This window comes from Gastrolobium bilobum, unplaced genomic scaffold, assembly GCF_033153095.1.
Source record: "Gastrolobium bilobum isolate Gb01-03AN ecotype WA unplaced genomic scaffold, APGP_CSIRO_Gbil_v1 utg12205, whole genome shotgun sequence".
NCBI lineage: Eukaryota > Viridiplantae > Streptophyta > Magnoliopsida > Fabales > Fabaceae > Gastrolobium > Gastrolobium bilobum.
The window spans coordinates 2,988-75,076 of record NW_026899230.1 but is presented as its reverse complement, the minus strand read 5'-3'; the positions used below and the strand labels follow the sequence as shown (position 1 = coordinate 75,076).

General features: G+C 32.2%; 5 protein-coding genes across 8 annotated transcripts; 3 read left to right on the top strand and 2 right to left on the bottom strand.

Annotated features, from left to right (window-relative positions):
• The first annotated feature begins 229 nt into the window (after positions 1 to 229).
• Positions 230 to 2,373, top strand: LOC133288631 (F-box/FBD/LRR-repeat protein At1g13570-like). Its single transcript, XM_061486443.1, has 3 exons — positions 230 to 1,252; positions 1,415 to 1,558; positions 2,056 to 2,373. The coding sequence occupies exons 1-3, from the start codon at positions 230 to 232 to the stop codon at positions 2,371 to 2,373; spliced, it is 1,485 nt and encodes a 494-aa protein (XP_061342427.1).
• Positions 2,374 to 18,542: 16,169 nt separating this feature from the next.
• Positions 18,543 to 21,994, bottom strand: LOC133288621 (probable serine/threonine-protein kinase PBL3). Of its 4 annotated transcripts, none has more exons than XM_061486423.1 (6): positions 21,844 to 21,994; positions 20,640 to 20,974; positions 20,328 to 20,463; positions 19,842 to 19,978; positions 19,628 to 19,751; positions 18,543 to 19,150 (listed from the first exon to the last, which is right to left on the bottom strand). In XM_061486423.1, exons 1-6 carry the CDS (start codon positions 21,908 to 21,910, stop codon positions 18,690 to 18,692), a joined length of 1,260 nt encoding a protein of 419 aa, XP_061342407.1. In that variant the 5' UTR covers positions 21,911 to 21,994; the 3' UTR covers positions 18,543 to 18,689. The 4 variants fall into 4 exon arrangements, with proteins under 4 accessions (XP_061342407.1, XP_061342408.1, XP_061342406.1 ...); XM_061486424.1 differs by having other exon boundaries at positions 20,640 to 20,968; XM_061486422.1 differs by having other exon boundaries at positions 21,847 to 21,994.
• Positions 21,995 to 29,785: 7,791 nt separating this feature from the next.
• LOC133288617 (U-box domain-containing protein 21-like) lies at positions 29,786 to 30,313 on the top strand. The gene has a single exon (XM_061486417.1). It carries the CDS (start codon positions 29,786 to 29,788, stop codon positions 30,311 to 30,313), a length of 528 nt encoding a protein of 175 aa, XP_061342401.1.
• A 5,182-nt stretch (positions 30,314 to 35,495) lies between these two features.
• LOC133288650 (UDP-galactose/UDP-glucose transporter 3-like) lies at positions 35,496 to 39,538 on the top strand. The gene is made up of 7 exons (XM_061486461.1): positions 35,496 to 35,671; positions 35,833 to 35,930; positions 36,076 to 36,206; positions 37,141 to 37,171; positions 38,124 to 38,227; positions 38,341 to 38,462; positions 38,842 to 39,538. The coding sequence occupies exons 1-7, from the start codon at positions 35,568 to 35,570 to the stop codon at positions 39,245 to 39,247; spliced, it is 996 nt and encodes a 331-aa protein (XP_061342445.1). The 5' UTR covers positions 35,496 to 35,567; the 3' UTR covers positions 39,248 to 39,538.
• Positions 39,539 to 40,777: 1,239 nt separating this feature from the next.
• On the bottom strand, positions 40,778 to 47,734 carry LOC133288663 (transcription factor MYB124-like). Its single transcript, XM_061486479.1, has 14 exons — positions 47,693 to 47,734; positions 47,335 to 47,433; positions 46,928 to 47,110; positions 46,766 to 46,812; positions 46,607 to 46,663; positions 46,388 to 46,460; positions 45,937 to 45,992; positions 45,669 to 45,848; positions 45,410 to 45,591; positions 45,068 to 45,222; positions 44,017 to 44,153; positions 43,739 to 43,941; positions 43,283 to 43,428; positions 40,778 to 41,455 (listed from the first exon to the last, which is right to left on the bottom strand). The coding sequence occupies exons 3-14, from the start codon at positions 47,009 to 47,011 to the stop codon at positions 41,345 to 41,347; spliced, it is 1,431 nt and encodes a 476-aa protein (XP_061342463.1). The 5' UTR covers positions 47,012 to 47,110; positions 47,335 to 47,433; positions 47,693 to 47,734; the 3' UTR covers positions 40,778 to 41,344.
• Between the last annotated feature and the right edge of the window lie 24,355 nt (positions 47,735 to 72,089).

Below are 72,089 nucleotides of genomic sequence, written 5' to 3'. Positions count from 1 at the left end.
AGCAACTATATGCCGGCTAATGTGGATAACTCCAATTAGTCTATGGTCAATTTTAACCATATATATTCTGAGATATCTTGCTTCATTGCACTAAAGACAGACCCTGTACTTTGTTGTTTCCGCACTCCTCTCTAACCCTCACCCTATAAATACCATTTTGGGATAGTTATCCTCTCCCTTTTGGCTACGGCCACTTCTTCCTCAAGTTTTTAGAAAGGAGCACAAAATGATGGCGAATAACCGAAGGAAGAAACAAAGGGCAGTGGAAAGTAGTGAAGATTATATCAGCGAACTTCCCGATAGCATATTATGCAACATTTTATCTTCCCTCAAGATCAGAGAAGCTGTCAAGACCAGTGTTCTGTCATCCAGATGGAGGAACATTTGTACTACTCCAACCAACCTTATTTTGGATGCAGACAGCATACTAGAGAGAGAAGAAGATTACTCGGCTACAAATATTTGTTACCTAAGCGAGGTGCTAAGGTACCTAATTAAAAAGAATAGATCTTATGCATTCGTAGGTAATGTCAACCAATACTTGTCAAGTGTTGAACAAGTCCAAAAGATTCACATGCTCAAGGTTTGCTTCACATTTCGTCATAACAGGTATGGCTGTACTGATCTTGATGACTGGATTCGTTTTGTGATGAAAAGAAACGTAGAAGAGATTGATCTTTGTTTGATGGAAGAGAATCATCAACTCAGTGCTCCAAATGATGGATCCTTATATGTTTTCCCTTGTGATATTGTTGGCAATGGGGATGCAAGTGGCTTCAAGTCATTTCTGAAGTGCATGCGCTTGGCACATTGTGTACTTGCCCCCCACAAGTCCTATAACTACGGTTTTAGTACACTCACAACTCTGGAACTATTGAAAGTAGATTTTAAATCTGAGGAGCACATCCAGATTTTATTGTCTTGCTGCAACAACCTTGAATGGTTGAGTTTATCTGAATGTTACAATTTGGATTGCCTGAAAATAAATCCCCCCTTTTGCCAGCAGTTGAAGCACCTGAATGTCAATCTTTGCCACCAACTTCAGGCAATTAAGGTCCAGAGCACCAATTTAGAGACCTTGGAATACAATGGATGCAAAATTGACTTATTGTTTGATGCCCCTAGACTTAAAACTTTCTTCAGTCATGTGAGTTATTCTACAGCTTGTCATAGAGAAATTTGGCCAGTCTTCAGGCTTCCCATTGATCTTCCCCAGCTGGAAACTTTGTTCCTGGAGTGCAGCTGTTCTATGGTACGTGGTTTTAGTACCTTTTACACACTTTTTTGAGTCATTTGATATTCCCTTAAAATGGAGGGTGAAAAATCCTTAAGTTTTTCATGCAAAATTTCAACATTTTTTTGAGTATTAATTGTTACAAATGTTTGATATATTTTTCTTTATTCTGTTTTTCAGGGTGAAGTTATGACAAACAGATTGCCCATATTTCCAAATTTGAGGCATCTAGTAGTTATAAAAGTGGCCATAATTCGACATGAGCCATCGTGGATAGTGACTGTTCTGAATGCATGTCCAACACTCCAAAGACTAGAGCTGCATGTATGTTTTTCAAATTTTTAAGATTCTTTTTTATAACACGCTAGCTTTTCATTTTTTCTTTGTGTGATTCTGACCCTGTCAACTAAATATGATCCTTGGATTTACCAATTTATATGTATATGTAATCATCAAAGGCCAGTGTGTTTTGCATAAATGAGCAGGTTTTGGAATTTTTTTAATTCACTTTGGTAACTACCTAGAACCATATCAATTAGGCTATCCTGAAATAACTAGTTTCCAATGGAAACATATAATATCCCAAATTGTGTAAAATGCATTGAAGTCCCTTTCTCTTGGCACATGAACCAGCAACATTTACACACAGGGTACTCTTAGAGGGATATTTGTATGACTATGAACACCTTCAAATTAAATCGGTTATTGAGGTTAAACAGAGTATATCTCTTCAATTGAAATAAGGAAACGGCGAAATGTCATCTCAGAAATTTATTGATTTTTGTTTATAATTATATTCACATCAATCTAATTTGTTGCAGCTAAGGACCTATTTTCATTTTGATGAGAAGTTAAGGAAAACAAGTTGGCCAGCAAGAAGCCCACATAATCATCTCAAGGAAGTATCAATAACCGGCATTAGAGGCTACTCAAGTGAGATTGAAATAGCAATTTATCTTCTAAAGAATGCAATTGCACTTGAGAAGATGACAATAGACCCACGTCCAAGAATTTACATTGGGAACGGTAAATGGAGTCATTCAGAAGCTTGTGAGAATTGGAGCAGGGTGGGAAGGCAGAAGGTTTATAATCATCTAATGCAAGAAGTCAATTCAACAATGAAATTGTTGATCTTGTAAACAAAAGTGATCCGGGGAGTCTTGTTTGGCACATAAGAAAACCTCATCAAACAACAGGCAGATAATGGCAGAATGTGGAAAGAAACTGGGGATAGTATAGCTAGCTAATAAAAAAAAAACTAATAATAATGTAAACTTTTAATTTGTGGTTCACTAGGGCGAGTCTTGAAACAGCAGTAAGGTTGTTCCTTATAATCCAAAGGTTTTCGAGTACGAGAAATAGCCTCTTTGCAAAAATAACCTTACTACCCTCACAAGACAGGAAGCCTTGTACACTCGGGTTTTCCCTTTGCCGTTTACTATGCAATAAACAATATTAAAATGTAAAAGAACACTGCAGAACCCCGGAGTTCAGTTGAACAAACGGGAGTTCCCCCAAACACTTCAATGAAATGAACATGGTTCCTTCTTGGTTTGAAATGAATTTGAATCATTGTTTTTACAATTCATTGTTAGTTGAACCATGAAGTTCCCCCAAACACTTCACTTTGGTGATACTAAATTGGACTAGCCCCACTTGTGAAGTGTTCAGAGGAACTCCAAGAGACAACCAACATTTAATCCCTGAGTCATGCTTCATGGTTGGGGAATGCACAGATAGGGTTCTATTTATAATGGAGAAATAAGTTGAGAGAACAAAATGATAGAGAATTTAAGTAAATGAAGTTTCTGTCTAGTGTCTAATACTGAACCTGGTCAGGATGTCTGTCAAGAACACAAGACTGAAGAGAGATCCTTATTGCGTTGAATGACATAGTGGGTTTGTTGCTGGTAAAGTGATTCAAATCATCAAAAGCTAGCAGAAGATCAGTTCTCAATCCCTTTCAGTCATTTTCATAGTCATGAATTTTATTTTACCACACACAATAATAAGAAATAATCATGGGTAGCTAGGAAAAAAAAAAAACTACTGTCTGTAACTTAAAACTCTTACCACATAAATAGTTATATTCCACCCTATACTTTTCTCTTTGGGAGAATAATAAGTTAAGTACTCATAAGTTTAAAGTTGCTTCTCAACCAGAGAAAAAGGAGGTGGCTCTAAAATAAAACTGGGAGCCATTATAATTTGTCAAACAGTTGGAAGCAATTTTATGGTATTGGTGCCTCTTGTCCTTTAATATTAAAGCAATTTTTTTTCCTACTAACTACAGAATATAATCATATAAAACCTTTTAACTAAGACATTGAATGATATATAGAAAAAAGAAAAAGAAAAAAAGACATTGAATGAATGTTTTTTTGCCTTTTGACTCAACATTCGTATCACACTTATGAAGTTATGATATCATCATTGTCCCATTCATCTTGATAGCAACTACTGAACAGAATAAAATGAAAAATGATGGATGAGTTCATTGCCACTTTTAATGCAAGTCATATTGTTGTATATTTAAATAAATATTTTTTAAGAAAATTAGAAGTCATTATTACAATCTAAATTATCGTCTGTATTTAAATTATTGTCTGTATTCACTTTAATTTCTTTTTTAACTACCTAAGTCAAAGTAAAATAATACATGACCTGAACTCATAAGTCTGGAAAGAGTAAGTGTTTTTTTTTTTTTTCAGATATCAATTGGCATCCTAAACCCTAACACACTCCTTAGGGATCCTCACAAATGGAACTCTCTTTTTTTAGTCACATAAGCTGAAGTGGAAAGTGAAAAAAAAAAAAAAATTATTATAACTATATTTTATTTATAAGATATAATGTAAAACTAATAAAAAGATACAAGTTCTGTTCTTTAAAAGGATACATATTTTTCCTTAAAAATAAATAAATGCTTTTGTAGATGCCTTGTAAATTGCAGGAAAAAAAAAAAAAAAAAAAGTTAAGGGTCAGAGAGTTGTCCACTTGACTTCTGATCTACCTAGGTAAAAGCATTCTAGCTTAATACCAAAATAAAAAGGGGGCATTCTAGTTGCATTTGCATCAATGCATTATGCATCACATTCAAGACACATTTTGTGACCTCAAAGTTGAGTTCACACACTTTCAGGTACTAGATTCCTTTTAACCCTTGTCAGTATGTACCCAAAAAAGCTGAAAAGGATAGCTTTAAACAGAGGACACAAGGAAAACATGAGCAGAATGGCATGTGGCCACTCGATATCGGTTGTCCTTACAATATTCTCTCCCTTTAAATCCCTATTGACCAATGTTGCGTCCAGGTTCACAATTCCTTACATCTTAGCCATTATTGCCATGAACAAAAGCACCATTTGCAGCTCAATGCAAAGAGCATAACCCATTATAAATAGTGGGGGGTACTTAGCCACACCATCAAAATGCAAGGACACATACCACATCAGATGTCACCTAGTGTTCCCTCGAACACTTCAACGAGGGGAGCCTTAAAATTATCCTCTCTCTGAAGCGTTTGGGGGAACCCCAGGTAGCATTTTGATAATAATTTATTAGTACCATAACAAACTTCACTCATTTCCATTTTGTTGCACTCATCTTCATTTCTTCTCATAGTCAATGTACATGTAACATGTATATCGATATATATGTAACATGATATTTTGCTGTTTTATGATATTTGGAATCTCCGAAGCTTGTTTATATACTACTGAAATATAGTGAGTACTAACGCTAGGATTTCGGTAATTGCAGGTCCCTCGTAAGATTTGAAGCTGGTTGGTTCATAGGTTGATAAATCTTCAATTTGGACTGTGATTTTTTAAGTCCTTTTTTTTGTTTTCTTCCTCTCTTTTAGAATTCAATTGGCATAAGTTTATTATGTGATTGGACCGTTCTGTAATTCAGCTATTCATGCATGTGAAAAGGCAGAACTAAAATGTGTTCATTTTTTTTTTTTTGGTAATCATCTTTTTTTCTTTTTGAATAAGACCTTTCTAAGTTAGCCACATGAAATAATTTGATTTTATTTAGTTTTCACAGTTATTTTAGTTTACTTCAAGTTAGAATTTAACTTATATATTTTTGAGAGATTTTTAAATAAAGATTCAAAAATGATAGGAATCACTAAATCAAGAATATATACCATTAAAGCAACATAAAGAGCAAATTTGGAGAGAGAGAGAGAAAAAAAATATTATAAGGATCTAATTCCAGCTTTTAAATTATAAAGACTTTTCAAAAAGTATAGAGACACGTAAATTAATTTACTCTTTTTGTTCACGTCTATAGCTAAATGAGTCACGAAACGAGGGTTGACCTGTTTCACTTTCAACTCGTTAAATTTGGGTCCAAAAGTCTGGTCCAGTTAACCTGCAGACAAAAACATGTTGGACTGACTAATTAACCTACATGCTAGCCCATGTTCAGTATTAATTATTCGGAAATTTAGGTAAGAAAAAAAAAGACTCAATCTCATACATCTTAGCTTGACAGGCCAATCTCCAAAGCCCAATTTGTTGGGTGTTCATAGGTTCGCTTTTTCCATGATAAATGTCGATAACTTATTTATAGTGAGATCAAAATGACGTTATTTTGAGGCGAAAATTACGCTATTTTTTGTAATTATAATGTATTTTAGGGTTATAATAGTCTTTTTCATTATAATTTTTTAATTTTTAAATCAAAACGACGTCGTTTTGGGAGCGAACGTAGATAACTTATATACTGTACAAACATTAAAGTAAATATATATATATATATATATATATATATATATATATATATGAAAAGCCTCGTAGTCTTGACTAATCAGCTTATTTAAATATATATTATAAATTTATTTAACATTTCAATATTTATACCTCCCTTCTATCAAGTTAATTAATTTCTTGGAGTTTTATAAATCGTTGTTATATTTATTGGACATTCCTTTATAATATTTATTAAAGTTAGTAAAAAAAAATTAGAAATGTGTGTCGTATGGTGGCTCTATGCTAAATGATTTTTCATTATGAAAATTATATCTGATTATTAGATAATTCGACCCTTTTAAGCAAATCCTTTCATATGTGGACCTGTGAAATATCCATGACGTTAACAGTATGTTGAATGATGAGTTGGCAAATGAATTAATTTACTAATCACATTCACCAGATCACCTTAATGACTATAATGACCCTAAATGGTAATTCTTAATTAGAGATTTAATTTAAGGATTTAAATGCCATAATTAGATTCAGTGAGTGATTCCGAGTATTTTGACTGTAATCATGACTATGGTATGAACAGTGCGTTCTACCGGAGAATTTACAGTTATGTGAATTAACCGGTAGAGCTTAAAAGAGCAAAATAATTTTAGAGACATAATTTGATAATTCTGACGACAAATATGAGTTCAGAACGAAAAATTGTATAGTCTGGCACTTTCCGTGAAAATCTCGTGAATAGTGTTTCTACCGGGTATTTTGTACTGCTGTTTAAGCAACCGGTAGAGTCCAGAAATAAATAATTGATGAAATAAGAATAAGAAAGTCCAATATATGCCAAGCAAGTCAATATAGGCCCAAGAAAATGATAAGTTTATAAGTTTTAAGTTTCATAAGTAAATGAAGTACAATTAGTGATTCACAGTGCATTTCGTCAAAAATGGTGCAAAAATCATACTGTGAATTATGAATATTGTTTTGTAAGAATTAAAAAGTAATGTAAATGATTTTAGAAAAATAAAAATATGTCAGTAGCTTTAAGTTGGTTCCGGGTCAATTCAAGTAAAAATACGCGATAGAAAAACATCCGATAAAGCCACAAGTATTTATAAAACATAAGTGGCTTACAAAAATCACTATTTCACAACTAAAAAAACTGCTCTCTTCTCTCTCTTCTGCCCGAGGATCAGCCATGGGAAGGGATAGGGTTTGCTTTGTTTCATTTCTTGATTTCTCCATAAATCCTACACTAAATCATTGACCCATTATACCAATTCCATAGGAAATCACCTAAGGAAGCCATTCCACCCCTCCATTTGAGCTGATTTCGTTTGTGGAGGGAGATATTCATCACCCCATTTTCGTGCACTATTCATCCAAGGTGGAAAAAGTGAGTTTTTGATGGAGCTTGGCTTGGAGGTTGCTTTCTAGGCTTTGGGAAGTTGATTAGTGGTAAGAAACCTTTGTTTCCATAATGTTATTTTGATGGTTTGTGTCATAGAAATTGTGAGCATGTGTTGGTGTGAAATAAATTAGTTTAAAATCTCAATTGATGATGGATTGATGATGTGTTGGATATAGGAATGTGGAATAAGCATATGAACATGTATAAAAATTGGAAAAAGGAAAAAAAAATCCCATGGTGACATACCCTAGATTTCGGCCTTGATAGGGTAATTAGGGGTGATGCACAAAGATTTATTGTATGTATTGGGAAGATTTAATGTGCTTGAATAAGAGGAAATTTGATGAGTTAGTAAGAATGTTAAATTTGAAAGAAAATCCTTTGAAACATACCCTTGATGTTTCGGCCTTGAAGGATTTAAAGAGCTTGAGATTCCCAAAAATTAAATAGGAACTTGGTATATATTATATATTTATGTACGTGTAGTTGTTAAATTAAGTGAGGAAAATGTATTGTAAAAGAGAAGGATCCTTGGAAATCCCCTTAAAGGATTCGACATATAGGGTGTTTAGGGAAAGATGTTGTCATATTTTATTTTAATAAAATATGTGTGTTTCAAAGTATGAAAATGATAAGTCATGAAATGAAATGGTTTGAAAAGAAATCATGGAAAAATATATTGATTTCCTAATTTTAGGCCCACGGTCCTTTAAAGTAAAATGCTATGATTTATGTTGGAAATTCGTAAGGAAATGGATGATTAAATTAAAGAACACCAACAGTTATAAAGAGGTCTAGACTTGTGTATTGGCATAGGATTGGCAAAAATGCAAAGAAATGAAAAGAAGCGATAAAATGTGTGCCTTATGTGAAAGCTAGGCATGATGGCATTTTATTAATTGGTATTTGTGGATTCTTGCTCTAGGTGTACCTAGGGACTAAAAAGGAATCAGAATCTCTTGAAGATATATAAGTAACTTGTGCAACAAGTAAGGGTATTGGTAAAGCTTCAAGAGGTAAGCTCTATGTTTAAGGAGTCTTTTCCTGCTTGAGTGCTCCACCATGGTTAGTGAACTATGGTTGGACTGTATGACTGTGATTTAGATGCTTTGTATAGATGCATTCATATAGAGTTATTTGATAACATGATATGTTTTGCTCTGATATGACTTCTGTAATATGATTTCTGTAACAATCTCTGGCCATTGATTGTATAGTACTCGGATGTCCGCTTTGGGGTCCTCCCTCGGGACTGATGGTGTACGCCTCTTATATGTCTGGTTCCGCTTTGGGGTCCTCCCTCGGGAACACGTGCGTTGATTTTCGCTTGGGGTCCTCCCTTGGGAATGACGGCGCACATCTCTGATATGATATGGATATATGCTCTGTTCTGTTATGATATCTGTTATATGTTGTATTTGTATACTCTGTATCTGACTTTCATGCAGGAGTGAGCCAGGGGTATGGAGAATTCTCTATAAACTTGGAGCTTACTGAGATTTGTAATCTCACCCCTCTTTGGGGACATATTTTCAGGTGCCCAGATTCCCGGTGAGTCCTCACTAGGCAGGGACACGACACGTGGCTGAGGCAGTTGACAGATCGGCTTTTGAGTGGCTGTAGGCTACTACCTTTTGGAGTGTTTGATGTCTTTTAGTATTTCCGCATTTGATGGATCACGATATTGATCCTTTATTTTGTATATGGCCTGTATATGTTTTGTACACGTCTGTCGCTTTGATGCATGTACATTTGGGTATTCAGGCACGTTATGTGATGAGGTAGTATTCAGATATGTTTACGTGTTGGATTGCATGCTGTTAGATATAGTGGCACTGAGCCAAGTTATGCATGCGCCCATGGATGGACATTTGATTATATTTGTATAAACTGTTTATCAGGAAATGCTTCTGTGTGGGATTGGAAAATCCCCAGTTGTCCGATTTATAGAGGAAACTCTGCCCGATTTTCGTTTACCCCGAGTCAGAATTAAAGTAGAAAAAAAAAAGTTAGCTCGTATTGTCAGAAGTTAAGTCTTCCGCTGTTTTCTGTTTTATCATATGTATGTTAATTGAACCGGCTCGAGACGGAGATGTTACAATGACCACATCATCACCCCTTGTCTTCTTCTTCCTCTTATATAATTATGATCTCTGAAACACGAATACCTGATTTTTGGGGGAAAATGCGTGTCGGACACCGACATGTTCTGACACGTTTCGACATGCGGTTGACTTTTTGGGACACGTTGACTAGTGGGACACGCAAATTTGACTGAATCGGACACGCGATCAACGTATGTGGACACGTTTTGGCATTTTTTTTGTAAAATAAAATAAAATTACAATTAAAAAAAAAGGAAAAATACGATCGTTCACCATGGACGCGTTTTGGGACACGTTTACGAGTTTTTCACCATGGACATGCCAACTCAGTCACAGGATCGTGAAAGAATACGATCGTTCAGGATCCCTGATTAAACTCGTAAAAACGTGGAATCAAACGATCTATACGTTTGGGGTGATTCAGAAAATGTTCGAGAAAAATGAGTGTGAAAGACAGATAGAAAGGAGAGAGTTAAAGAGTGAAAGAGAAAATGTGGTTGTCATCGTCAAGACCACATCAGAGAAGATAACACTGGTGTGCTCTTGCTGCAATCGACCATCGAAGAGAGAGTTATGTTTTCATCTTCAATACCACACTACCACATGTTTCTTATCTCATTAAAGAGAGAGAAAAGGACAGATGTAATTTACTCCTTCTTTTTTTTGGATTGCTCCACTGGTTTCCGGGGCTTCGTCCCGACTATGTCCAGTCCGATCCGGGTAGGTTACTTAGCATTGACAGATGAGTCTTCCAATGAGGATTTTCTGCATACACAAAGTCTCGAACTCGAGTCCTTACTTAAGCGAACCCAAGTACCTTACCACTTGAGTCAATTCCCGTTGGTTGTAATTTACTCCTTAGTTCTCACCTTCACCACGTGTATCCTACTCATGTTCCTTTTTTTTATCTTTTGAATTTTATTTTTTTTGTATATCTTTTGAATTTTTAATTTTGTACTTTCACAACTTTCACTGTTGTCAGTTCTCAAATTAGCAAAATAGAAATTTATATAATTAAATTTTCTAAATAAAAACTGAATGAATTTATCAAAAATAAAAATAAAAACTGAATGTTAATTCATTTGATTATAATTTATTTATTTTAATTAAATTCAGTACTGATTTAAATATAATTTTTATCTGTTATTATACATATATATATATATATATATTTAAATATACTTTTGCATCTTAAAAATATTATTTAATATCAAAACTTGTCCCAACATGTCGAAATTTAACATTTTTTAAAATTAACGTGTCAGAGTGTCGTATCGTGTTCCGTGTTCCGTTTCCGTGCATCATAGATTATGATGTTGGCTCCTATACAAGTTATAATATAAGGTCACAAGAGGCATCAACATCTGATTGTGTGAGCGCCTAGCCTGCAACAAATTAAACGCCATGCAATGCACAACGTACCCACCAATGCCAATAATGCCGCTTCATATATAGAAATTAACGCAAAACCGGCTTTCATTTTAAAATATAATGACTTCCTCGGTTCACTATTGTCTTATATGTAGAATGAGTTCCTTAGTAATCTTCTATATAAACTGAATCCTCAATGTCTAAAATCACAACTTTAACATTAGAGATAAATAATTAAAAAGGAAATTGGAAGAGCTAAGAATGGCCAAGTCTACAAACATCACCTTCGCTCTGATTTTCTCATTTCTTCTCATTATGGTTCTTATAGTTGAAAGTCGACCAACACCAACAGGTAAATTTTCAACTACCCTTTTGAATCAATAGTATACTTTGAGTGTTATACTGAATTACTGATGTGGTCATATTCAGAGTTTGAAGTATGACTCATCGATCTGAATAGTTTTAAATGAGTGTAAACCGTTTTTATTGAATTATTGATTGGGAGAGGTAGTGTGATTTAAGAATGTAAGGATGATGTGACTATAATGTAAGAATGGCCAAGTCTACAACAAACATCACCCTCGTGTTGCAAGAATTCCTGCAACCATCTTTTTAATTATGTATTTTTGAAAATAAATAATTATAATATTAAAATTATTTCTTTTAACTATGTCCTTCGGGAGCACATAATTAAAAAACTATTGCTGATTTTCTTTTAACTATGAACTTTTAGTGGTACATAGTTAAAAAACGATTGCAAAAATTTGAAAAATACATTTTCCATAGTAACATTTGTATAAATTTTGCAGTTGCAGACCCAATATGTAATACAGTTCATGGCGTGGAAGTAAGTGAAACTTGCACCATCATCACTCAAAAATTCAATCTGGATGAGCGCCACTTCCTTGACATTAATCCCAATATCAACTGCAACGTTATCTTTGTGGGTCAATGGGTGTGCGTGGATGGCAAAGTGATTTGAGTTGCGCCAAGAATCTAGCTAACTTCAGTCTAAGTCCAAATGAATAAATGTATGAACAATAAGGAGAAACAGAGTTTTCTTCATATTTATATTATTCTATCATCACGTATAAATGGATAAAGATAATTGATTTTGATCTTATTTGTTATATATCTCTTGCAAGTTGAAATTCTAATCCTAATTTCAAACGAGAAAATTATTACACTTTCTCTTGAGATAAGAAAGTACATCTCTTTCTATAAACAATAGGAGAAATACTTGAAAGACACTTATCGGCAATAATCTTTCCCATTGTTTTTTTCCACCGTGAGTCACACGCACAATAATATTTCTTAAAGGCAAAAGGTAACAACTACGAAGCACCGCTATTTCAAAAAACTCAGACGTATTGTGTTCAACATTCTTCGACATTCTGACATTTTTCGACACTTCAACTTGTGTTGCAGAGATTTAAAAAAGGGATCAAATGTTGTATTATGTTTGTTTTTAGTTCAAACTGTTATATTCGTTAGATTACGATTATTATTTTATTGAGTTTAATATAAATATTTGAAATATCTTATGTATCTTTACAAAATTGATGGGTATTATAAGTTTAGCTTCATTTTTTATTAAATTATTGAATATTAAATATAATATACATTACATAAATTAAAATTATTATTTAATATCAAAACGTCTCTTAATATTTCAAAATTTAATATTTTTTAAAATTAAAATATCAAAGTATCGTGTGATGTCATATCCTGTATCTTATGTCAAATTTCTATGCAACCTAAGGTAACAACCGCTTTTATTTAACTTTACCTTTTTTCTTTCTCCAACTGCTTTTACTTTTTTTGTCTCCTAGAAGTCAGAATTGGTTTTATCTTCTCCTTTTCTTTTTCCTTTTTTTTTCTATCCTCATTTGGACTTTACAATCACCGACTTAAAATTATTTTTGGTGATGAATCAAAATCTCTCTCTTCTTGTGAGTTTCATGCTACTTACATTTTTTATGGGCCATATATAGAAGGATCTTGTAAAGAACTTTGAGATACACCATCTCAAAAGCTAGCTCAAAGGGTGAGAGTGCCCAATGCCTTATAAAGGCCATATTAGTTGCTCATCCAATCAATGTGGGACTATATATCTCAACACGCCCCCTCACGCAAGAGCCCTTTTTAGGCTAGAAGCGTGGAAATTGCACAGGCCCATTTTTGATTTACCTTTTTATGCTTTTTATTTTTTTAATTCCACTTTTTAAAGCGGGGAACGGTGAGGCTCTGATACCATGTAAAGAACCTTGAGATACACCACCCCAAAAGCTAGCTCAAAGGGTGGGAGTGCCCAATGCCTTATAAAGGCCATATTAGTTGCTCATCCAATCAATGTGGGACTATATATCTCAACAGATCTACACCATGTAAATTTATCCATATTGATTGGTTTTGTTATAAAATTTGCTAGGTTATATGTAGTTTGAATTGTTTTTGCATAACCACACTTCTACTACAAATTCTTATATGTCTTATCCTTAAAGTTTTATTTAGGAGTTTGGAGGGAACGAGAAGAAAAGGAATCCAAAAAAAAAAAAAGCAAGGAAAGGAAGAGAAATGAAATGTATTCTTTTTTCTTGTTTGAAAATTAAAAAAATGATAAAGGAAAAAAATAAAAGATTAAGGAGATATTATTACCATTTTACTCTTTCTTTAAAAATTAATATAATTATTATACTTTACAAATTAAATTAAATTTAAAATTTTTAAAAAAATTTATTTATGTAACTTTTTATATTTAAAAAATATTCTTCCTCTGAAAATTATTTTCTCTCTCTAAAATGGTAATACATAAACTAATCAACTTTTATATATATATATATATATATATATATATATATATATATATATATGCAAGGGTAAATTTTTTCTACAGCCACTTTAAATAATATTATCTACAGTTATCCTAAAAATTACGTCATTTTGATTAATGAAGGGTGTTTCTGTAATTTTAAGTGAATTAATGAAGGGTATTTTCGTAATTTTTTTTTTATCACATACATTTTATGAAAACACTCTTCATTAATTCATCTAAAATTACAGAAACACCCTTCATTAATCAAAACGACATCGTTTTTGGATTGCTGTTCGTTTTTGGATTGCTGTAGATAACCTTATTTAAAGTAGCTGTAGAAATATTTTTTCCATATATATATATATATATATATATATATATATATATATATATATATATATATGACAAGGTAAAATTTTTGAGAAATTTTTTTTTCTTTATCCTCAAAAAAATTTTCTGTAATACATAAGTAAGGACTTGGATATTCCTCAAAATCTGATGCATTTCAACGTCAAAAGCCAAACATGGTGAGTACTTTTTTTTTATCAAAACCAAACTAATATATTGCTCCAATCGGTTCCGTAACTTGTATTAGTGAATCAAAATGGATCTTTAAATTCTATGGGCTTTTGGTTTGAGTAATTAGTCATAAACCTTTTTACTTTTTAATATATATATTATCGGTAAAGAATTTCTTCCGTCAACGGAAATAAGTTATTTTCGGTGAGCTCAAAACGACGTTATTTTAGGACAAAAATAAGATGTTTTTGTAATTCTAATATATTGCAGGGTTATATTAGTCTTTATTAATATAATTTTTTAATCTTATAACTCAAAACGACGTCATTTTGAGCTCACTGAAGATAAATATATCCAGTGACTACTGAAGAAATACTTTTTCCATATATTATAGGTAAAGGATCTCTTCAGTCATAGAGATAAATTATCTCCGGTGAGCCCAAAATGATGTAGTTTTAGGGCAGAAATCAAAATATTTTTATAATTTTAATATATTACAGGGTTATATTAGTCTTTATCATTATAATTTTTAATCTTATAATCTCAAAATGACATCACTTTGAGCTCACGGGAGATAACTTTATCTCCGCTAACTGTAGAAATATTTTTTCCATATATTATATATATATAGGTTTAATTAATGTTTTTTATATTGTATGAGATAAATTTATCTTCTAACACATAAAATTGTATTGGACCTGTATTTTTTCTTTTTTTCCTCAGCCTTACACATTTTTATATATGTGTAAAAATAAATTTATCTTTTACCATTTATTAATGGTTGAGACTTTTTATATTCCGTCAAATGAGAACACCCATTATTATTAGAATATGCAATCTCATCACGTTCTAGATAGAAGATCATCATTCTTGGGGTTTCCATTATTCTTCCGTCTCCAACTACACCCAATTTCTCCCCATTATCAATCCCGTCTCAAGTCCATGACAATATTATCCAAATCTCTAGAGTGTGTTTGGTAGAAGAGAAAAAAAAATTGACTGAAAAAATAGGATAGGTAAAATTATATGGCCATATATTTGATAGAAAGAAGAGTTAAAAGGGATTGGACACAATTTTTTCCCATCTAATTTTTTTACACATAAATTTTACCAGGGATGGAATGAAATTTTTTTTACCTTTGCGGTGGTAAAATTTTACACAGAAATCATTTAATTTTTCCGAAAATATTTTGGCCTACTAAAAATCTTTTTTAACTTACCTGACAAAGAATTCTTCCCAACATATTCTGAGCAAATATTTGTCCCTGATAAAAAAAAATTTCTTCTATACCAAAGTCTCCCTAGAAACCAAATTTTTTTCCTTCGTAAAAAATTATAATCTCATTCATCCTTCAATCTCAGAGTGTTTTATAAGTTAACAAATGAAGCGCAACTTATTTGTTGACTTGACCACAAAATAGATGTCATATATAGCCTCATGAATGAAGGAACTATTTTAATGAAGTTCATCCAAAGGAGAACGAATTTTGTGTACACATGATCTAATCTATAACATAGTTTCTGCATCGGACTAGTCGGGATAAACCGATTAACGTTTCAAAATTTGAATTAGTCATTAAACCGGTAAAAATACTAGTTTATGATTTATTTATCTAACCGGGGTTGAACCGTTATCAAATTAGTTGCAAGAGTTAGAAGTCTTACACTCAATTTTTAACATTGATCCACTTGTATCCAATGGCTCAAATTACTAAAAAATTAGAGTCCTTAGATATAAGTGGGATCAATAGTCAAGATTGAGAGTGTAACTTACACTGGTGTAAAATGATCCTAAACCCCCCCCACACACATATATATATATATATATATATATATATATATATATATATAATAAACAAACATTATAAGATATTAAATTAAGTAAAAAATTTATAAATGTTGTTAGATGAAAGAATCGATGATAAAAAAATAAATAAAAGAAAAACTAAATAATAGCAATCCATGCTGGAGCCTGTATGCGGACCTTTATTAGTCTCAAAAAACTTTTTTTAATTAAATAAAAAATTAAACAAAACAACTGGTTCAAACCAATTTTAATCACTTTTTACTAACCAATTTTGAACAGATCTGTGTAATTATCTGATCGTTCAATTTTGAACCGGTTGTCTGATCAGTTCACTAATTTTCCCATCGAACTGATTGAATTTTTTTTCTTATTTTTTTCATTGGGATTGAAAATTTATTTGACATTTAAATTTGGATCTTTCATAGACTAGTAAAAGTAAATACTTGCTTTTAGAGGTTTAGTACAGACCTGGTTCACTAATAGTCATATACAATTTAGAAATAATACTCAATCACTTTTTATTCAAGTCTCGATACTACAGTTGATGTAACTGTGTAAGACAAAGCTCATAGACTCAACCACTTAATATGTACTGAGTCAGCTATGAAAATTATTGTTGTCTTCCCCTATCCAATACACTAATCATGGTTAGCACGAAAAAAATTAAATGTTGTACGTGTAAGATAATCATGGTACACGTAATTGATGTTACACATGTTCAATGACACCGTGGAAGGGCATTATCTATACCTAATGTGCCAAAGAATCTCCCCTCTTATTAGACAGCATACTGATTGACATTACAACAATGTAACGGTTCGTATTAGAAGGTGTAATTTTTTTTTTATAATTTTAGATGTGTGAATAAACTAATAACCATAGAGAAGAGTGGGGACAGAAAATCCTATTATAGCTTTTACCAGTGTTTAAAAATCCGGCCCAGCCATCGACCCGGTCGAGGTCAGGGGTCACAGGTTCAACCGGAGGGTCACGGGGTCACTATGCTGACCTGATTTTATATATTAAAAAAATAAATATATATATCCTATATGAAAATATTAAAAAACAAACCACCAATCATCAAAGATTCAAAATATACTTAACATAATTCACCAATTACAACCACAAGTCAATATTACACAACCTAATTAAAGTATCAAGATATCAAAGTACAAAACTCATATTCTAATGGAGTCACTACGTGACCTGATTCTGCCTTTTTTGAGAAGGTCCTTGACAAAGAAAAATTTAAAGGAAGTAAGAATGAGTTTTTGTTTTCCATCGACGACCGTAAGGATTTCATTTGAATGAGTAAAATTCTTACCTTTCTTAGAAGATTCACTGCAGCGAGATGAAGATTGAAGACATCTAGGTCGCTGGGAGAGAAGAGAACGATTAGATTTAGGTTTGCAAGCATTTTATTTTATTTTTTTAATAAAACGATATTGTTTCAAGGAATTTTTTTTTAAAAAAAAACATGCACATGCCCTCTTTGACCCCTCTGACCGGGAGTCACTGAAACCCGGCCGAGTTTTGGGGGTCGAACGGGTCGATATGCATATAGGGTCCAACTTGTGATCCCAACCCTGAGAGGGGAGGAGTCAGGGTTGACCCGGGTCAACCCCGGGGGCGGAGTGGGGTTTTAAAACGCTGGATTTTACAAGTACAAGCTCATTTTCAATTTATGTTACAGGGCGTTTCTCACTTAAAAACGATGAGCACAGCTATGTAGTAGTTCTGCTAGAGATTTTAATACTTAACTGCCTCAGTTTCAATCCCAAGCAGCGACCAACAATAGCTGAAGTTGTGGTTAATTTAAAGCAAATAGAGGCAAAAGTTGGGATTGCATAATCAGAGCTCCCATGGAATAACCTACAAGTTTACTCCATGACTTCCTGCAGATAGACCTAAAAGGATGTAGCACCTATGCTTTTATTAACATTGCTCCTTCATAAAGCTTATGTCGTTTTATTTCTTCAATTATTTATGTATAACAACCTTTTATGAAGTGGACAGTTTTAATGTAACTTGTAAAGAACCAATTCAACCCAAAAGCTTAAGCTGTTGGGTGAGGCTACAATAATGATTTTATATATCTCAACACGCCCCCTCACACGAGAGCCCACTGGGCTTGAAGGGTGGACAATGCACAGACCCACCTACCTGTGCGAACAAAGAAATTCCACTTGAAAGAAAGTGGGAGGCGACGAGGATCGAATCCGGGACACAAGGCTCTGATACCATGTAAAGAACCAATTCAACCTAAGAGCTTAAGCTGTTGGGTGAAGCTACAATAATGGTTTTATATATCTCCAATAACTCTTGGCAAGAATTGTGTCCATGAAAGTAGTACAAATATCACATTAGCTATAATCAACCAACATTCAGTACTATTTTAAACCACAAAAAAACAAATTAACATGCAGAATACTGCTTTGCAAAATTTCTATAGCTTGTGTAAATAGTGCTAATCTTCAATTAAAATTGTGTCCAAGACTCTAAGTACATACTCATTATATCTAGTCAAAAATACAACCTGATAAAGATAAGAAATTTATATACAGATGTTTAGAGTTTAGTGTAGATTATGAGTATGGTGCAGCAGTAAAATTGCTCCTTGTAACTGGAAGGTCACGGATTTGAGTCTCGGGGCCTCACTCTTACCCTTGCAAGTTGGGGAACCTTATGTACGAAGATTCACCTTTTTATGTTCAAAGTTTAGTGTACAAAGGCAGATTGTCTGGGAGATGGCAATGGGAATTCAGTGCGAGTAAAATTTAAAGAGGTAAGATTCTGTGCAGGAGACTTTCTTACAGCAACATGGACTCTCTTCTGGACTCTCTTCTGTTCCAATTGGGAGTTTCGCCCTCTATTTTTAGGGACTTCAATCTGTTCCAATGTTTCTAATACCTCTGTCATTGGAGGCCTTTCCTTGGCTTCACTAAGGCATTTTACAGCAAGAGTAGCAGCCATGTAGGCTCCCTTTAGAGGGTATTGGCCCCCCAACTTGGTGTCCATAATCCTAAATAGTCTTCTTTTGTCACCCAAATATGGTTTTGCCCAGTCTACCAGACTCTGCTCTATACCAGCTTTTGTTCTATCAACTGCACGTCTTCCAGACAAAAGTTCAAGCAACACAACCCCAAAGCTGTATACATCACTTTTGGTTGTCAACCTACCTGTCAACCAAAGTTTTAGTACAGTTAGCATCAAAATCACCTTTATCCCAAATTAGTTGGGGTTCAATTAACGAACCAATAAATATAAAAACAAGAACAGATAAAGGAAAAATAAATATAAAGCTTTAGTTTGATTATTAACAAAAAATGAGACATGTGAAATGAGTTAGCTTCTGATCTATCCTATGGAGCAGTCCAACAGAGCAAACATAATGAATCTAAAAGTTGAGGCACATATTTTCCTGTTTTGACAAAACATATGGATTCGAATTCAGAAGGTAAATCATGAACCCCATTGCACTAGGTACCAGTGTGACAAGCAATGCTGGTTGCCAGACATTTATACCTAGACTCTCATAGGATTGACTTGTACAATGTAGCATGTTAAAATGGACATAAATGATTAAAGACCACTAACCATAAATCTTAGAAACAAAGCAAAATACCATTTACAGTTAACGCAAATCTGAAGCAAACCTGTTGCAATATATTCAGGGGCAGCATATCCATGGGTGCCCAGGACTTGAGTAGAGACATGAGTTCTATCACCCGTAGGGCCAGCCTTCGCTAAGCCAAAATCAGAGAGTTTAGCATTGAAATCCTGTAATCCAATGCATGATAAGGAATTATTTTTCATAATATAATAGTAATGAAGAAATTATTATATCATTTTAATCCTCATTGATCTTACTGCATCTAGCAGGATATTAGCTGCTTTGAAATCACGGTATATGACTTGCGATTTGGCATTATGAAGAAAAGAAAGTCCTCTGGCAGCACCAATAGCCACTTTCATCCTCACTGACCAAGAGAGTGGTTGTGGTCCTCCTGTCAAATACAATGAACCCATCAATCACAATGCAAAATATTGTAATATGTTGTTTTCCTAAATGCATTAGTTATCAAATATTCAAATCAAACTCAAATATCTGTTATTTTGGCAAACAATGAACTGATATCTTAATTTTGACATACCATAGCTTTCTCTTGTTTTTTATTTTTTTAGCTGAAAGACATATCATAGCTAACAACAAAGAAGATCATTGTAAAGGAACCAGTGATCTTTGTTGATATCTATCTTATTCTCTTTTTAGTTTCTTTGACGACAAAATGATTAAGGAAATAGCTGAATAAACTGAAATTACAAAAGAACAGTGCAATGGTTACAATCACTTACTTCTAAACAGATGATTCTCTAAGCTCCCTTTGGGCATAAACTCATAGACCAACAACCGGTTCTCTCCCTCCACACAGTACCCAATCAGTTTAACCAGGTTATGATGGTGAAGTTGCCCGAGATAGTTAACTTCAGTCTGAAAATTGATTCAAGTTTCACTAGTTAGACCATGCATGATATCAAAAAAATAAATTAGAAAAAAAATACAAAATACAAAAGCATATAGTTTTCTTTTTGGGCAGGGGAAAGGGGTACAAATATGAGTAAGTCATCTTATGGGTTTGAAAAAAGAAAAGAAAAGAAAAGACCTACCAACCACTCCTTATGACCTTGTAAACCTTCAGGCTTAAGTTTCTTTACGGCAACGATAATTCCTGATCCAGGTTTTGCAGCTGTAAATGTGTGTTCATCAATCCAACCCTTATAAACATAACCAAATCCTCCTTCACCAAGAAGACTGTCGGGACGAAAGTTTCTGGTGGCATTCTTTAGCTCATTGAACATGAAGGCCTTAACATTTGGCGAAGACAAGATTTCACCCTCAGACCTTGGTGTGGGAAGACTTGAGACATCACTTTTTTCACTGTATGTCAGAATAGATAAGGTGGAAGGAGCAGATGAAGTACTAGTTTTTGAAATTCCTGATGCTGACAGAAGAAGAAAACATTAATTTAGTTCCTATTATGATGCCATTTCACAAACATAAAGCAGGCAGTGGCCAAATAACCTTGAAACTCAACCAACCATACTCATATAATCCATTTAGGCATCAACATCATTACATCAACATAAACAACACTTTTCATTATTACTTATTAGGATCGTTACACTTTTCCCCTGTCTCTGCACATATTTAAAGGGCAAAACAAAAAAACGTAGCCAAAGCGTTGCTTAGTTTATTTATAGTCTGAACTCTCCCATTTCCTAAGCTTTAAATAGCTTAGTTTAGCTGCAATGCAATTACAAGTATTCAGCACCATTTGAGGTATTACTGATACAAAATTTCAATCTAAAATTAAATTAATCAGAAATTTGCAAAGCGCTTAACATAATGATGGACTAATACATCAATCCCTATTTTTTTTGTGACACAATACAGATGCAGACAATAAAACAGCAACAGAAATCACACTTTACTCCTCAAAAAAATAAAAAATAAAAATCTGATGAATACACTAAACACCCAGAATCCATAAAAGTGGGAGAGAGTGATATATGGAAGAATTTAACCCCCCAAAAAAACAAAAGGAGTCAAAAAAAAAAAAAAAGCTTGAAAACCCACCAAGAATGCACTATTTACAACACCATCAAACTCACATGTTTGAGATCCACCTCTCCGGAAACGGCGAAAAGCAATATTAACAAATGATGACAAAAGCAAAAACACACACATATGAGATGGTCGTCGCGTACGTACTTCACACACACACACACACACACACAAACACAAGAAATAAAAACAGTGTTACTATATAGGTATGGGAAGTGAAGTGGTGTCTGAAAAGCAAAGACAAACTACCAGAAACGGTTGTGGAACTATGAGCCGCATCTTCTTTAGCTGAAGAAACTAGGCAGTTACCCATTATAACTCCGGTCGGAAAATCTAGTCACTCAAATGCTGTTTACAACAAAACTAAAAATAAAAAGGTAGTTTTTTTTTTTTTTTTTTCACGTGGGTTTGGTTGAAGTTGAAAAGCTTGATGAACAAGGAATGAAATTTTGGATGACAAGAAAGAAAGAAGCGGGTTTTAGAAAGAGAGGAGAAAGTGTATCTGAAGTTGAACTAACAAACACATTGGGATTGATGACAAGTCCAAACACTAGAAGCGCGTGGGGACTTTTCCCTCTGATGATGACGGGTTTGTGTCACCCTCCTACATTTACTATATTACCCCTTAATTTCTCCGTTTAACTATTTTATTTGAATATCCTGTCGCATGACACAAAAAAATTTCTTACACATATAATATTTTGTGAGGTCCACACTTGTTGAAACAAAAAAATAAATAAGACACGCAAAATGAATCTCTATAACATTACACAATTATTTTTTCTACAACATAACTCTTATAAAACCCTTTTATTTAATGTCATCGTATTTTTTTATGAATTTAATATTTCTTATATTATAAAAAATACAAAATTTATGTATGTATATTATGACAATGTAAGGAGAAGAAAAGAAAAAAAACACTGGTCTCATGCATTTTTAAACGTGGGTGGAAGATAAAAATTATCACAAGACTTATAAAATGTTCTATTTATAATAATGTTAAGTTTTCCAAAAATTTACCGTGAAAATGTAACTTTGCTTTATGAAATCATAAAAAAAAATGAGTTAATTCATCTCTACAAAATATATATATATAGGGTCAGGATCATTTTACACCAGTGTAAGTTACACTCTCAATCTTGTCCATTGATCTCATTTATATCTAAGGGTTCAAATCTTTTAGTAATGTGAGCCATTGGATACAAGTGGATCAATGGTTAAGATTGAGTGTAAGACTTCTAACTCTTACACCAGTGTAAGAATATCCTACCCCATATATATATATATATATATATATATATATATATATATATATATATATATATATATATATATATATATATATATATATATATGGCAGTCATTTAGTGTGACGACAGTGTTATTGAACTCAAATAAATTGATATAATCTTTAATTATTTTTCCCAAACTTTATAAGTAACTCAAATATATAATTATAATATCTCTACTAAATTTTTTATGCCTTCAAAATATATAATGCACTAGCCTTTCTAATTGCCCTATCTAAGTTTAATTTTTTTAACTTAATAATAATCATCGTCAATTTAACTTCAACTTTTCAAATCATACCACTTCTCTTTCTCTCGAACTCTTCATCAGTATTTCTCCAATTTTAGGTTACATATATGATATACAGGTAAGATAAGGATCTCTTTTTCGTAATTCATCTATAGCTTATAAAAATTGTTTCACTTGTGAAGCATCCTAATGAGCTTCTTAAAGTGGTATCCCTCGAACCAGGCCAAAACTCGAGATAATTCTTCTCTATGAACGGGTGTAATCATGGTAATTAAAATCTCAATTTAAATTTGCGCTTTTATGATTTTACAAAAAAATTTAATCAAAACGATTTCATCAAAATTTCAAACGTTTTTACGTTTTTAATAAAATTTTTTACATTAAAATTTTACGTTTTACGATTTTTTATCCTCCTTCCGATTTTAGGTAAAATCCTGATTTTAACTACCATGGGAGTAGTGTAATAAATAAAGGCAAAAACTATTCTCGTGCTACATGAGATAAGTTTTTCCTCTTATACATCATTCGATAATTATGTCACCTTTCTTTCTTTCTTTTTCTTTTTTCAGGTATTGGAGTCTACAATTTTATCTCTATGACATCAGATAATTTATCTCATTTTATCTCCTTTAACATGAGATTAATAAAACTCATAAATAAATTATTTAGTGAGCCTTGAAATTTTGAGTATACGAATTGAAGTCTAACATAGTTTATCCATATTAAGGCGTGCAAGCACATCATGGAAACTTGGAAAACTTTTTTGTACCTTTTCAACTGATAAAATGTCTTGCTGATTAATTGAAATGACAAGTTGATCATCTAGATGTGTATCTCCAGTTTTTCATTAAATAGTTTAAATTTATCATGGTAAAACGAATTCAATCCGTGGATTGATCCATTTAATCTATTATATATAATGGGCTGAGATTCTCAACCCATCAATCCACTTAAGCCCGCTATGCATAAGTATACGTCAAAATGAATTGAACTTGTCACAATGATGGCTTGACCGTCTTTTTAATAAAATATTAATCATTAATTATTTCATAACTCTTTGATTTTCATTTAACACTCTTTTAAAAAAAAAACAAAAAAAAACTCATTTAACACTCTTTATTTCTCTGACCAACACAAGTTTTTTGTATTTTTTATCAAGTTTAATATATAGGCTAGTTGATGATTGACGGTTGACCCATCAACTTTCCATAAAATGAAAAAATTTGAGATTTTAAACAACTTTCAAAAAAGGAGCAGGACATATTGTTTGTTTTTCCACCTCTAATCATAATATATATGATGTTTACTAATTATATTACAAATATATATTTATATAATCTTAAAATTAAAGAGTTTATAACCCGATTGGTCCATTTTGTGGCCAAATTTAAAGTCGTAATTTTGCTTAAAATTGGTGGAATTGATTATTCATTTTTCAATGTTTGAACCGGTTTTAATTTTATCGATTTTAAAATAATTCTAAGATTTGACGCGGACCAATGAAGATTTCAATTGCCAATTCAAACGATTAATTCAATTTGGTTCAATTAATTTTTAAAACAATGTGTAATGGTCTTCTTTTTAATATACATATCTTCAGGCACGATGAGATAGTAACGCACGATAATATATGAAAGACATACTGATTAGAGTCATTAGACACGAGAAATGAGTGACTTGCAACCTAAGCGAAAAATTGAATATAGAATTGTTTGCGCAAAAAAGTCAAATAAAACAAGATAAATGGTTCAACAACTTGATCCAGATGAGTGCAAGCTGGCAACCCAATAATTAGATTTTAAAGTAACATTGTGGTATCCATTTAACAATTTAAACGTTTGAGTTGAATCAATTCTTCATATAATTATATGATATCAATTTGTGTCCAAATGCTCATAAATTCAATTTTTTTAATAAATATTTAGTTGAAATTTCACATGTATTTGGACTTATGCATTACTAACATTTAAAGCCTATAAACTTTTGTGTGATGGGTGTCTTAAAGAAGTATATTAAAAATTATTAAAGTTACATTCATTTAATTCTTAAGTTTTTACTGAGATGGTTATTTAACATGATATTAAAATCTGTGACCAAATGATTACGAATTTTCAATTCTCATGGCCTTCATTCTTTTAATAAGTATTTAATTGTGGAATTTTTTAACATGTGTAAATGGACTTATGCATTATTCAATTTTATAATGGGTATGATGAGTGAGTGTATTAGAGAATTCTAATATAAAATTATTAATGCAATTGTTATTTAACAACTTAAGCTTTTAAACAAGATGATTGTGTAATAAAAATTTAAAGCATGAAGATATTGAAAAATATCCGAATTGCTCTTTACCCACTAATGATCATCTCCAATCCAAGCTAGTCAACTCAAAATATATCTATATAATAGAAGTTATTAATTTTTCTTTTATATATTACTAATTTTTTAATTTTGATTCTAATATGGACCTACTACATGTCAGATAGAGGGTCAATTGCTAAAGACTCAAAAGGCTCAGGGGACCCTTGTGACATAGCCACAAAGGCATACCATCCCACCAAGGAGGCATGGGTCTCGCTAAATACTTGGCTATCAAGGCAACATGATTTAACTTGGAAGGAATCATCAATGTCGAGATCAGCAGTTCAGGCAAGTTGGCCTCCACCAAAAATCAGTGGATGGATGGCCGCTCCAGCTTGCCACCATACCTACTACGTCTTCTACAAAACATAGGCTTGCCTATTAAGGAATAGCCTAAAAAAGGCCACTACTCTCCACCAATTAATGAGAACTCCGCCTTATGAAGAACGGTGATAAACACGGTGCTCAAGGTATGATATTGCTCTTTGAACACTTGAACCTCCTTGGATATTAAATTGACTTGAGTATCACAATGCCTTTGTAGATACTCATGTCGCTCGCATACTGCCCAGATAAGCAAAAGTGCTGCCCACCCACCTCGCAACTCAATCCGCCATCTCGCCAAGCATCTCGCATCAACATTCCTTCTCTTCATCAACATTTTCTACTTTCAATTGTGTGTAATTAGGCTCAGCTCAATTGGTATTTGACCCATAATTATTCCTCAAAAGAATAAACATACATGAATATAAGATGAAATGCATTATAACAAAATTCTAGGCGTCCCAGTATAACTTTGTCGTTGATTGCAAATATTTGAAATATATAATTAAAATTAAAATTATCACACACACATATATATATTAAGGCTTTAATGTTTCTACATTGAATGTAAATAAGTTATTTATATTCACTCCTAAAAGAACGTCGTTTTGGTTTGAAAGATTAAGAAATTATAAAGAAAAAGATTATTATAACCCTAAAATAAATTATAATTATAAAAATACCTTGATTTTCGTCCTAAAATAACGTTATTTTGAGGTCAATGTAAATAACGTATCTATATTAACTGCAGAAAAAATAACCCTAATTTTAATTCAGTGAACTATTCATAAGAAGAATAATCAAACATGAATATGAAGATGAAATGCATTATAATGAGATTTTATGCTTTCCGTATATAACTTCGTAGTTGATTTCGAATTAATTGCACAATTACTTGAAATTTCCTTTGATTCAATTTCAAATGTTGAGTATTTTACTCTTTGGGCTTGTAGCTTAATATCATGGGCTTGTAATGCGGGCATTATGCGAGTCTATGATGGGCTAGACTTTCATAAGTGTATGCCTAAATGGAAAGAACCCTAACATGATCTATAAAACAATGGGTAGTCCTTCTGTCCTTTCCCTCATCACTATAGTTCGTTCTTTCTTCTCTTATAGATGTAGTTCATGTCATTGCATTCAGGGAATCTGATGGGTTGGGACAATTTACAAATTTGCCAGTTTTAACCTAATTAACAAACCCATAGCCATAAGTTAGGTCAGGTCTGTGAATTAGGTTGGTTGAAAGTAGTTTAACTCATAAGATATGAGTTAAGTAGTGGGTTAAGAGCTTAAGAAAGTTTTAGCTTACACACCCTAACTCATTTTATTTTTGTATTATAGCCTTTTGACTATGGTTTTTCTGAAAAATTAGAATGGGTTAGGTTTCAAAGTTAAATGAATTACGATATAAATGTTAAAAAATTGATTAATGATCCATTAAATGAAGCTTAATATTTTTGTTAATAACATAATTTTTATTAATATAACTTAGTGTTAGTTATGATTTGAAGTTCAAAATGACTTCTAAATATGTCAATCAAGTATATTTAAAAAAGTAATGAAAGTATATTTAAAAAATTAATCACAAGGATCTTGAAAAATTGAGAATAAAATGAATGATTATGTTAACTCATTTGTATTATGTGATAACACTACCCAACAATTAACCTATATATATGATTTGCAGTTTATTTGGGACTTATTAGCTCACTTTAATTTTTTTAATGTTAACTTAGTAAAATTTGTTATACTCATTTAGGTTATTTGAGACATTTGTTTGTATTAAGACTTATTTTGTTACTTTTCAATTCATGTGAAATCTATATACTTGATTTTAATTCAGATATTTTATGTATACACAGGAAATTTTTAATTTCATTTTTCAACATTTTATTTAATAAAAGAAAAAGATATAATCTATTAGGTTCACAAATTTGACCCAAATTAGTTCAATCATTCAGCGAATGGGTGGGCTCGAATTGGAGAAAAAAGTTTCTTCAGTCCACTATTAAACTAGGTGTGGCAATTCACGCCAGTAAATTGTATTTATGTTGAATCAAGGTCCAACATGAATATAAATATCTTGACACAAATATGGCATGAATTTAAATATGAGCCACATATTTTATTGGTTAATATAACACGATATAAACCAGCCAGCCTCAAAGTCTATAGCATATTATGCAGATTGATACGACATTATAGGACATGAATTATCTGTGTACTAAATATTACTTTCACCAATATTTAGTTGACACGACATCATCAATAATATAAGAGAATATTAATGCAGGTCAATGTCGTGTTTGAGGGTTAACATGCAACACGTCACAAAAAAATTTGTGTCCGTTTTTGCCAATGAAAACAAGACAGAAACTTGAAAACGATTTGACTTAAACATGAATTTCTCATTTTATGTCAGTCGATCGTGTTGTAAATCGTCACTCCTAATTTGAATGTTAGTTTAACTAAAATTAATAATCAAAACATGATGTCAACCCTTGCATGAGACTCACCTTAGTTGGATCTTCCAAGTCATGTTTAGGATACATGAAACGTGAAATACTTCAAACATCAACCTTCAATGAGACAAAAACCTTTGACGATTGACACGATGATTCTTCCTTGTAAAAGTATTAAGAATCAATGTCCTAACTTCTTATATCCTGACCTTCGACGAGACAAAAACCCTTAGATAGAATGCAAAATCCCTCGGACACTGACCTCCAACGGAAAAAAAATTCTCGGTTATGGTCACAATAACCCCCTCTCGTAGAAGAAACAAGAACCGATACCATAAACTATGATGCAACAACCAAAATCTCAATTTGATTGATAAGATATCGATTTACAAGTAGCTAGGCAATGTTAACCTAGTTCAACTAAGAACACAAAGGTGGACAATCCTCTCCAAATTTTGGAAATTAACAATCTCTTCTCCATTTTCTTATTGATGTGTGCCTTTTGATATGCCAATTACAAATGAATCCAAATTAGATTTTCATAAGAAAGTTTCTAATGATGGTTGATTATAATCCAATCAACATTAAACACTCGTAAAAAAGGAAAGTTTCCCTAAGCTTATTACAAATAATCAGCATTAAACACACTTAGAATAAAGAGAAAATTAAAATTATATTAACCCTAATAATTAAAGGAAAGCTAATAATTAATTAAGTTCAAAATATTTCACAAATTAAGGCATATTGACATCATTCTCACCTTCTTGAAAAGCAAGATAAATCCTTAAGTTTTGTCATACGATCAATCATCACATAGACTTGCACGCTTATATAATTAATTTGTGATAATTTTTTTTTTTTTCAATAAAAAAAGTAAATAAAACCTCTTGGAAGCTTACTTTGAATACTAGATGATTTGAATCTAATACCAAATAATGTGAACCCCATATGAAATTCACATGAGACTTGGATTAATTGGATCTTCCAAGTCTAGTTCAACATAGATAAAGTGCAAAACATTTGAGTACAAGTTCTTCAATAAGACAAAAATAATTGACTATTGACACAACAACCCTTGATCACACAAGGAATAAGAATCGATGCCCTAACCCCTAAGACCCTAGCCTTCAACGAGTAAAAAAAAACCCCAACCATTGTCACAATGACCATTACTCACAAAAGTAACAATAGATATATCAGGGCTTTTTGACCACTATAGCCTTTTTTTAATAATTAATTACCAAATTGACCCTATTTATAAACTATTTCAAAAATTTAACCTCTTCAGAAAACATAACACCAATCTGCCCCTATTTGACCGTTGACCATGAAGCCTACCCGGGTACACCCCTCTCTACCCGGGTATATTTTTTAAAATTTTTTACCTACCAGGGTACTCCCCTCCTTACCCGGGTATATTTCTTGAATATGAAAAAATATTTAATTATTTACCCGGGTAGGTAGGGGTGTACCCGGGTAAATAATCATGCTTGTTAATGATTAGGGAGCCTATTGGACCTTCTGCTACCAAGTCATTCTTGTTAATGATTTTTCACTTGGTTTCCTCATCAGAGAATAAAGACTTAATCTCACAAAGATTTGTGGAATTGGGTTTGGCTTCGCTCGTGCTTGAGGCTATTGTTGATCCTGAAAGAGGTATTTGCGAGAAAGGTTTGGGGGTGTTGGATTGCATTTGTGAGGGAAAACAAGGGATGGAAATAGCAAAGTCAAATGCTTTGACTTTGCCTCTTGTGATTAAGAAGCTTTTGAGGGTGTCAGAGTTGAGTTCTACTTTTGCAGTCTCTATTCTTTGGAAGCTATGTGACAAGACCGACGAAGGGATCTTGATTGAGGCACTTCAAGTGGGTGTCTTTCATAAACTCCTTGTTCTGTTGCAGGTGGGTTGTGGTGAGGACACAAAGGAGAAGGCTACCGAGTTGTTGATGTTGTTGAATTGTTACAGGAGCAAAGCAGATTGTGTTGATTCCTCATTGGATTTCATGCACCTCAAGAAGCCCTTCTGATTGATCCATGAGGATGATATTTAATTTCCCTTTTATTTATTTTTTTGTATAGGACATTTCGTAGAAACAGAATACACTCTTATACAGAGACACACAGTCACATACAAAAGATACAAATTGTATTTCTAACACTAAATTGAAGTTTTTAAATTCAGTTTTCTGAAATTTGAGATATGAGACATCCAAAGATAAGATATTTGATCCAAAGGAATACATTGGTTGCGGAATGCAAGAGCGCAGAATCCAGAAGAAGGCCTGTAAACCACGGTTGCAGATGATTATTTACCCGGGTAGATCCCTACCTACCCGGGTAAATAATTCAAACTTTTACCCAAGTACACTCATCCGTACCCGGGTAAATAATTCAAGCAATCAAGAACAATACCCGGGTACACACCTTTCTACCCGGGTAAACAAAAAATTTCAAAAGATACCCGGGTAGGTAGGGGTGTACCCGGGTAGGCTTCGTGGTCAACGGTCAAACAGGGGCAGATTGGTGTTATGTTTTTTGAGGGGGTTAAATTTTTGAAATAGTTTATAAAGAAAGTCAATTCGGTAATTAATTATTAGTAAAGGGTTATAAGGGTCAAAAAGCCGATATATCAGACACTTAAACCCTAGCTTTCGACGAGATGAAAACCCTCGACCATTGATAGAATGACTCTTGCTTGTAGAAAGAACAAGAACCGATGCGTTAAGCTATATCACCACAATCAAACTAGCAATTTGATTGACAAGACATTAATTTACAGGTAGCTAGCCAAAATAACCTTGTTCAACTAAGTTTCCGAAGGAGAACAAATTCTTTAGATTCTGAAAATAACTACTCTTTCTCCATTTTTTTAATTGATGTATGAATTTTAATGGGCCAATTATAAACAAAGTTAATTATATTCTCCTAAAAGAGGAAAAGTTCATAATGATGACTAATTACAATCCAACCAACATTAAATGCTCATAAAAAAGGGAAAATTCTCTAAATTAATTATACATTATCAATATTAAACAAAATTAAAATAAGAAAATAATTAAAATTACAAATTATTGAAAAAAATTATAAAAAAAGATATTAGTGTTTTTATGTTGTAGGAGATAATTTATAAATTTTATAAATTATCTCCTACACACACATAAAACTGTAAAAGTGTGGGGGACATAGTTGTTAAAATCTCGATTTATCACTTCGATTTTACGTTTTTACGATTTTTTTTCATCAAAACGATTTTACCAATATTTCAAACGCTTTTATGTTTTTACGATTTTTTTACATTACGATTCTACGTTTTACGATTTTTTAATCTCTTTCCGATTTTACTTAAAATCTTGATTTTAACAACATTGGTGGGGGGCATATTTTTTTTTTCTTTTCACATGGACCCACATGAGCCCCACAGGCTTTTATGTATGTAGGAGATAATTTTATCTCTTATAACATGAGAAACATTAATCACATTAAAAAAAACCTTATCGATCATTTAAGTTTTAAATACCATCTAAATATGAATCAGTACCTTAATTTGCATCATAGGTAGGGGTGTGCAAAAATTCTAAAAGAACTCATCTAGTTTGAGAATTGCACCAACCCACACAAAAAAAACTATTTTTTTAAAGCAATTCTTGAACTAGAACTAGTTTTTAGTTCTAAACTAGTTAAGAAATAGTATAACAAATGTTTCCCTGAACCGAACCGTTTATAAAACATTAGATTCATATTCAATCCCTTGTCACTGAGTTTTATTTACATCTCACAAACCCTAATCGCTCTATCATTTTTTTCGTTCCAAATTCATTCATAATCGTCGCTCATGAGGTATCTCAATACCACCGCTGCAATAACCATAGTGTAAAAACTCGGGTTCTTTCTCTCTTTTTCAGCTTTATTAATTATTGTTTCAGTCTAATGCAGCTCTCTGTTTGGGTTAGTTCAGATTCATCGCTTGACTTTGATGATTTTTTTAAAGATGTTTACATTTTCCCCAATTTTTAGTCATTGATTCTTGGTCTTTCTAGTTACTTTGATTCTTTTGAGAATCGATTCTACTCCAGAATAGCTTCAATCCACGCGACTTTAAAACCGAACCAAATTATTGTCGAACTGAACTGAATCAGTTTCGAACCGAACCGAATCAATTTGGGGTAAAAAGAAAGTTTGGTTCTTTGAATCGAATTAATTTAAACCAGTTCGGTTCAGTTCTTTAAAAAATTCAATTTAATTTGACCCATGCACACCCCTAATCATAGGTAAAAAAAATTACGAGAAAAGTTTAAATACCTATATGGTTTGTCTTTGAATCACTTACATACTATACTTTTTTCTATCCAATTTCATTCTTAACAATGTTAGAAACTTAATCAATATGTCTATTTTACCCTTCTTATGAAAAAGAATCAAATGCAAAAGGCCAATGCTGTAGATTTACTTGATGAATTTATCCCACACTTTTGTCTTGAAAATAGTCAAGTGGCTAAGGCCAAAACTATAGATTTACAAAAAGAGCCAAATATCAAATGACAAAGGCATCAAATATCATTTTATTATAATTCCTAATAAATACTTTTCTTTAAATAATTATTCTACTTCTGCACAACCAGTGCATGATAGCTAAAACTTTTCCACATCAAACAAAGTTATAAGTTTGGTTTATTTCACATCAAACATACTATAAAGCTGCCCTAAAATTTATATTATAGTGCAAAATATTTGAAATGAACTTTACACTAGTTTTATGTTCAATTAATTTCAAAAAAAATAAATAATAAGGATAAAATCTTGTTCATATAGCATATTTGAAGAATTGAGCGATATAATTTAATTATATAAGTTACTCTAATGGACAATAGTATCAACTATCCAATCAACTATTCCGGTAAATTCAAAAACAAGTATGCAAATAATATAATGGGGATATTTTTCTTATATAATATCAGAGAAAAAACAATCTCTCACATACACACACGTTGAAGCGAGAGAGGAGAGGTTATGGTAGAAGGCCCGCACCATAAGCTCTGAATACGGACATAGGGTCTCGGCCAACACCCTCAGATGTGCCGCCTCCAACACCCCCACAATTTCAAATCCCTCCTTATCAAAAAAGGCTGTATCCAAAGATTTTGGAGCACATAACGGCCGGTTCAAATGGTCACGTACGAATGAAGCGTGGACGGCAGCGTCGTCCTCAAACAGATACCCATACGGGAGGTCAACAGTATCAGGCTCTTCGTCTTGTCGCCTTGACGAAGAAGGCCGCTCTTGCCTATGCTTGGTGCGTCTCTCAAGTGACTCATTGCCCTCATCGCTTGGTCTTCTGCGGCTCGTCATTTGTTTAGGGTACCTACAATGAAACATGTCAGCATTTAACTATATGAAACATGTCATAATGGTAATGAAAACTTGTAACATAAGGGCTGTAAACCAAAAGCAAACTTTTGCCACATACAAACTTTTCAAACAAAAAAATTCACACAATGCAAAAAAATAAACCTTAGTAGATTAGGGTTACAAAACCTACAACAAACGCTTTGATTAGAGTTCACAAATTCGGACAGCAAACAAATAAAAAAAATTCCTAAACCTAAAACACAATGCAAGTTAAGAAACCTTACCTATCCTTCAGATTTCACGATTTGGACCGTATTTGGGGCCAATCCACACGCCTAAGGGAAGGGTTTGGGGCGTTCTTCAGCTGCTCCTGCGGATTTGGGGTTTGGGCCGCCTCCTTAGTCGATTAGGTCATCCTACTCCCCCTCTGCCGAATGGGGGGGGTTTTTAAAAAACAAATCCGTCGATATTTAGTCGACTAAATATCGTTACTTAGTCGACTAAATATCCCAAAAATGTAGTCGATTAAGATGATTTTTTAGTCGACTAAATTTGCTGTAGTCCACTTTCTGAAGTTTGACCATTTGCTCGACTAAAAAAGCAAGGTAGTCGACTAAAAGGTGGCAGGTTGGTGGATAGTTCTTAATCAGGGGCAAATTGGTTATTAATTAATTAATGAGAGGCAAAAGAGTCAAAAAGCCTGCAAGAATGACCATATTTTTCATGTGAAATGAGAAAAAGATACCCCGATATTATATCAATATTGCAAATTTAAAATACTAGTTCTAATCAATAACAGAACTCATATTTTAATTGAACAAAGTCAGAATCGATTACTATCACTTCAGCACAATCAAGAGACGAAAAAGTGCAAGTTTCCTTCAAAACAAAATCTCAAGGGAAACTTATGATGCTATCTTATGCGCACACAAACTCAATCTAAGATTATGAATGAAAACAATTTTAGAAATATACGTGTATCTACCAATTATAGAAAATAAATTTCATCTTAGAGGAGAAGGTTAGAAAGAAAATTTATTACTTTATTGTAGACACTTCATATATTTTGTCTGAAACTTAAGTAAGTTTGTATTGTAAAAAATTCTTGCAAAGTTTAAGGAAGATTACATAAAAAGTATCATATTTGTATTTTTGTAAGAAGGATAAAATAGTATATTGATTAAATTTTTAATATTATTAAGGGATTTGGATAAAAAAATATAGGAATGTGAAAGATAAAAAAAAAAAAGAGAGCATGGAAATATAAATGATTTAAGGAAGGGGTAGGATATCGTAATAATCAATTAGTGTTACTATCAATTAATTTCACAGTTAGATCGATTATGTTGATCTAATGGTTATATTTATTTTCATCTTTGTATGATTATGATTCCCTATATTTAATACTTTATATTTATTTTCACCTTTGTATGATTATGATTTTCCATATTTATTTTTATTTTTACCGCATTAAATGTGAGAAATCATAATCATACAAAGATGAAAATAAATATAAAATATTAAATATAGAGAATCATAACCATACAAAGATAAAAATAAATATAATTGTTGAATCAATATAATTGATCATTTGATAATAACATTAATTAATTTCCGCTTTAAAGAAACCTAGGAATATTTGAACTTTTCTCGTAAATTAAAAATAAAAAGTTCAGAAGCACATTTGGAGGAGTAACCTTTCATGAAACAAGGTGACCATTGTACACGTTTGCGCAGCCAATAAGGAACGCGAACGGAAGACTCCAACCAATAAAATACTTCCACGTGGAAAATCCACGTAAATTGGCGCTCCGTATTATATTGACGTCGTCTTCCTCAAAACACCGTCGCATCGGCCCTCAAGCTACGTCGTTGACTCCTCTCACTTTTTTCTTCTCCGCCCGTTTCCGATCACCGGCGGTTCCCGCAACGTTCATGGAGGTTCACGGCGGAAGGCTCCGCCACGTGCTCGTGTTGGCGTTCTGCATCGCCGGTATCTGGTCTGCATATATCACCCAAGGCGTTCTTCAAGAAACCCTGTATGCTTCTTCTCCTTCTTCTTCCAATTTTCTCAGAAATTCTAATTCGATAATGCATGCATTTGTTCCAAATTGCGCGTTTGATTTATTGGAAAGCGCATATAAAACACTGAAAAATATCAATTTATTTTATTTTATTGGTTCGGTTCGGTTTGGTTCAGGTCGACGAAACGGTTCGGTGCAGATGGCGAGAGGTTTGAGTATCTGACATTTCTAAACTTGGCGCAGAATGTAGTGTGTTTAGTGTGGTCATATATGAGTGAGCTTCTGTTCTAATAATTTCTATGCCTATAATAACCACTCCTCAGAGTTATTCTGAAAAAATAAAAAAAATGATTTTTTTTGTTTTTGTTTTTGTTTTTGTTTTGGGGTGTTGAGTGGTTGTTACAAATGTGAATGCACAGTGATTAAGATATGGTCGAGTGGGAGTAGTGAAGGTGCTCCTTGGTGGTCATACTGGAGTTGTGGGATTACTAACACAATTGGTCCAGCTATGGGAATTGAAGCACTCAAGTATATCAGTTACCCAGCTCAGGTATCTTTTCTTTCTATTTTTGGCTTCTTTGTTTTATAAATGATTCCTATATGATTTCTAGTTTTTAACCTAAAGTGTGTGTTCCGTTTAAAATGGAGGTGAAAATTCAGGAACAAGCTTTATAAATGATTCCTATATCTTTACTTACACTTAGAATTTTGTTTTCTAGAATCCAACCTGGGAGTTTCAGTCACGAAGTGCCTTTAGTTACCAGTTACCACTCAGGAATAACTTTACGGCTTTACCAGTTCCTAGACTCGCCCTCAAGAAATAAACTTTATGTGAAAAAAATAAGGGTTATAAAATTATCTCCTCATACCCTAAGAACCAAAACTACTTCGGATTGAGGGAATTTTTTTTTTTTTTTTTTAATTTTGGTTTATTTCAGAGTTATATTTTGTTCTGGGTAGATAGAAATAATGATAATAATAATAAGAGTTAAATGTTTCTCCTGATAAAGTTATCTCTCAATGCCTCAAAACAACTTCTGGGGTTGGGTGGAATTTTTTTTTTTTGTAATTTTGATCTATTTTGGAGCTATATTATTAGTCTTTATCCAACCGTATGAATAAAAAAAGAAAGTATACAAATAGCACGTATCATTTTATGTATAGTAGTGGGGAATTATGTGACAAATATTTTCCCGAGCACCTGGAGAAACACTTAATCCTCGTTGTACATCATTGAGTTTTACATCATTGAGTTTTACACCACGGGTAACCAAACTGAGTATAAAAGGTGGTGTTCGGTTTGGACAAGGCGTAATATTTAGAAAATTATAATTAATAATAAGTATGAGCTCTTCTAGTTTTCAAGAATAAAGGTCTTTTGAGAATTTTCGTCCAATCTGCCACAGCATTGATGTGATATTTTTTTATTTCAATGTCGTCAGTCGAATGGTTTTTGAGGGTGGTATTATTCTTGCTTCTTGCAGGTCCTGGCAAAATCCTCAAAAATGATTCCAGGTCAGTACAATGTGCTTCATGCATGAGAGAAACTTGCATTTTATTAATTATCAATTGAAAGTAGTTGATTTTTTCTCTAAAAAAAAGACTCTTTCTTTTTTCTCCTGTCTACTTGGGGTTCGAACTCTAATCTGGGGAGGGAGAAAACTGACAAATTACCAAGTGGCGAGCACCAGAACAAAGGCCTGATGGCACCTCTAATTTATTTATTTAGTAACCTTGCATTTGTTAGTAGTATGTTTATGCTTAATCCCTTCTATATTTGTTTTTCTGTTTTTCATATACTTTCTTCTTCTTTTTTAGTACAAATATCCTTTCTTTTAAGCGTGATTAAAGATAAATGTTCTGTGAATTTCACTTTATTAAGTTGCTAAGCCAATTGAATTGAATCTTTACCAACACAATGAATAGAGTTTATTTTGGTAAAGCATAATGCATAGTTTTAAAAGGAGGCGAACCGGAGTAGTAGTAAAACTATTCCTTCATGACTGAAAGGTCATGGGTTCGAATTCAGGAAACAGCCTCTTTGCAATTATGTAAAGGTAAGGCTGCGTACAAGGATTTCTTCAAACTCACACTCGCTAGTCGGGTTTAACGAGGAGTGATTTTTTATAATGCATAGTTTTATTCTATGATAATATAGGAATTTTTGTGTGTGCCTGTGCTTGGATGTTATACTGCTTTTAACTTGATTTGCGGCTTCAACTTTTACTTAATATGCCCACATTTATTTCTTTCAATGTATGGGTGGGTCGAAAATAGTTTCATTCATTATTGTTTGCCATCTTTTTTGGTATGTGAGATGTAGATGCCTGTGGCTGGTTCTGATATGTAAGCATTGTGCTGGAAAAATAATAGAAAAATCCTTTAGTTTAAGGTTTTTGTTTATTTTTTAGTAGTTATTCAATTACAACTGAATGTCTAACAAAGTATTCACCTTAACTTTATGCAGTTATGTTGATGGGTAGTCTAGTGTACGGTATACGATACACTTTTCCAGAATACCTTTGTACATTCCTTGTCGCTGGAGGGGTATCAACATTTGCACTTCTAAAGGTTAGAACTCTTCACAGTAACATAGCAAAGCATTTTAGTCTTTAGCCAGAGACTTCGCTTAGGAATTTAAGTGGACTTTCAATTTTCTCATCTTTGCCTATGCTTGCTTACAGACTAGCTCAAAGACTATCAGCAAGTTGGCACATCCAAATGCTCCCCTTGGATATGGACTGTGTTTCCTGAACCTTGCATTTGATGGATTTACAAACGCAACTCAGGATTCCTTAAAAGCAAGGTATTATAAGGGAAGCTTATCCCTCTTTTGATTTGCATGTCAAAATTCAAATTGCATTTCTTGATATCTTATCTTCTTATGTCGTCACCTACATTTAGCCCTCGCTTCCCTTGCCCTTTGAGACATGACAATGAAGAGTTTGATTTATTATTTTTCCCTCTCCCATGATGATGATGTTGCTTTTTGGGAAAACTGTGATGACTTCTGTCATTTACATGTCAAAATTTGAGTTTCTTTCTTTGGTGTTTGAATGTTCACTTATCAACATTGTTTGGCTTTTAGAACGGAAGATGATTCTTTTAGTCGAGGACATCTCAAATGTAGATTCAAAGATAATTTATTGCTGCAATTATTATTCTAAACTATCGGTTTGTCTTAGGTACCCAAAAACAAGTGCATGGGATATCATGTTGGGCATGAATTTATGGGGTACCATATACAACATGATTTACATGTTTGGCTGGCCTCGTGGGAGTGGATTTGAGGCAGTTCGCTTTTGCAAACAGCATCCAGATGCAGCATGGGATATATTTCTTTATTGTTGTTGTGGTGCTGTAGGCCAGAATTTCATCTTTCTGACGATAAGTCGATTTGGTTCTTTGGCTAACACCACCATCACTACTACTCGCAAATTTGTTAGCATTGTGGTGTCTTCACTATTGAGTGGGAATCCCCTATCAAGAAAGCAATGGGGGTGTGTTTTTATGGTATTCTCTGGATTATCATACCAGATCTACCTCAAGTGGCAGAAGCTGCAGAGATTGCAGAAGAGAAAAGCTATGTGAAGAGGAAACCTTCAGCAGTTTTGAATTCAAACGTTAATGCTATTATAGCTCATTTGCCCTTCCAACCGTAGTCATATCAATATAACCTTAAAGTTATATAAGCTAGATTTAGATTTATACAAATAGGATATTGTTAACTGACCGATGCTTTTTTGAGAAGATGGAAGTTTATACTCCATGTCCTCTTGGTTCGTACTGATTATCACATGCCTCTGTATCTTAAATAAGGAGTTAGTGTTATAGCACCTGAAGCCAAAGTTGTATTCTGTAAACACGATTCGCAGATTATGTTATCTACTCTCTTTTGTGAAGAATATTATTCCAGTATCACACTATCATTAAATTAAACCAAAAAAAAAAAAATCGTTATCAGGCTCTTACACTAGGTTCGGGATTGGTTTAACAGACGTTAAAACATTTTAGTTTGAATGGTAATTACTTTCAGATCTTGAAGCTCAAATTTGAATCTTTAAAGCAATGATTACTATAGGGGGAAAAGGAAAAGAAATAGAAGTAGAAATTATTATTAAACAAGTGGTTGGGTCTTCATTGACACACTAATTGGTCCAATGCTTTCAAGGTCAATGCTTTATGCACCACTTCCAAAGTTTTACTTGAACATAGAAATATAGTTGCAGAGAATATCTTAGTTGGTCTTGAAGCAAGGATTTTAAGAGATTTCTCTTAGTTTATACTACCGGATATATCGTATCACTCATAGGATTAAAAACATAGTTAAAATGAGAGTAAGTAGTACATAATCCACTGTTGAGAGTAAAATATTCCCTACCCAAGTAATTAAGAAATTCTCTTGCGCTATAGCAGCTAAGAATTTCTCACAAGTTGCAACTAAAATACTTATATAAAAAGCACTACACATTTCAAAATCAATTTAAGAATTCTTCCAGCTTATTTGTTTCTTGATTTGGATTCAATTAATTAGGGGGAGTGGAAATTGGTAGGTCAAATGAGTCAAAATGAGCCTTTTCTTAGAGAAAGTTAAACAGCTAAGGTATGCACTTTATTTTGTTGGGCGTTCCCTCCTTCTTTTAACCAATTACTTTTGCCTTAGTCATCATTACCTGCCTCCTGTATTCCACCACCAGCCATGAACTAAATGTCCTAAATAAGAATGCACTTCCCCCAGAAATCTTCTTCCAAACAGCACATGCCATACACCATGGCAAACAAACCATGTCAAAGAGAGAGGGGTGCATGTCTCAGTCAGATCAGAGTGCGTTGAGTCCAATATACACTATGTAAGTACATATTTTTGTGTTCTTCATTTCATGTTAAGTTTTGCATTATGCAACAAATTGATTGACATTAGCTTCCTCTGACTACTGAGTTATGTTTTATGGCATTTGTCTTTTGCATTTCTCTTCTTTTTCATTTTTCATTTGTTTATGTCCATTTGGTTTTCTGCTGAGAAGTTCTCACTTCTCTCACATCTCTTTTTCCTTGTTCTCTACGTTTGACTATGTGCAAAATCTGGGAATGTAAGACAGATCAGAAACAGTATCTGCACACAGAAACCAAAATGCATTTCCACTCAATTATAATTAAGTTTCAGTACATCAGAACCAAAAGGGAAAAAGAATACTTATTCTATAATCTATTAACACACAAAACAACAAATAAGAATCAAAGTTGCCACTGGTTAAACCTCTTTTACTCTCTTTTTTTATCCCCTTTTTTTTTTCTCTCTCTTTTCTATCTATGTTTCTGTTCATTATATGTAGTAGGATAGGCAAAATGCTAATGTAAACTTACACTCAGGATGACTAGTGATTACACAGCAGGCTCTGTACAAAAAAAAGAAGACCAAAAGCTGGATTGGAGAAAAACAAACCCAGAACAATATCAAAAGAAGACAAACCAAAAATGACACACTAAGCACTCCAAATTTTTGTGCAAGAAGGTAACTTTGAGGGAAGGGGAGGAGGAAATGGATAATGCTAGATATGTTGAAGATGGCAAGAATGTGTGTCTTAGCATTCTCGGGGAGTGTATGCCTTTCAAAATTTTAGGCAGAGTAAAATTGCAGTCTCTCTCAAACGAGGCAGAGAGGAACTCCACAAGCCAGATTGCCATGGATTATAGACTATGTAATAGGGCTCTTTTGCAGGGAGGCGGTTGCAAGGGCTTGGCACTTGGGTTGAAGGATGGAGACTCCATTCCTAGTGTTTTCCTCAGGAAGTTCCTTTCCTGAAAAAAAGTGTTAACAAAATGGTTAGTCTAGTGTCAAACTCTGATAAATTCTAATGCTTAACAAAAACAAACAAGTGTCATTACAAATAATAATAATAATAATAATAATAATAAAAACAAAAGGTGTGAATAATTCTAATGCAGCAGATGGTAAAACCCCATGCTCATAGTGTAAGTTTATGACTATGAGGAGAGAACAGTGTGCTTCATATGTAGGCCGTTTCCCTAATTTCTTGAGTCATATTACCTCGAATCTCTGTGGTGTAAACTAACATGCAATCCACATACACTAGCAGGAATAGACAAAGATTTAGCTGAAGTATATTATTCAAGCAGAATGCATGGTAGATGTCTGTTTTGTATTCTACAAATATATTAGGTGATAAGCAGATGATAATAACATCTAACAGCTTCTGCTCTAAATCTTGCAACAAAATTAAGTACTTTTTGCTTAGAGATTTCTTGCTGCAATAGTTTTCATTTCAGCATGAAATCATGAATATATCATTATTATGTGCTTACCATATGTATGGTGAATGTCTGTAAGATCTTTCACAACAAGATCTGTAAGCAAGAAAATCCAAAGGCAATGCTTAAAAAACCCCATGTAATGTATCACATAAGTTCACCAGCATATTATCCTTTATGTCACCCAAATACTAAATTATAAACACGAACAGAAAGAATACATATACTTGAAGTCTAATTTATCCTGGCAAGCAGAAGCTTTACCAATCAGTTTTGTTGACATGATATATTATGCATACACATTGTTGCTGAACAAGTTTTTTATTATCCTGAAAGCTATTTCTAATCACATAACTACCACCCACTTTTTCAACCCTTCCCTGTTTTGCTTGATCCGGATGAAAATTATGCTGAAATAATTATGGGTGAACCTCTCTGATTTGTTTACCCTTTTTTTATCTGCATCAATGATATAGGTAGGAATTGCCTAAATGTTTCAAAAGATGAATTCATCTGAACCTGAATGAACCTAGAAGTGGAAAAATGATTGAGGAATACTTGACATCTATCAAAGGTAATAACTGTCACAAAATGGTTTAAATGGAGATAAGGTTTGTACATGTTAATATGATTTCATCGACTGACACTAGTTATGCAAATATATAATGCTACCATTATTTGATTAATTATTGATAGATTATTTTGGATCAATAATCTGTAAACACAAAAATAATCTGTAAGCACAAGTCATCTTACTAAAAAAAAAAATCACTCCCCGTTAAACTCGACTAGCGAGTGTGGGGTGGAGGAAATCCTTGTACGCAACCTTATCCTTACATAATTGCAAAGAGGCTGTTTCCTGGATTCGAACCCATGACCTTTCAGTCATGAAGGAACAGTTTTACCACTGCTCTGGTTCGCTCCCGGTAAACACAAGTCATCTTACTACAATTAAAAGAACACTTGATTCCACTAATCCAACACCTAATCATGTTAAGTTTCTAAAGATAAAATCTCAAGCTTTACTACATTAACATGTTATTTAAGCTTTGATAAGTTTCGTGACTACAACAAGCTCCACCACTAGCTCCTATTGAAAAATTCCCATCACCACTAGAGTAGACTATAAACGGCATTCTGAAAGTCCTGCTGCCGATTGAGATTGATCTTATAGAACCCTGAGAGAATTAGAGTATTATTTCTGATACCACTGTTAAGATATATGGGTTCAGTCATCTCCCTGGTATGTCATAATCATATTACTAATAATGCAATCATACTACTTGTCACTATTACTGTTATAATCTTTCTGTCGGCCTTAAAAATATTTAATCCCCAAGTGCTTAGGTAACTTACACTTTCCGAAAATTGTGGGCTGGGGATTTCTGCAGCCAAGGATCTGAACAAAGGGGTTACTTTAAGAGGGGAACTGAACTCCAATTTTGACGAGGAAGAAACATTGCCATCATTGTTTATCTGTACCTCACAATATGGTAACATATCTGCTACAGAAAAATACATATCTCATTAGAATTTCCTGTTCATTAAAATGTTATGGTAATACATATAGAAAAAGAAAAAACATTTTATTTTAAAAAAATTATAAAAAAACTAAATATAGATAAAAATATTCAGTTTAGAATCAATTAACCACTCAAGTAGCTAATTAAGTCAATAAGTGATTACTCATTAAATCTTTGAACATCATCAATTAGTTAAGTGGTTAATTCTTTCTAAATTGAAATTTTGACCAAAAATTCTTTTCTTGTAATTGTCTTTTTATTTAATTATCAGGGAAGTGGATTTTCTTACCTTGATCCACATTTGCAGTGGAAAGAACCCCTTTCTCACCTGCTCTTAAAACTTTTTTATCTCCAAATTGTGTAGACTTCATTTCAGTTCCAATATACTGATGCAATGAGTGTTCCAAATTATCACCAGCTGAGTGAGGCAGGAGAGTTGACCCTGTACTGTATTCAGAACTGCATGGAGAGTCTTCAAGTAGTTCCATTTTCCTATAACATATTCAGAAACTATTAGACATTTCACAGAGCCCACATGCAGTTATATTTTCAAAGAACTTAAAGTACCTCCAACAGGGCTGGCCTCCCTCATTACTACTCTTCAAGTCCTCAAAAATATCTTTAAGATCTACAAGCTGTAAATCGGATAACTTATTTCTAGGGATATCTGATTGTTTGGCTCGGTTCAGAAACTCTTGAAGAACCTAGCATCAATTCAAACAAGTGTTAGATGATATTTGAAGTCTAGGAATAATGACATCTCTCGTATTTATATGCTCAAGAATTATTGATATCAACTTGTGATGGGCCTTCTAGAATCATGTTAACTTTTAATATTTGACATTATGCTAGGAAGATGGTCTATGGGGCACAAACGGAATAATTTATACTAGAAGTGGAAGAACTACTGAAACTCCGCTAAACTATCACAAAGGTTAACTATTTCAAAGTTTTCAAAGGCAGGATTGAGTGACTAACAATGTTTATGTTTCATGTTTTGTTGCCATGCTTAAATAAATGCTGCAGACTCATCATTAGAGAAGTTGCAAAAGGCAAATCCCAGTTCACTTGGCTCCACAACTTGGGAGGATAGGAGTGAGGGTATTGTATGCAGCCTTATTCTTATATTTTGTAAAGGGACTGTTTCTCTTACTTGAGCCCGTTACCTTCCAATCACAAAGAGCAATCTTACTGTTGCTCCAAGGCTCTCCCTCCACTCGACAAGTTGCAAATGACCTAGAAATAATAGGAGCATGTAATGCCTAAAACTTTTCGCAAAGCTTTTAATACTACCAGGGTGCTAAAGAACTAAGCCAAGATCAAATATGTTAAATGACTTTTTCACTTTCATATAGATAGGTTGACAAATAATGAATGAAAAATTGCTTTATGTTTGTTAGAATATTAGATATGATGTGATTAGATATGACGGAATCCAATCATATCGAATCACATCATATCTAATATTCTAACAATGTTGATGTCGAACTTCTAGAGATATAACCTATGCTTTTGGGTTTTTTTCATCACACGAACTAGGAATTTCTCTTTTGAAGAAGCGCATGTAAGGTGTTCAATACTCAAAAATGGAGAAAGTGTGGAAACTATCAACTCTCACCTTCCATGTGTTTTCAAGACTTTGGTCCATGTTCTCTGTATCAATTTTTAAAGCTAGCGAACTTAGTAACTCTGCTTGTTGCATCAATGCACTTATCTTTGGGTCATCCTTTTTAAGGAATGCTCCTTGAATCTTGTTATTTTGAGCTGCAGAAGCTTGATAAACCAGGATTATATAAGAATGAGAGGATGGCCAAAGTTTTGTTTGCTAAATATATTAATTACGTCCTGTTTCCTGTTTTAGATTTCATAATGTAAGAACTAAGTTCCAAAACAAACTATGTACCAAAAAAAGAAAAAGAAAAGTTCCAAAACAAACAGTTTTCAATTTAAAGAAAATTACCGGAACTGCTAAACTTGGCATTGCAAACATGATCCTGGTCTCGCAAGCTGTTTACATTATGGGAGTTTTGAGCTAATACTGCAAACGGTTCTCTTGGCTGCTGATTTATTGGAGTTCCATTCTGCAAATGTAATCTGTCCCCGAAGTTGATCTTTTCTGCATCATCAGGGATATGGGCCCTTCTATATTGCAATCAGATAACATGTTAATACTGTTCTTTGTAGAATTCATGTATTTTGATACTTAAAGTGTACCGTACCTCATCTTCTTAAAAGGTACTGCAGATTCTGATGTTGCATCTGTATTATAACCATGTTGGAACATGATCCTCTTGTTATTTGAATTGATGTATGAAGTGTTGTTCTCTTTTGCTAAAGCTGCATATTTTTCTCTCTTTCTGCATAGGGTGGAGAAACGGTTTTTCACAGCATTATCCGTTCTGCATAGAGAGCATTGCATCAAGAATAAACCGTTCACAAAATGGTTTTCATGTATTTGCATTAAGGAAAGAATGAATTTTTGGTTACCTTCCTGAAACCACCTTTGCTATTTCCGTCCATCTGTTACCAAATAATTTTTGAGCCTACAGAGAGGATAGCAAGAAATTAGGTACCACAGCCACATTTATTCATAAAAGATACATTTTTTGTTGTGGAAATAATTTGTAGTTTGTACCATCTGCTGAAGTATGCATATATTCATATAAGATCTGGGTTGGTGTGGTTGTATTGTAATGTACTCTTAATAATAGGGTAGGCTATGCAAGATAAATAACTTTTCCATGATACTAGCCAGTTACATCCTCAAGTTCATAAATGGATGTTGTCTACAGCATAGAGGCATTAAGACAGAAAGATAAAAAAGAAGTCCAAGTTGCCAAAGTTCTATATCTTTCTATGATAAAATAGCTTGTTAAATTCCCATGGCAACTGCTTTAGCTGAAAGTGTAGCTTTTGAACACAGTTAGTATCAATATACCTCACATAAGAGCATGTCTTCCTCTGGTGACCATCCACCTTTCTTGAAATCAGAATTCAAGTAAGTGTACCATCTGAGATTTAATTAGTTATTTCGTCGTCAGATTGATAGTAACAATAAAGCAGAAGCTTTGAAAACCTTCATGAGCTAAAGGATAATAAGATCTCTTAATGAATCAAGATCAAAATTCAAAACATACACTAGAAATAAAAACTTCACCTTCTTCTGCACTGTCTTGTTGTTTTGTCCTTGAATTTAGATGCAATTATTGCCCAACTGCATATAGTTATTGCAATAAAAATCCCTTTAGTGTCACATATCAAGGAAGAAAGAATAGTGAACATGCCAAAAGAAGAATTACGAAAAGAGAGCGAGTACTTTTCAGTTCCATTAATACCAATTTGCTCTCTAAGGATATCATCCTCCTGAAACTCACATAACCAATATGAGACACTACTCAAAAGCAATGGATTAAAAGGTAAACAAAAAAGAATATTTAAAATACAATAAAATACAAACTGATAAAGAGAGAAGAAGCACCTCTTGAGTCCAAGTCACAATATGACGCTCCTTCTTCTTAGATTCTTCATTGCACTTCTGCTTCTGCTGCTTCATATCTTGCATGATTTTTCTTTTGAGAGTGTTTATTCTATTGGTGTGGCTCCCTTTCTTTGACGCTCCCTGTTTTTACTGGAGCCAACTTGCATGCCACCAACGCTCTACCTTTATAATATGAAAGCTTTTATGATTTGTAGAAAAAATTAAATGAGAAAAAAAAAAGTAAAAGGGAAACCACCACTTCTTCCTTCTCTTTCATTCACCTTTACACCGTAATAAGTATAAATTCCATTTCCAAAAGCCCAAACCAAAAGGTATTCAACTGAAAAAGAAAAGAAAAAATGGTTCTTTCCCTCTTTCCCTTTAAAGAAATGGCCTCGGATACTAACTTTTCAGACACACTCCTTTGATCTCACTATCCTCTGTAGTCAAGGCAGAACAGAACAGAACAGAGAACACAATCCAATGCTGAAATTGGGGAGCCAGAGCTACAAGAAACAAGAAACATAGAAAATGGGCAATGAAGAATACATAAATAGGTTACTAAGGGGTACTTGGTATTGGATCAAAATCGTATTTTTCTCCAAACCCAATAAGCTACAACCTATTTATTTGATTTTCTGGTACATAACTGATAACCCAGAAAAAGGTGGTGGATCTAAACGAATTGAGGAACTTTGGGGATACCCAAATGAGGAAAATAAAAAAAGGGGTTCAAACTTCAAAAATCGTCAAGAAGACAAATACCTTAACTACAAATGCTGTTTGAACTTGTGCTATGTATTCTGGCTAAAACTGAAAAACTGATAATGCCTCATCATATGGGAGAAACTGTAGAAGATTGAATGAAGGACTTTTAGACCAAAGTACCAAGGTTACTCTGTCTCATACGTTGTTTTGTTTTCACTTCTCTTTCTCTCTCTAACTTTTTTAAAAAACGGTCACACGTATCTGAGTTGGATAGTTCTCTTTTCATTTTTTATTATTTTTTAAATTATCCTCCGATAATTTTACTGATTAATTCAGAATTCGAAGCGAATCAAGTATCGAGACTTTAAAGAGGCGTTTGATACAAGATACAAGGTATTTTTCAGAATTTTTAAGAAATTAATTTTTTTTAAATTTTTAATTTTTAAATATTATCGTAAACTGAATATTTTTATCATATTTCTGAAAATTGAGATTTTCGGATAAAATTTTTTTCTCCTTTATCAAATGCTGCCTTAATCTCTTCTTGCAAAGAGATGATACTGCAGAAGATGTAATAGATGCTCTCACTTTTATTTACTTAATTGTCATACGTTAATTGAACTATTATTATTTAGTTGGTTGGTTCTCTTTACTGGCAAGAAAAAGGTTGAACTCAAAAACTAATATTAATTTATTGTCTAGTGCGCGGGTATGAGGGGAAGTTTGAATATAACGCTGAATTCCATGAGAGGGGTTGTGACTTGTGAAGCGTGCACAGAACAGTATAATAATGGGTCATGGATTATTGTGTCATAGACTTGCACATTTCACAGCTTGCACAAAAGAAATGCCACACCATATATTATGAAATTTATATGTTTGTTTCAATAAATATTTCAGATCAAACATCATATACAGTTGCAGCTATCCATAATTACATGACTATACATTTTGTGAATTTTAAGGAGACATGAGAATGTACGTGACATAACAAGCTAAGCGTCACAACACACCTTTTTGCATTGAAATTAAATGATTCATGTGCCTCATTTATCTTTTCCATCATTGGTCATGCGAAATGTATCACTTCATTTTTTATTTTATTTTTAGAATATAATTACAAAGAAAAAAGCAAATAGGATGCGCACACAGCTGTGATGTAAATAAATGTGTTTGCCTGAGTAGTTGCTTTATCCACTTGATTCTTCCAAAGGCGCCTTTGCTCAAAATGGGGTGATTTGTTTTTTCAAAATTTATGAAACAACACTATACTAGATAGTCAAGCTCTCCTGATATACGAGTTACAATTTATGCAACCATTTTTATCTTTTTACCTTGTAATAAATTTTTTTGAATTGTATAAGTATACTTAGAATGTTTTCGGTCTGAATTGGATTGGTTTTGAAACAAAAATTATGATCCAATCCATTCAATTTGATTATTTAATTATTCACTCGATTTGTATTTTTTTTTAAATCTAATCCAATTTTATTCGATTTGGATTGGATCAATTTTCAATTTTTTGAAAAGCTTAAAATTTCAACCATACAAATCACTAACTATATCAAAATGAAAACATATAAAATTACAAACAACTGAAAAATTCAAATCTTCAAACTCATGAAGAGTTAAAATAGACTAATAGAGAATAAAAAAATAAAACAAGTTAGTTTGCTATCAATAACATCCAAGATTTCAAGTCTATAAAATAACAAGATTCTATTTCACCATTATTCTCTTCTATACTTCACTCTTTTTACTTGCTCAATGTTCAAAAAAATTCGTCTTTTTTTCCGTGCATTGCACGGGTAATGCACTAATATTCATGAAAATAAGAGATTAAGAAATGGTTCGAGCAATAACAAATTTAAAATAAATACATGAACTATTGAAATTAAAAAATAGCAATTTACATTATTAACTTTTAATTAGAATTCGCACTAGAATTTTTGTCAACTTTTGTATTTAGAGAAATATCTAAAATAATTATAATAAAATATTGTTAGTAACTTGATAATTAGAAAATAAAAAAAGATATAAAATTAAAAAAGGGCATTAGTGAAATTTTAAAATTAATAAATACATAATATATTGGATTGGTTTTCATTTCCGAAAATCGATCCAATTCAATTAAAATATGTAATTTTTTTGTTTATAATATTTTAATTTTCGATTATCAATTTTTCGTTGTAGTTTGAATAAATAGATGAACACTTCTAAGCATACTCATAATAATTCTTAGTTCTTAATGAGTTAAAAAGAAGTATCTATTGATTACCAAAAAAGAAGAAGATTCTATTAAGGATAAGAATAATGATCGGAATTTCTTCCATTATATTAGGATATTTGATTTTGATTTTGATTAGGGCTGTGCATGGGTCAGGTCGGGTCAGGTTTTTGTCCGACTCGACCCAACTTAGTTTTTATAGGTCAGGTATTTTGACCCGCCCCGCTTTAATTTGATCCAAGTCAGGTCTGACTTGGATTGGATTTTGTTGAACTAGTTCATAACCAGTTTGGATCTGACCTGACTTGGTTTCTGAAGTGGGTCTGACTTGGTTTTTGAACTGGGTCAAATCTGACCTGACCCGTTTTTGACTTGGTTTTCTCACAAAATTTTGTCGAAATTTTTACGTTGCAAAAGACGAAAATTTCGTCACAAAATTATTTTTTCGTCGAAATTTGTACAAAAAAAAAAATTTCTATTGAAATTTAGTTTCCGTCAACAGATTTGACGAAAATGATTTCTTCCATCAAATGTTTTAAACGAAAAAATAATTTTGTCAAAAAATTTAACAGAATGTTTTTCGTTCAAAATTTCGATGGGAATGTGTTCTAACGAAAATTATTTCGAGGGAAATGTTTCATTTGAAACTTTCGACGAAATTTAGATTCTCTAAAGAATTTTGACAGAATATTTTTTTCGTCAAAATGTTTTTTTTGTCAAAAAATTTACGGAATTTTTTTATAGAAATGTGTTTCGTTGAAAATTTTCGATGGAAATGTGTTTCGCTAAAAATTTCGACGAAAATTTTTTTTGTCAAAAAATTTAACGAAATTTTTTTCGTCGAACACTTTCGCCGAAATTTGAAATCTGTAAAGAATTTTGATGAATATTTTTGCCGTCGAAATTTTTTGTCGTCAAAATTTTTTGATGACGAAAATGTTTCCGTCGAAAACTTTCGCCAAAATTAGAAATCTGTAAAGAATTTTGATGAAATTTTTTGCCGTCAAATTTTTGTGATGACGAAAATATTTCTGTCGAAAACTTTCGCCGAAATTTGAAATCTTGAAAGAATTTTGATGAAATTTTTTGCTGTTAAAATTTTTTGATGACGAAAATAATTCCGTCGAAAACTTTCGCCAAAATTTGAAATCTGTAAAGAATTTTGATGAAATTTTTTGCCGTCAAATTTTTTTGATGACGAAAATATTTCTGTCGAAAACTTTCGCCGAAATTTGAAATCTGTAAAGAATTTTGATGAAATTTTTTGCCGTCGATATTTTTTGCTGTTAAATTTTTTTGACGACGAAAATGTTTCCGTCGAAAACTTTCGCCAAAATTTGAAATCTGTAAAGAATTTTGATGAAATTTTTTGCCGTCAAAATTTTTTGATGACGAAAATATTTCCATCGAAAACTTTCGCCGAAATTTGAAATCTGTAAAGAATTTTGATGAGATTTTTTGCCGTCGATATTTTTTGCCGTCAAAATTTTTTGTTGACGAAAATGTTTCCGTCGAAAACTTTCGCCAAAATTTGAAATCTGTAAAGAATTTTGATGAAATTTTTTGCCGTCAAAATTTTTTGATGACGAAAATATTTCCGTTGAAAACTTTCGCAGAAATTTGAAATCTGTACAATTTTTATGAAAATATTTTCCATAAAAAATTTTGACGTAATTGTTTTACTTTAAAACTTCTCTTTTAATGTAATTGTGATTTTTTTTTCACGTATTGGGTATGGGTCAAGTTTTGGGTCAGTGGGTCAATATTAAAACGAGTCAGGTCTAAAACTGACCCAAATAAAAGTGGGTCAGTATTTAAACCAGTTCAAAAAATATGGGTATTTATGGGTCGGGTCAAGGTCGAATCAAGGGCAGGGCAAGTGAACCAGTTTTTTTGCACAGCCCTAATTTTGATGATAAATTATATATCCAATCATTTTAGAAATATTTGATTTTATCCAAGTGTGGTGGCTCAGTTGGTAGCATGGGGACTGAGTGGTGGGAGAGAACCTCGGTTCGAATCCCACCAACACAATCTGGGGAGGGGCATAAGTACCGTAATCCTTGGACTCGCACCCGAACTCTGGATTAGTCACATAGGCGGCTCAAAGAGTCGAACCCGTGGAGATACCGGGGTTCTGATTCGCCTCAAAGAGTTAATTATGACCAGTTACCCAAAAAAATATATTTGATTTTGATTACTGATAGTCACAATCTTTATAAAGGAGAAAAACTTAAAATCTAAAACCAGATTAATGGACTGGTTAGTATTTATAAAAAAATATTTGATTCTGTTTCAAATTGATTAAATGCCTGTTTGGATCCTCTCTTTTTTTTCAAGCTATAAGCTACTTATAAGCATAAGCTAGGAGGCCAAACAGGTTTTGAGAAAAGCTCTTATAACGAAAAGTTCTTTTTTTATAATGAAGAAAAAAGCTCTAAACTAAAAGCTTCTAGGAGGAGCTTTTTTTTAAGCTCTTATCTATTTTTCTTGAATTGTGTGTTTTTTTTAAAAATAAAGAGTGATAAAAATAAAGAGAGAGATAATTTTCTTGAAATATGTGCTTTTAAGTAATTTTTAAGCTAAAACTTTTATGTAATTTCTAAACAGTTTTTAGCTTCTTTTTTTAAGCTCTTTTTTTTAGCTTTAGCTTATAAGTAGCTTATAGCTTAAAAATAAGAGGATCCAAACAGGTTCTAAGAAAATCATATCCTATTAGGAATATCTTTTTTGTTTTCAAATCATACTAGAAATATCTAACTTTGATTGTATAATATTATTTCTTATGTTGAATATTCTCTGAAGATATTTATCAGGTTGATAACTCTAATTATAACATTATATTATTTTTTTTTGTTTTTTTTCTTTTTTCTTTTTTCCTTTTCTAATTAGATATTAAGAATTTAGTGAATACAAGTCCAATAGATGAAAGTATGATTATTTGAATATATATAGCTTATCGTTTCTCAAGCTGCTTAAGATAATTTTATCTCTAGCTACTAAATCATAACCGTACAAAGATGGATCAATGGTAACAAAGGAAGAGAGAGAAAAAAAAATCATAACCATTCAAAGATGAATCAATTAATATAAGGAAATAAATAAATAAAACGACGTAATTTTGAGATAGCCGGTGAATCAATTAATATTTTTCCCATATATATATACGGGATAGGTCAACTTACACCGGTGTAAGAATAATAAATTTTACACCAAATCTTAACCGTTGATTTCCGTGCATCTAATGGTTGAGATTTATTGGGAATTAAAAATTAATTAATGAGTGGAATCTAATAAATCTTAACCGTTAGATGCACAAAATCAATGGTTAAGATTTGGTGTAAGACTTTTTATTCTTACACCGGTGTAAGATTCTCAAGCAGCTTGAGATAAGTTTATCTCCGGCTATCTCAAAACTATGTCGTTTTATTTATTTATTTTCTTATATTAATTGATTCACCTTTGAATGATTATGATTTCCTTTTTCTCTCTCTTCATATATCACCATTGATCAATATTTGTACGGTTATAATTTAGTAGCCGGAGATAAGATTATCTCAAGCAGCTTGAGAAACGATAAGCCCATATATATATATATATATATATATATATATATATAGAGAGAGGGGTAGGATCCTAAAAAGATCAACGACTCTGATTTGTAAGCATGTGACACCATTGATCTTTTTTCATCTAATGGCTCCTAGATGAGGTGTCAAAATTCAAATTTGACACCGGTGTCAAAGGATCCTACCTCATATATATATGCGGCAGGATCCTTTGATACCGATGTCAAACTTTGAAATTTGACACCAAATTTTAACCATTGATATCCGCCAATCAACGGTTATCATTTATTAAAAATCAAACTTATTAATTAATTATTAATTTTCAATAAACGATAAACGTTGATTGGCGAAAATTAACGGTTAGAGGATCCTATCTCACACACACATATAACTATGTCGTTTTGAGTGCTAGGAGAATTAATGAAGGGTGTTTTGATATTTTTTGTTTATTTATTTATTATATAAATTTTATCAAAACACCCTTTATTAATTCTCCTAACACGCAAAACAATGAAATTTTGGGTGGTCAAAAATAACGTTATCTCAAGTGACTTGAAAAATGATAAATAAATAAATATATATATATATATATATATATAGAATTTAATTAAATATTTTTCCTGGATTTAAAACATCTACATTACTTTATGTGCATCTTGGTTTTTAATTTTTTAGTTTTAAACAATCATTGTTAATTAATTTAAAGATTTGAAAAAAAATGCAAATTTTTTTTTTTTTATAAATATGTGTAAAACACGCATGTTTTATGTGATAGATGACTGCCTTAATTAGGAATTATTAGATGTCATTATATATAGAGTTTAATGTTTTTGTTTTTGCTGTAGAAATTTTTTTTATCTGCCACACCTACATAAAAGCAGTGTTTAAAAATCCGGCCCGATTATCGACCCGACCGAGGTAAGGGGTCATGGGGTCACTACGCTGACCCGATTTTATATATTAAAACAATATAAATATATGTATCCTATATGAAAATATTAAAAAATAAACCACCAATCATCAAAGATTCAAAATATACTTAACATAATTCACCAATTACAATCACAAGTCAATATTACACAATCTAATTAAAGTATCAAGAGACCAAAGTACAAAACTCATATTCTAATGGGGTCACTACGCTGACCCAATTCTGCCTCTTTTGAGAAGGTCTCTGACAAAAGAAAATTTAAAAGAAGTAAGAATGAGTTTTTGTTTTCCATCGACGACCGTAAGGATTTCATTTGAATGGGTAAAATTCTTACCTTTTCTAGAATATTCACAGCAACGAGGTGAAGATTAAAGACATCTAGGTCGCTGGGAGAGAAGAGAACGATTAGATTTAGGTTTCCAAGCATTTTTATTTTATTTATTTAATAAAATGATATTGTTTCATGGATTTTTTTTTTTTAAATAAAAACATGCAATGACCCTCTTTGACCCCTCTGACCCGGGAGTCATGGAAACTCGGCTGAGTTTTGAAATTCGGAGGGGTCGATATGCATATAGGGTCCAACTTGTGACCCTAACCCTCAGAGGGGAGGGGTCAGAGTTGACCCCGGGAGGCGGGGTGAGGTTTTAAAACACTGCATAAAAGTGAGTCGGTTCCACAAATATTTTTTTTCTTTTCCCTTTACAATGAGACTCACTAATTTTTTATGTGAGTGTGCTAGAGAATTTTTTTTGCTATACAAGTAGATATATATATATACATATATATATATATATATATATATATATATATATATTCATGACTATAACTTTGATTATTCCTAAATAACGATGTATTAACGTATGCATTATTTACATGTACGTGTAATCTCCTCTCCCTTTATTCTTATATAAAGACATGCCTTCTCGTCCAACAAAAAAAAAAGAAAAGACATGCCTTCTTATAAAAATGATGATAAGAAAAGAAAATTCTTGAAGGGCTAGACTGATATTTTATATTTTTATTGTCTTGATCTATTTCTCTAAATCTTAATCTTTCTATCTTCTTTCCTTATTTTATAAAAAAATACATCTTATTATTCATGTATAAATTTTTAGATAAATATAAAAATGATAAGATTGTAAATACATCTTATTATCTATTTAAAATAAATAAAAAGTTCAAATATTTTTTATTATTATTCATTTTCCGTCTTATTAAATTAAAAATTAATAGATACGTAGTATTGTGGTTAATTTACTAATATTTAATTAAAAGATAGTGCTACGAAAAACAAGAAAAAATAGGCGAGATTAATTTACTTTTTTTGTGCTAAAATTTTTTTAGAGTGACGAGATTATTGCCAGTTTGCCACAATCCATGGTTAGGAAAGACTCCTAGATCAACAAACACTTAATAGGAGATTTATATTGATACTAGCATTTAGACTAGGTATCACATAGAGTTGTCAAAATGGGTCAGCCAGTTTCAATAGGGTCAAAAAGTTTATAGGGCCAAATGAACCTCAATAATAAAGATCCGCTTGAACCAAAAATCTTATGGGTTAGGATCAACCCGTGGGTCGTCCAAAATTATAATTTCATAATTTTTTTTTATCATATTCAATATATTAAAAATATTTTAACAAATAAATATTTAACATTTTGTTAACATATTTTACACAAATTATAAATTTTTTATAATTTAATTTTTTCAATAAAATAATATTTGTACACAAATATACAAGTGAAAATATAAACAAATTTTTTAATATAAGTGAAAATTTAGTTACTACTTTTACTAAATTCATTATTAAATGATGTCATCAAATAAAGATTTTTCACTAGGAGTCATAACAGAATACAACAACTGTAGTCTAAAACTAAAAGCAATGATGAAAAAATGATCTTAATATCAGTATTAAATAACTACTCTTAAATGCTATATATTTGAAGATAAAATTATTGATTTTCTTTAACTACTTCCGTTACAAATTTTTTTCAAGTTATTAGTATCCATAAAATTGCAAAGGTGCATTGTATACAATATATTTCAATACAAATTTGGATAAATAACATGCTTAGATATTAATAGAAAATTTAATTTTTATTGATGCGCAAATGAAAATCTCTGTTGAAATATATCACTTCTGAAAAATTAATTTTTGTTGTAAAATAATATGGATAAACTTTCACATGGTTCATAACATGTAACTCTTTATTTTTCATAACCTTTGATGTATTCTATAACTATCATATTAATGGTGTGTTGAATTGTGGACTACATCCAAGGGAGAGTTTGTAAAATATTATGGATGACCTTTCGCATGAATTATGGTTGACCTCTCACATGGTTTATAACATGTGACTCTTTGTTTTTTATGACTTTTGATATATTCTATAATCATCACACTAATGGTGTGTTGAATTGTATAACACATCCAAGCAGAAGTGTTGTAAAATATTATGGATGACTTTTGACATGGTTCATAACATGTAACATGTGACTCTTTATTTTTCATGACCTTTGATGTATTCTACAACCATCACACAAATGGTGTGTTGAATTATAATTATTTCTCTAATTATGTTTAAAGTCCTATATAAGGACATATCTTATATGAAAAAAGTGATACTTGGTAAATTCAGAATATAATAATATTTCTTTACCTTCAAGAGCTCATACTTGTTTTTACCTTTTATTTTTATTTTTCTACACTTCATTTTCCTTTCCTTCATATTTCACTTTCTCTTATATTCCCAATCAAATTCACAATAATTTTTACTTGTATTTATAAAATATTTAAATTTATAAAAATTTTATTTTTTCAAATAATAAAAATTTGGATGAAAGAAAAAGTTTGTCCTGCAGGCCAGCCCTAACCCAACCTGTTAAATTATAGGGTTTTGAAAATTAGGCTAAAAAGACCTTATCACAAAAAAATCCTAATGGATCACGGCCAAATATAATACTTTGCGAACTGGCTTGCGGGCCTCAGCTCATTTTAACACATCTAATACAACATGTCTCTCAATCTATCTATTTTATTCTAGTTAATATTACGAAATAAGTGATAATAAATTGTCCATTATAACTATAATAAATTAGTGGGAAAATTGCAACTACGATGTAAGAAGTTGATGATAGTTTTTTTTTTTTTTTTTTTACTATATATAGTTTAAAAATAATTGCATTTGTAAAATAAAAAGTATTTATAATTTTAAAGTTTTTATATTTCTTATTCATAACTTTTTCATTTTTTTGGATACCAGCAAAATAGAACGTTGAAATCACTTGTAATTTATTTAGTTTAAAACTTTTTTTATCAAAATTAAAGTTGTTATTGTTAATAACCTTGTAATATGGCCTATATAAGGCATTGGACACTCCCACCCCTTGAGCTAGCTTTTGGGGTGGTGACCTAAAGGTTCTTAACAGTTATATATAAATCTAATTCTGTCTCCAAAAATTCCATGCTCTTATCCTTACTTTGGTAAAATATGTAAGAAATAGCCGCGGTAATGAAATTAACATATACAAAGTTGAAACTGTAACTTTTATTTGCACAATAAAAAACTCTACGTACATCACTCTTGTATATTTCAATTAACTAATATTCACATAGAATACAAGAATTAGTTGGAAGAGTGACCATTTTGTCACACTTAGCAAAAAAATTTACCAGATTGCCACGCTAACAGTAAATTTTGCCAAAATGCCACGCTGCACCCTTAGCCGTCGTTGAAGAAGTCTGAAAATAATTAAGAGTTAAAATAAGATAATGCGAATTAGTTATATTTTCAGACTTCTTCAACGACGGCTAAGGGTGCAGCGTGACATTTTGGCAAAATTTACTGTAGGTGTGACAGTCTGGTAATTTTTTTTGCGAAGTGTGGCAAAATGGTCACTCTTCCGAATTAGTTTATACTTGATCATTTTACTCTATCAACAAAGGTTGGATACGGTAATATTTAAGTTATACTAAAAAAGAGAACCTAAGTTTCTTAGAAAAATTAATTATTAGAAGGACTAATTAGTTGCGAGGGCCTTAGATAAAGATTACTTTACACCATTTTACATTTTTCTATCATCCAGTATTCAAATTATCTAAGCTGAAAACAGGCTATTAGTCCATTATCTAATCTATTATTGATCACATTATTTTTTTTCTTTTTTTTGGAGAACTTATTTATCACATTCATTGATATAAAAATGATGTACGCATGTAATAGTAATAATAAAAAAAAAATGGTGCAACAAAAGGTGTGTATAAACATTTATGTCGAAATTAGGTTGGTTAGTTTTCAATTTTAGCAATTCATTTAATTGAATTCGTAGATCATAACTTTCTTTCTTTTTCGAATTTTTAGACTATAAAATTAACTTCTAACTCTAAGACACGTTTTTTAACTTAGAGTGTACATGTGGGTCGGACTAGGCCACACTTCACCTACATCCACAGCGAATAATGTTATATTTCAAAATGTCTAATTATTTTTAATTTTAAAACTTTGAATTTCAAATTACACTCAAACTTGAAATTAAGATCATTACCTATCTTTTTTTTCTTTTTCTCTAAATGATTTTCGTTAATAATTCTCTTAAGAAAAATATGGATAATATCTAATTTATTATAACAATAAATTTTAATTATATCTAATTTTATCTAGTAATTTTGTTCAATGCACGAGTGCTCATTTAGTAACTGAGTTCATTTTTTTAAAAATTATCTTAGACAACTTTATCTAATGTTTACTAAAAGAATGTAATTTTGGGACAGAAATCATGATGTATTTGTAATTTTAATTTATTTCAGAGTTATAATAATCTTTATTATTTTAATTTTTTAATTTTTCAACCTCAAAATAACGTCATTTTAATGAACATTAGACAAAATTATTTAAAATAACTTTAAATACTTTTCCCTTAGTAATGAGTTGGTTTTTTTTTTAAAGTTAATTTAAATAACTTTATCTAACGTTGATTGATAAAAAAAACAAAAAAACCTAATCTACTAATTAAGTTTTCATTGGTAAAGCAGGAATTTAATAACGCATTTGTTAGGTTTAGATGATTTCCATGCGTACAACAAAACTAAAATTCCCAAACATAGAAAAAAACCCTTTTTTGCTTTAAATTGAAAATAATAATTGCATGACTGAAAGAGAAATATTCTGACGAGCCCACTCACCTATCAGTGAAGTGACCTAAGCCTAACAAATGCAGCAGGAATTTATTTAGTATATAAGAGAATCATTCATTTATAATTTTTTTTATAAATTATATTAAATATGATCGGTTATACATTTTTGATTGAAATATGACCGGTGATACTTAGAGCTTATTTGGTTCCTATCTTTTTTAAGCTAGAAGCTACTTATAAGTTAAAGCTAAAAAAAAGAGCTTAAAAAAAGAAGCTAAAAGCTGTTTGGTAATCACATAAGGGCCTGTTTGAATCACCTGATAAAGAAAATAGGATATGATAACTTATCATATCCTACTTTTATCTCTTATTTGGTGGGTCAATAGAATATGATTAACTTATCGTATTGTCTCATTTTATCTTATCTAATACATGATTTCTTATCCTATGAGTGGAGCTAAGTTAGGATTCAACAGGATGGGATACCAATATTGGATACCCAATATGTCTCATTTTATCCTATCTAATACATGATTTCTTATCCTATGAGGGGAGCTGAGTTAGGATTCAACATGATAGGATACCAATGTTGGATACCCAATATATTCCCACGCTACCCAATATATTTTTATTTATTGCATTATATTTTGTTTTTTCTTTCTCCATTCTCTTTCTACATAATCTTATCAGATCGCTAATCAGGTGTTCATCGAACATAGGACATGATATGGGCTTATCAGCCTCATATCATATCCTACCTTTATCAGCCTCATATCATATCCTACCTTTATCAGCCTCATATCATATCATATCCTTATCCTATCCTGTTCACCAAACGAGCCCTAAAAGTTTTAGCTTAAAAGTTAATTAGAAGCACATATTTCAAGAAAATTATCTATCTCCCTCTATCTTTATAACTCTTTATTTTTTTAAAAAAAACACACAATTCAAGAAAAGCAGATAAAAACTTTAAAAAAAGCTCCTCCTAGGAGCTTTTTTTTTCATTATAAAAAAGAGTTTTTCATTATAAGAGTTTTTTCCAAAACCTGTTTGGCCTAGCTTATACTTATAAGTAGCTTCTAGCTTAAGTAAAAAGAGGATTCAAACAGGCACTTAGTGTAATTTGTAAGAAGAGTTAGGATCCTTTGACACCAGTGTCAAATTCGTTAGATAAAAAAAGATCAATGGTGTCACATGTTTACAAATCAGAGTCGTTGATCTTTTTTGATTTAATGGCTCTCAGATGAAGTGTCAAATTTATTTGACACTGGTATCAAAGGATCCTACTTCTTGTTAGAATTTGTAAATAAAAAATTTGTAAATATAATCTTCCCCTAATATATATGTACACTTTTATTAATCAAAATTTGAAAATTTGTGTGACGTTGTGGGCCTCAAACTAGCCTATAGTTGATTATTTGATATATCCCAAAATATTAAATAGTTTATTAAGAATGTATTTGTCTCTGTATTCTTCGTCAGTATATACTTGATGTAGACAAACTACACTAAAACTGGGTAGCAAAAAAACAAACCCACTAAATCACGGGCAAAATGAACATACAAGTGCAAACTATGAAAAGAAAAATACCGTTTTAGTGCATTTTTAAAACCTATCACAAATCTAATTTAGTCAGTCTCTCATGTGGGTTGACGATATCAATCTCGCATGGGTTAGTTATACAAGACAGTTATGGCGCAACGAGGTGAAACTCACACGAGGAAATGTTATATTGCATGATCCTCGCCATTATTCTCAAATTCTACCATCTCTTATACATTATAAGCATGGAAAAGTGTTTCTCTGTAGGAGATAAAATTATCTTCAGCAATATCAAAATAACATTAATATGTTTGGGGTTTAAAAGAAGAAAAAAATGTGTATCATTTTGAAGGACATAGAGTTGTGTCATTTTAAGTGAGAAAAAGAGATGAATCATGAGAGAGAGAATGAGTGATTTTTTTTTTTTAAATTGTGGGTCCCACCTCTTTATGAGAGTGAAAGGATACAAGCTTTTTTCCCTTAAAAAAAGAGTTCATTTTTTTAAAAGTTACTTTAGATAACTTAATATAATGTTCATCGAAACGATGTCGTTTTGGGATTAAAAACATGGTGTGCTTGTTATTTTAATTTGTTTCAAGGTTATAATAGTTTTTATCATTCTAATTTTTTAATTTTTTAATCCAAAATGACGTCGTTTCGGTGAACATTAGATAAAATTGTGTAACATTAGATACTTTTTTTCTTAAAAAAAATACAAGATATTTTGAAAATTTTACTCTCTCCTTGATAACATGAAGTTTACTAAAATATCCTATATTTTTTTTTTCCAAATCAATAACGGTATCGTTTTGGAGTGCATATTGCATGATAAATGGTAATCTCTATTATTTTAAAGATTAGCATTAAATTACTTTAGTAAAATAATAATTAATATCATAAATAATTTTCAGGCACGATTTTAAATTTTTTGTTGTAATTTTAAAAATATTACATTTAATATCATTAACTTTGATAATTGATTTTTTTCTTACTTTCGACAAAAGAATTCAAATATTTCATATTATTTAGTAAAAATTCCTAATGATCCTTTCGTAATTATAATAATATTTCTTGAATAACTCCAACATTCAAGTAATTATGTAATATAATATCACTCACCAAACTTAAAAATATTAAATGAATTCTTTTAGAAAAAAAAAAGGAAAGAAGAAAAATTCAAAGATAAATCTCCAACACAATATTTTTGAACTTATTTTCAACAATATTTGAATTCTTCATTAAAAATGAAAAAAATCAATTATTAAATCCTAATTAATATTAATAAATTAAATATTTTTAAAATTAGAAGTATTCTGAAAATCACACCAAAGAATTATTTAAGGTGGTAATTATTATCTAACTTAACAAATTTAATATTAATTTTCAAAATAATTACAATTACGTTATTTATGAGTTTTGTTATTATATAATTATTATGATCTATAACGGTAATTAATATTTATGTTGAATGTGAAAAAAAAAAGGTAAGAGAGGTAATGAAATTTGATATGGGCGATCACGATTGTACCACATGGCACTCTCCATGCAACACCAATCTTCTGTTCCCTATATGGGTTTCATTTCACCGCGTTGGCTCGGTGCATCACACGATCGTTTTGCATCCCTTCAATACGAGACTGATTTCATTGACCTCGAGATTGATTCAATTATATCTGAAATAAATTTTAAAAGTAAATTAAAATAATAATAATAACTTTTTAAAATTACATAACCTACTTCGTTTTGCCCCTTAAACTATTTGAGAAGGAACCAAAGCTATTAAGCAATAGTGTTTTACAATAATTACAGTCATTAGATATAAATGAGATCAACGATCAAGATTGAGTGTGTAACTTACACTGATGTAAAATGATCCTAATCTTTTATATATATATATATATATATATATTAACTACTAACTTATGATCTTCATTGGCTTCTCCCTATGTTGCCCCTAACCAAATGGTTTTACCAACCAGATCGACTCTTCCGACGTGGACAAGTTGTTTGTTTGCCACCAGCTCGTTCAAAAAAAGGGTGTATAAGTGGAAAAATATTTTCACTATTATGGATCTTTCGATCATTCGGTATATCCTTTATAAAATATGAAAAAAGTAACATATTTATATCATTCTTATTTTTATAATAATTTTCTTTTATATCCCTAATTTTTTTCATTTTTGATAAAGAAATATTTACTTCCGTTATACAAAAAATATACTCCAATGAGTAAGAGCAACTTTATCCACCTTTTTGAATCTTGAAACGGTGGAGCCCTACGTATATATGGCATAAAACTGAGTGGCTAAATTACAAATACCTCCCTCCATTTTTGAGTTACTTCAACTTTTTTTATATAAAGTTATTATATAATTCTTTAAAATTTGATTTAGAATGAAAAATATTGAACTTTGTAAGTTTTAATGTCTTATATACAAGTAAGATTAACAGGTAGTCGAACCAACTGCGTAAGTTATTTAACTTTTTTTCACACGACATAAAATGTTAAAATTAATTGAATTTAATATTTTTCATTCTAACTCAAATTTCAGAAAAATGATGTGTCGACAAACAAATTATATATATAAAAATAGAAAAAAATATTTATCCTTTTAAAGGATATAATTTTCTATCACATTTTAAGTGAAATTAATAATGTTTTAATCATATTCTTTAAAAAGATAAATATTTGTTTTCCATAAAAATTATAAATGAGTGAAACACCGATGAAAGTTACGTGTAATTTATCCAAACTACAAAATGGCCATTTTACTGGTCCTTACTTGACACCCAAATCTCCCGCCCAAAAACACACGTTGATTTAAGTATCAAAATGGACCTACATCTTTATTACTCACGATATTGGACCTCAAACCGAAAAAATAAATAGGAAATGTGTCTTTTCATCCTGGTCTTCTGGGTAAACAATAATACACATTCAAAGGAAAAAGGGGAAAAGAACGAAAAAGAGGAACGACTAATCATATACAAAGAAGCTGTTAGTAAGAATGTGAATGACATGTAGAAACATATGCTTTTAGAAGAGGGAATCTGAAGCCTAAGAAAATAAAGGCATAAAAAAAAAAAGGCTAGCTGAAAAATGAGGAAGTGATGAGAAGTAACACTAAAAAGAAAGTAGGTGATATTATGTCCCACATCAAAGAGTAAGATGACCCATTAAAAGATCCATCCCGTGGAACCCTATGGTAAAGCTTTGCATATTTATACACAACATAGCCTCACTCTCTTTTTTTCCCATATAGCTTTCTTTTAAAAGTTTTCAAAAACTAACACAAGTGCATGTGATGTGTTGTGAACCTAACTTTGTTAATTTTTCAAAAAAGGGAGAAACTTTGTACCTCCTTCACTCCTCCCATTGTACCAGGATTTGTCAATTTTCGGCTATTCATTGAAGATGGACGTTTATTCCTTGGTCTTTTCTTCTTGTCCGGGCTTGAATAACTTCCTCTTTTATGTACTCTAACTAATGGCTTTTCTTGTTTAAGTGGGTTATAGAGAGATGATAAAGTAGATTTTAAATGCGTTCTTATTGATCTTATAATCTTTCACAAATCGCACGCGGTGAGATTTATTGGACCTATTACTTTGTATTTGATGATTTTTAATTAATGCAAGAACTATATGCATATATAAAATTTCAAAGCGTTCAATCACGGGGACCAAAATGGTTTCACAATTTTCTTGCATCACTACTAGAAATGTCTTTATTGACGGAATTTTTCACGGAATCTGTTTTCCGTCAAAAAATTTCGACAAAAAATAAATTCCGTCAAAAATTTTCGATGGAAAAAGAAATTTCGTCGAAGATTTTCGACAGACAAGGAATTCCTTCGAAAACAATTGAAAAAAGAAAAAGAAAAAGAAATTATATTTTATGGACTTTTCGACGGAAAAAGAATTTCGTCGAAAACTTTTGAAAAAAAGAAAAGAAAAAGAAATTATATTTTGTGAACTTTTCGACGGAATTTTGATTCCGTCAAAGATTTTCGACGGTAAAGGAATTCCGTCGAAAACTTTTGAAAAAAAGAAAAGAAAAAGAAATTATATTTTGTGGACTTTTCGACGGAATTTCGATTCCGTCCAAGATTTTCGACGAAAAAGAAATTCTGTCGAAAACAATTGAAAAAGGATAAGATTTTGCATTTGGTCCTAGCAATTTTAGATTTTGTACCGTCAACAATTAAGAGTTTTTCCGTGAGAGGTGCATGTTGGGCTGAGATGTGCTCAAGGTTAATTTAGAGCAAAATGAATGAGGAGTAGTTGTAAAGAGATTGAGGAGCAAATAATTACTTCAAGAGCAAATCTAAATAAGTTGTGCAAGCATACGCATCAAGTAATATAGGATTTCATGTAAGCCTCAGATTTATCGTCCTCAGAAAACAAGTGTAAAGTGATGTTTAAGAATATGCAAACAAAGAAAATAAGAAAAACTGAGAGCAAATAGAAAGTAAGGAGCAAATCTTACCAAGGAATCAAATTATCTTAAAGTTAAGGTTCACCAAAAAGTACTCATCACCATAAGGTCAAAGACTCTAAAGTGACTAAATACTGGGTTATTCCTTAAACTTACTTAAACTTTCCTTGAAAGGAATTGGAGAATGTTTGAATTAAGAGCAACAGACAGAAAACGAAGAAAAATGAGAGCAACAGTTGTAAATCATTAACAGGTGTAACAAAAACAGAAAAGAAAAGAGAAACAAGCTTGTGGAATCTTTATAATTTTTACCAAGTAACAAAAGAGAGAGAAAAATAACGTTGATTCAAGGATAAAAATGTTGGACAAGTGGCTTCAATACTCAAGAGGGGGGTGAATTGAGTTTTACAAATCTTTTCGCAAAGTGTCTCCTTTGATATTTTAAAGACTATTTCTTCAATAAAGTGATTTAACAAGGAAAAATCTAAGTGTGAGAGCAAGTGTAGAGATTAACAAAGTAAGCAAGCGAATGTATAAAGACAATCTAAAAATGCAATTTAAATACTTAAGTAAAGAGGTAAAGGTTAGAGAAATTGCAAACTAGATGTATCCTGGTTCGGTCACCACCACCGTGACCTACGTCCAGACTGAAGCCGCTCGATCAATACTTTTCACTAACTATTAAGTTTGAGGGTGCTTGACAAACCTCTACAACCTTTCAAGACTTCGGGCTCTTGATGCCTCACAATTTTTCACTCCAAATTTTCTTAGAAATTTGGTGGCCTCTCTAGTATAGGGTTCACTCCCCTCTCAAATCAAGAAGTATGATTGAGGTGATTAAAAGTGGCTAAGTACTCTCAAAGTACAGATTGCACAAATTGAAGAACTAATAGATGTATAGCTTCAAAGGAAAGATGAGCTCAAGTGTATGCAATGACTAAAGTAAGTAAACAATGAGCAATAATAGGCTAGAATGAGTAATAAAGGTTCAATAAATGATCTATGGTCGTGTACTGTTCATTACTGTTGATGTGGGTATTTATAATGACACCTCATTTGAAAACTAGTCTTTTATAGCCGTTGTGGTCCATACATATCCGGATATTTATCGGGCTCATATCCGGATATTGATATTCGGATATTCTCAGTGCAATATCCGGATATTTCATGGCAACACCCTTTTTGCACGAATTCTGAGTTTCTTGTCTTTCAAAAAGGTTTCTATGACTTGTGTTCCATGAAATTGGTTAAGGAAACTCCCTTGAAGCGTTTAAATCATGTAGGTACCTTTTTCAAATAAATTTTGGACAAATCAAACCTTTTGTTTTGACATTTCTTTAAAGATGCATTCTTTTGAAACATATGAGTGATGAATGAACTTGAGCTCATGCAATGCTAGAATCTATACACCTTTACATATTTTTCCTAAGTCCTAAATGAATATACCATTTGAGGTTTTTGGACTTGGATTGATGCTTGCATGCTTTCACATTTGTTTGAGTTTCTTTTAGATGTTTCTTCATCCTTGAGCATTCCTCTTTGTTATCATCAAAACTATGATGACGTGGAATCATCAAGTGTATGTACGTTGCATCCACATCATCACTTTGATTCATCAAAAAAGGCGTAGTCTTTAGATTGGTATTTTCACTCCTTGGTTGTTCCTACTATCTCATATGTTCTTAATAATAAAAAATGCTCCTAGCGACCTTTCTAGCTATGGAAACAGATATAATGTGTCTATAAGTTTTACCACCCAAAGTATTTTGGAGCAACAAGCCTTTTACACCAACTACCTTAAGAGTCCTATTAGTTGAAACTCAGGGGAGAAGATTATGTTGCCTTCATTTTCTCAAAAGTAGGCTGAAGGGATTGCTAGCCAAAGCAATTTACACATAACAATGTTTTTCCTTCTGGTATTCCTCTATCTCACAGCAAATACCCTAAAGTCACTGTTGGTGCTCCACACTACCTTAAGGGAGGTTACACATCAGGGGTTTGGTCTTCAATGATGTTAGCAAACAAAACACCAACAGAACGATTAAACCAAGAAACAACACATAATTGATTAACGAAAAATAGATTACATCATAAGTCCAACCTAAGACAAATAGGGCTATTCAACTCACCCTAGCCTACTAAAGAATACTTAGCTCATACTGTGGAGAAAGATGAACTCTAATTACAGAAAATGCAAGAGAAAACTAAAAAACTAGCAAAACTAAGGAGGACGATGAGTCCTTTCTAAATGGTGTCAAAAAGCTCCCAGAGGTAGGGTTTTCTTTAGTGTTTATAGGCGCTGATTCTCTCGTGAGCCTATCTCATCCCTTAATTCGATCAAAGGCTTAGAATTCCTCATCTGCTCTCCAATTAGAGGGTTGTTCCTTGACATGTTCCCTTGGTCTCCTACTTTTAGCTGAAATTCTGATGCTGAGACGTTGCATGTCGTTGTACAATTCCCTCTCTGCATTTGCTGACGTGTCCACATCTAATTTGTTGCTTTTCTGATCTAGGGCGCTGCAAAGGTTACCTTTTTGCTTCTCTTTTGCTTTATTGTGCCCTTTGTCTTTTTTTGCTTTCTTCTTCTCCAAGTTTGCCACAACTCTGAATTGGATTTCCTTTAATTAGTAATTGGGTTCCCTGCAAAATGTTAATCAGCCGATTAAGCCCACACACAATAGAATCAAACTGACATACTCCAAGTACTTCCCATTTCCCATACTCCCAATACTTCCCATTTCCCATAATCAACAATTGCTCCGGCCCAAATTGCTATTAAAGTGTTCCTGGAGACAAATTTGGTTAAAAATAATAAAATTTAATTGCAAACAAGAAAAATTTAATAGTAAAATGCAAGGGATAACTCTCCACTTTTGAGAACTATCAGTACATAAGCCAAAAAGACAGGGAATGAGCTTTGGGCTATTGTTATGTAATTGTAATGAGAACTAGGGAATGGATGGTAATTGTATTTGGTTAGGAAGAAAAAAATTGATTTGAATGAGTCAATATTTTTAAAGTCCAACCAAATTTTTGTATATAAACAAATTAATTTGACAAATTTAACTTGTTTAATTTGAAGGCTCTAACATTTTCTATTTCCCATAGTGAAATATGAAAATAGAGAATGATAATTCAAGTGGGAAAACAGAATAATTTCAATGACTTTTTCTTGCCAATAGATGGACTATATATTAAGGACTTGTTGATGAAGTATTTGATGTTTTAGGTACTTTCGTTACTTAATGCTCATATGTAATCATTTGCTAAAGTTGGAAAAAATAACTCATTTTATTGTGTTTATTCTACCCACCCTTTTATGGTTAATGTCATTTGAGTTAATTTTTTTTTTTTTTTAATTTTCATTTATAGTAAAGCAATATCTGCTTTCATATATAGTACTGAAGATATGCTGGTAACATTTAAAACTTCTTGAATGTTTGAGATTCTTATCACAACTCACAATATATTTGATATATATATTAATTTGTTTGTTGTAGCTAGTTATATTATAATTTCGATCAGTTAAAAAGTAATACACTTTGAACATAAATTTTTTATTTCAAAACCAAGTAAAATGGCATTAACCATTTGTTAAAGCAGAAAAGGTCATTACAGAAGCCAAAAAAAAAAATGTTAAGAAGACGATATCACAACAGACAGATTAATTTGTCACATTGACCCTAATGAATCCAAAGTTAAATGCAAATTATGATGGTAAAAGACTAATGAGGAGCTTGGGGGAGAGGCCCAAGTTCCCAAAGAGATTGATATTTGATATGATAGGTGATACTCATCATGTCAAGCTTAGTGTCCACCAATCAATTATGGTGCGCCATGTATCAGTCTTTTTCTTTTTTGCTAAAAATTAAGGAAGCAAAGAAAAAGACACGAAGAGAAAAACGTGGGGGCTTCACTTATGAGCTAGCCTCTCCAAAGCTCATATTCTTAACAAAAAGGAAATGAGAATCATTAGGTAGAAAATATTCAATGAGCTTATGATAGCTTCCCACTTATTTTGTCTATTGGCGAATTGCATAGACATTAATTTGGCTATAGTTCACTTTACCAGAACCTACTCTGTGCTTCCTTTGGTTTTATTCTCAAACTCATCACTTTACACTTATTTGTGTCTGTAGGAAATCTTAGATTTATGCGGAAGCGGTTTAGGACCTAGTACATTGGTATGCTTACCGAATCATCCTTGTTTCACAATTACCTCTCGGTGCGCAGGTCTCGTGTAGAATCTTCCCTTGTAGGATTCCTCCTCACGAACAGCTCACCTCAGCGCCGCAGCACGAACAACCTCCTTGAAGCTGGACTGTGGCAGATCTTCCAAACTATCTCTCGAGGAGGAAGGGGAAGTGTGTGGGCACTGATTAGATTCAGAGCTTGCGTCTTTCTCACAAAAAAGACCTTGGAGGCTGATGACTTAAGAGGTACTATTTATATGGGTTCCAAGAAACCCTAGCTCATTGGGCTCTAGGTTCCTTGGGCTCTTCTCATACTAATAACCCATTTGGGCTTTAGTAAAAGAGCAAACCCAACAATCTCCCACTTGCTCTTTTGGATACAAACTTGAGTCGTAAAACCCAAGATCATGTAACCCATAAGTCATCATCTATCCGAAAAATACCCCATCCCTTGTCTCAAGCTAGCTTGGGGATCTACCATCTGTTATTAATCAAGGCTCCTGATAATCAACGAATGATTATCTAATTCGGTGCTACTCCACTAAAAGCCCGAACTTGAACTCCAAGATTAACAACACTTATAACATGAATATGCATCACCCCTTTGTATAATGTCTATAATTGATTGACAAGTTTTCTGTAACTCAATCAATTATTTATTCCCTTGACTATGATAGTTTCTTTAATGGATTACATGCACTGGCCAGTGTCTTTAATATCCAAGTATCGAAACATATCAAGGGGACATATCCTACAAATTCCATGTTGTTTATCTCATAAATACCGATAATCAAATAATCTCACTCCCAAAATACCGAGTTATTGGCCGTCAATAGATCGAACCTCACCCGTTGGTAAATCAAAGAATGAAAACTATTTGATTACCTATTTATAATAAACTCAGGATTAAGAGCAATCCCATAACTATAGTTAACTGGAGATTTGATACCTTATGACAGAAAAACAACCTTAATCAAATCTCTCCTTGATCCTTTCAATGTGAATGTTAATTCACACCAATATTTTACAATGATTCAGACAAAACCATTTCATAAAATATTGCAGCCTAAATAAAGTGCCCAACTTTATTTAACAGCTGTGAATCCATTCATCAATTGTGAGAACCTATGATCATGTCCTCTATGAACGTATCCATATGATCATATACTCCACAATTTGATCCGGACCTTTATGTTTGTAAGTAGTGCGCAAAATAAATAAATAAAACCTTATTTATGAAATTCAGAAAATTATTTTATTGTTTCATTGTCTTACTCCAAGAGCACAATGAAACCAATAACTCCCACTTGCTTAATGCAAGTCTGGGATCCTCCTAAGACCCAAAGAAGTAACATGCCTCTCGAACACAAGTTCAGGCAAACTCTTAGTAACTGGGTCTGCAAGATCCACCTCTAATGCTATCTGAGTTTAGTGAAAAACTCATAGCTCGAGGTTGATTTTCTTGAGTCAATATCCACTTGAAATAACTGAATTTTTGAAAACTCAGCTTTTCAAGACTCCCACTAGAATATACCAGCATATAATCTCTCGTTCTCCAAAGATACTTGAGTACATGCTTAACAATAATCTAGTATTCCTCTAGGTTCAAAATGGTACTATCTCACTACTCTCACTGCGTGACAGATGTCTGGTTTAACGCCCAACATGATATGCGTGAGTCTACCTTTGCTAAAGCATAAGATATCTTGCTCATGCATTCATCCTTCTTAGAAGTCTTTGGTCACTCCTTAGGAAGATGAATTCCACATCTGAGAATTATAATTCTTCTCTTAGAATTCTCATGTTGAATTTTGGGTTTTGTCAATGTAAGTAGCCAGAGGTGATGCCAACAACTTATTCTTCCGGCTTCATAAGAGTTTTATACCAAGAATATAATTGGCTTCCCCGGTACTTCCATACCAAAACACTAACTTAGCCAACTCTTTATGCTTGATATTACCTCCACATTGTTTCTAATAAGGAGCATATCATCTACATAAAGTACCAGAAAAGCTACTGTCTTCCGTTGTATCCTTTACATACAAATACACATCATTCATCAAGGTTCTCTCAAAATCAAAATTTTGATAACCTGATCATAACTGATGTTTCAAGACCTGGATGCTTGCTTAAGTCTATGAAATAGACTTTCACAACTTGCATACCGTGTGTTCCTACTCATTTGCTATAAACCCTTTTGGTTGTTGTATGTAGATATCCTGACATCCAACTCCCAAAATGAAATCTCATAATTGAGACTTATAGCAACTAAGAGAATCTGGATAGACTCAAGCATGGCGTCTGGCAAAAAATGCCTCCAAGCTAGCTTTGAAGGTTTTCACCTTTCTGTCAATCCTCTCTTTTCCTTTTATGTCCACATGCACCTTGTGGGTTTTACCCCTCTTGGTGTATT

Bases quoted from the DNA above. Each gene is read 5' to 3' on its own strand.
- LOC133288663 (XM_061486479.1), bottom strand. From the start codon at position 47,011: ATGCAAGATATGAAGCAGCAGAAGCAGAAGTGCAATGAAGAATCTAAG. The intron at 45,592-45,668 runs GTACGGTACACT...ATTGCAATATAG, and splicing joins GTACCTTTTAAGAAGATGAG to AAGGGCCCATATCCCTGATG. The intron at 44,154-45,067 runs GTGAGAGTTGAT...AATTGATGCTAG, and splicing joins GTCTTGAAAACACATGGAAG to GTTCTTCAAGAGTTTCTGAA.
- LOC133288631 (XM_061486443.1), top strand. From the start codon at position 230: ATGGCGAATAACCGAAGGAAGAAACAAAGGGCAGTGGAAAGTAGTGAA. The intron at 1,253-1,414 runs GTACGTGGTTTT...TCTGTTTTTCAG, and splicing joins TGGAGTGCAGCTGTTCTATG to GGTGAAGTTATGACAAACAG. The intron at 1,559-2,055 runs GTATGTTTTTCA...AATTTGTTGCAG, and splicing joins TCCAAAGACTAGAGCTGCAT to CTAAGGACCTATTTTCATTT.
- LOC133288617 (XM_061486417.1), top strand. From the start codon at position 29,786: ATGATTAGGGAGCCTATTGGACCTTCTGCTACCAAGTCATTCTTGTTA.
- LOC133288650 (XM_061486461.1), top strand. From the start codon at position 35,568: ATGGAGGTTCACGGCGGAAGGCTCCGCCACGTGCTCGTGTTGGCGTTC. The intron at 37,172-38,123 runs GTCAGTACAATG...AACTTTATGCAG, and splicing joins ATCCTCAAAAATGATTCCAG to TTATGTTGATGGGTAGTCTA. The intron at 38,463-38,841 runs GTATTATAAGGG...GGTTTGTCTTAG, and splicing joins CAGGATTCCTTAAAAGCAAG to GTACCCAAAAACAAGTGCAT.
- LOC133288621 (XM_061486423.1), bottom strand. From the start codon at position 21,910: ATGGGTAACTGCCTAGTTTCTTCAGCTAAAGAAGATGCGGCTCATAGT. The intron at 19,979-20,327 runs GTAAGTGATTGT...TGTATTTGACAG, and splicing joins AGAGAATCATCTGTTTAGAA to GAGGACCACAACCACTCTCT. The intron at 19,752-19,841 runs GTAAGATCAATG...ATTGGATTACAG, and splicing joins CTAATATCCTGCTAGATGCA to GATTTCAATGCTAAACTCTC.